Raw genomic sequence first — 72,089 nt, forward strand, 5'->3', positions numbered from 1 at the left:
AGTTCTTCAGGATTAACTTGCCACCTTCCTTGAATTCCCAGTTTTTGATACTGGGATTGCTTTTGCTGACAGTAATCACCTAGTCCCCAAATTGAACTGAAATATATTAGGAAATTATGCCAAATAAAAATTATCCGTAACCTCTGGTTAAGGTAATAATAGTTAGAGAAATAGTTACCATATCTGCTCAAGAGTCTGACATTCTAGAAACTGCCTTCCTCTTGGAGTTTCTTGTAAATCTCTCAAAATATTTTGTATGCAGTATTTTGTATTAGATGGTGAATTATCATAATCAACTGCAAGTTTAAGGTAATCTTTAATTACTGTGTCCATAGGTAGTAAACCTTCTTTTCTAAAGATTGAACAATTCCACTCTGCTGCCCTTGCAATCATTACGCTGGTGCAACCTGTCTGTTCTTTAAATTTATATATGTCATTATGGTTTTCAATTTCTTTTGAGCCTCCACTAAAATATAAATAGTAATAACTATATAAAATTTGTAACTATAAATACCCTCTCAAGCTTCTAGAAGTTTAGCCAAAAACAAAATAGAACTTAATACTACTCTAAATTTACTTACTTAGCAATTACTGGTATAGATATATTATCTGCAACATAGTGAATGATGTCGGCATGCACACCATGTTGTGGTCTCTCATCACGTGTTCTACCATGTATTGCAATAGCTTTAATTCCTGAACTCACCAGTTTATTCACAAGATTTAAAGTTTCTTCTGGACTCTCAAATATTCTTATTTTACAAGTAACTGGAATGGAAATATTTTCAACCAATTCTTTTAATATAGCTTTTGCTTTTTCTGATTGAGCCATAAGGGCTACACCCATCCCACCTTTTATGGAAAACTCTTTAGGACAGCCCATATTTATGTCAATAGCAGCTACATCATTTTCACTGTAATTATTAAAACACTATAAATTAAATCCTTATTTATCAAGAATGTGGTGTGCACAATGATTACAGCCTAAATGACTAGAAATAGAAACTTGAAATTATTGATATCATAATCATAATAATATAAACCATGAACTTACACCATTTTTCCAACTTTCAGTGATCGTTCCGCATCACATGTTCCCAGTTGCAACACTACTTTCTGTCTTTCCTCTTTACATGTCCTAAACACAATTGTGCCATCTGTTTGGTCAACATAATCTACAGTATCCAGAATATCTGAAATTAATATAATATTTTTTACAAAACATTATACTTATCTACTATTATTTATTATACGGTTATACATGTACATGTATAACTGACTTCAAGTTGATTTAAAAATAAGAAAATTAGGGCAATTTAATTTTCAAGAGTATAAAAGCACATCACAGCAAAAGAGTGTTAAAGGGTTGTCAGAAAACAAAATATTTAGCGTTTGATGTTTCAATTAGGAATGACATTCATATTCCAAATTTATGTGGACAACTAATTTTTCAACATAAAGCCTGCTCCTGTGACATCTATTACCAAAAAAAAAATTAGGGAATAGTCATAATGATAGGAGTTAGTACTATTATTATTCTTTTTAGTATCATTTTTCTTTTTTGTTAGACTATTTAAGTGAAAGAGTTCGAGCAAAGTATGGATTATTATTATATCAAGGTATATCAGTTTTTAATCTTAGAATATAAAGAATAAAATTCAAAATTCATATAATTGTACTTAATGAAAAATAACACATAAAAAATTTATTACCATTGTATTTCCGTTTGGAACGTAAGAATTTCCAATCGATTAGTTCTTCTGTGTATACAATATCAGCACCATAGCGAAGAGATAATAGTCTCATCGGTAAGGTTCCTATTCTTACCATAGGTGCAAGTATTAATTTATTCTCGTAATTCATTGTAAATAATATAGTAAAAACGTGATCATTTAAATTATTTTATAAAGAATTCTTTATAACCTAAGAATGAAATGATAATTCTGATAATACAAATCAGTCAGGGCACAGTCTACTTCAGTCTAGTTTATTATACAGAATTGTCATAGCTCTGACAGTGACATATTTTGGCAGTCCATTTGAGTTTAATTTGATGGCAACATTGGTTGTTTTCATTGATCCTTGTAGAATCCGTTATTAATTTATTCATAATTTTTGTAGTTATGTTATAATATTTTAATTAATTTACGCCGACCCCAAATAAATGGGATAAGGAAGAAGCAGATGATGATGATCATGATGATGTCATAATATTTTAATGTCTATGTCGTGCCAGAACTTTATTTGATTTAAACTATTTCCTTATGGTCTATGTCGTTTTATATCACACTACAGGCAAAAATGTATTTGTAATAGAAGGAAGAAGATTATAATTTTATATCTTAAGTTATAGAATTATTATATTTTATATTAAGTTGTCATATATTTTAATATTAAGTAAATAGTTGTAATTAGAAAATATAAAACAGTTAACAATAATCGTTCCAATGGGTGAATGTTATTAAAGTTTGCATTTACGGGCTTAAAACTTTAGACCTTGGTAATCCATGCCAATAAGCTCTATTTTCTTTTAAGTTTTATGTAGATATAAGTTCATTAGAAATAATTGTCAGATGAAACAGTTCTATTTGACATATGTCTTTCATTTTTGTAATTTGTATTGTAAAATATTGAGTTATTGACTTGTTAAGTTAGGCTAAAAATAACTAGTGTCCATAGCCGTAAAACATATTAATAAAAAGCTCTATTTTCATATTTTGTAACATTGTAACACCTCTATTTAATCTGTAACTCATCGAACGGCAAAGAACAATAAAAACTAGAATATTTTTGTTTATTTTCTTGCACATTATATTATTTATAATAATTTTACATTTCGAAACAAATCAATTTAGTCGTTTATTATTCGTATATAATAATACAAGCACGGAACAGTAAGACGACTGAGCTGATTAATACAGATTTTTTTAGTTTCATTATTCAAAAAATATTCTCAGGATTAGCTATATTCGTGCATAGTTCTTATAAAAAATATACTATGAAACCTGCAGTGGCTGCTGACGAAATGTTTCCTGAAGGTGTGGGGCCGTATATGGACCTGGAAGAAGTATGTAATAATAAAATATTTAACTTTTTTAAAGTAGTACCTGATTTTTATTCCATCTAGAATGCATTGTGCCATAAAAGTAAATATTGTATCATAATACTAAAATCGGTATATATACTAACGGAAAACGGTTTTTTAAAGGCCTATGTGATCCATATAGCACCTCAGTAGTCAGTAATGATTAATATTGACTTAATGGAATTTGTTGCTAGTTTCTATTCTTTTATAATAATAAAATTTTTACATTATTATGGTTTCAGTGCCTGTGTAATGGCTACTATTATATTTTATGTTTATAATGGCTAGACACTATGGCTTATATAAAATATAGATAAAACATAGCAATAAAGTAAAAAATTCATATTTAGAAACCATTTACAAAATCCGGTAGTAATATTGTTATTTTCATTTTAGTGATAGTAATTATCCTGTGCCCTACAGTTGAAAATGTAATAAGTATAATTGTTTCAACTTTCAATACGATTTTAAATCATTAATTTTAATCATCAATCAAATTAACTTTCATCCAATACTAGATGGTAAACAATATCTGGAGTTATTTTTAAAAATTACAGTATAATTGACATTCTTATCTACAGGCTGGTGGGCCATCTAACCTGCTTATGGATTTAGCCGCTAACGAGAAAGCAGTTCATGCAGATTTTTTTAATGGTAAGTTCCCATTGTAATGTACACAAAATAATAAATTTCTTAAAAAAACTGCCTATATATAATAATTACAACTATATAATAAATAATAATGTTACTTTTAAAAGTATTTTGATACATCCAATAGGGGAATCTTCTATATACAGATTATTATTTATTAATCAATTTTCAATTCTGACTAGACAGAATTTTATGTCATTGTTTAAATGTTTATGTAAAAATCCGAATATTTTAATGTAAAATGGATAATGTTATGGACATTTAGTTTAAAATTTGCTAATTTGCAAACTTTGCTTTTTTGCATATTTTTATTCTGCCCTTTTTTTATAGATGGAAAAGACATTTCCTATAATATTGTATAATAATAGTCAACTAATAGAAAGCATGTAATTATTTTATGGTACAGTTTATTTCTTATTAGACTAATTAAATATTTTTTTGTTGCAGATTTTGACGATTTATTTGATGATGAGGATTTAAAATAAGTAATAAGCAGTTATTTTAGTCAGAATTGTTTACATTATTGTTAAGTTTATTAATGTATAATTTTACTTATTAAAGAGAATAAATTAGATCTCATCAAAAATGTATGGTATTGTTTTATTATTCCGTGAATTCATATGCGACGTGTCCAGCATAATAATTGGTTTGCAAATTGATTATTATTATTTCCCATAATATTGAATCAGAGCTTAAATGTTACGGGAAATAAATCGTATAATATAACTATTAATTTATAAAAAAAATTTTTTCCCCGAGTACATTTGCGATCAGTCCCAAGACTATAAGCGAATATGTTCTGTGATGCTGTCATGTAGAGTGGCTTCCCATTGGAAACCTTACTCATCTGCATCCCAGAGCTACTGCCGATCTTCTAGCTCCAGGATATGATGGCGTTTTAGTCGTCTCACATGCTGTTCTATGGTGAGTTGTCGAGCAAGTTTGTTGGCGTGATGAATCAACCATTCTTTATATTTGGCTGCCAAATTCCGAATTTCCTCCTTCACTGTTCTTATTTGAAGGTGGTCATGGACTTCAGTGTTGGTTATGTACCATGGTATTTGTGCAATGGTTCTTAAGATTTTGTTTTGTTGGCGCTGGAGAATATTTATGTTGGAATAACTTGCGCTGCCCCATAGTTGCAGACCATAAGTCCAAACAGGTTCAAGATAACTTTATAGATGAGGAGTTTGTTGTCCATGGACAGTCTAGAGTTCCTTCCTAGCATCCAATATAGGCTATTGTCCTTTAGCTGTAGCTCTTGCTTTTTGCGATTGATGTGATATCTCCAGGTTAGTGTACGATCAATGTGGAAGCCAAGGTATCTTACATGGTCACTGTGAGGTAGAGTAGATTGGCCTAACTTAACAGGTGGGCAGTCTTCTTTTTTGAGAGTGAATGTCACCTGGACAGACTTTACAGCGCTAACCCTTATTTTCCATTTTTGGAGCCATTCATTCAACTTGTTGAGGCCTTTCTGAAGGTTCCCCGATGCTAGTCTGGGATCTTTATTGCTTGCCAGTATGGCGGTATCGTCTGCAAATGTAGCCGTGATTGTCCCATGTGTAAGTGGTAGATCAGCAGTGTACAAAGTATAGAGCATTGGGCCAAGAACAGATTCTTGTGGTACCCCAGCATAGAGTTCTTTAAAATCAGAAGTGGCGTCACGTTCTATCACATAAAATATTCGATCTTCTAAGTAACATTTTAGTAATGAGAAGTATGAGTGGGAAATTCTCCTTGATTTTACATAGTAGAGCAAGAGCCCACGACGGCCAGACATACGTCATATTAGTAAACGTGAAAGTTCTTGTATGTGTGTCCCCAACACAGGTAAGAACGATCCCCAAACATGAAACCTGGATCGTGGTTACTTTGGCAGGTAACAGGTAACAAAGGTGTAAAAAATTTCATATCAAATTCGTTATTTTAAGAAACTCCATATTTTCATATATTGTTCTTAGCATTATTATAACTTGCGCTGCTCATTGCCAGACACTTAGTGTGGTTCCAAACCCCCGCCGGACCCCCCTAAACTATACTATTTTATAAATAAACTTACGTCATTTTAATAAAGCTGAACTTTATATATTTTATTGAGATTTCTCTCAAACTGAGTTTCCTAAATTGCCAGACAGGTTTCTTGGTTCCTTATCCTACCAGACTCATTGAAACCGTATATTGGGTAACAATGGTGTATACAATTTCATATCAAATTCGTTATTTTAAGATGTTCCATTTTTTAACATATTGCTCGTAACAGTATTATAAATTGCTCTGCTCATTGCCAGACCCTTAGTGTGGTTCCAACCCCCCGCCGGACCCCCTAAACTATACTATTTTATAAATAAATTTACGTCATTTTAATAAAGCTGAACTTTATATATTATATTATTGAGAGAACTATTAAACTGAGTTTCCTAAATTGCCAGACAGTTTTCTTGGTTCCTTATCCTACCAGATTCATTGAAACCGTATATTGGGTAACAACGGTGTATACAATTTCGTATCAAATTCGTTGTTTTAAGATGCTCCATTTTTTCACATATTGCTCGTAACAGTATTATAACTTTTTTTTATTTTTTTATTTTTATATACAATTTTCCACAGACATATTCGTCCGTGCCTTTTTTAATTTACTTTAATATTATAATATTTATTTAATTTCCACTTTTGTACAACTCCAGCCGAGATGTTACAATTTGCCTAACAGTGACACCGAGGCAGACCTTATCCGTCTGGCCCAGAACCACCGCTGGCCGGCCGGGTGAGTTGACAACATGCAGTATCACCCATCTTTATTAGGAGGAATTAATTTACCAATATGCATATACAATTATATAAATCTTACACTACTACTAATTTCACAGTTTTCATATAATTGTATATGCAATGTAAGAATTCATAATGTAACAATACACATTATGAATTCTTACACTGCATATGCAATTAGGTATATGAAATTTTATTTTAACATTATTTTCAAAGTTCACTATTAGTTATAGTCCAGGTTTTGTTTAATTATTGATTGTTTAATTTCACAGTTCACTTTTTGTCGTAATTCGGCAATTTTTTTTTTCCTTTTTTTCCTTTTTTTTTTATTATACTTTTAGCGAGCATGTTCCGGCCTTTCTAGTCCAAAGCGCCCCGACGATGCATCAGCTGTTCCGGTTTTCTATGTGCTGATTATTTTAGCGCAATCAGCGCATCAATGATCGCCCTGTCTCTATTTTTAATCGCCATCTGCAGTGAGTACTCACGAATGTCCGAGTGAGTCACGCCTTCGGCCTCTTGTATAAAACGAGCAACTGCGTCTTCTCGATTTCTCGTATAATATACGCAGTCGCCTGTGTGCCTGGTGATGGCTACCACGGCATGAGAGTAGCTGCCATGCACTTCCAAAGGTTTACTTCTAGTATTGATGATAATAACCCTCTCCGATGTCAGTCCCTGGGCCTCATGAATCGTCAGCACTTTAGACTCCTCGTCCATTCCATATCCCTCGGATATTAGCTTTGCTTTCTCCGCTTGGGTATGAACCAAGTATAGAGTCCTGCTTTGGTCCGATGGTATGACCTTGCTGTCGTATTCCATGAGTTTCAGCGACCTAGTCCGGAGGTTGGTCGAGTATATCCCGTTCTATACTTCTCTCAGGGCATACGCTACGTCCAAGTGGTTTCTGTGAGTGCATAGAAACTATCTACCTAGTAATACCTGCTGATTTGTTAGGTCGCCCGTCTGTTGTCAAAAAAGCCAGTGGAGATCTACGCATCTGTTTAGATCCCCGAGATTTAAATAAGGCGATTAGGCGGGAGCATTTTAAGTTACCCACGTTTGAGGAAATTACGTCAAATTTATGTGGTGCAAAATTTTTTACCACTTTGGATGCTAAGCAAAGTTTTTGGCAGGTCATGTTACACGAGGACAGTACCGATCTATGCACGTTTAATACAACATTCGGTAGGTATAAGTTCTTACGGATGCCGTTTGGTATCTCTTCAGCGAGTGAGATATTCCACAATAGACTTTATAATCACTTTGATGATATAGAAGGTGTTATTTTGTTCGTTGACGATTTATTAGTTTATGGGGAAACCAAGGAAGTTCATGATATACGTTTAGAAAAGGTGTTGCAGCGATGTCGTGATATAAGCATAAAATTAAATAGAAAAAAATGTAAAATAGGACTAACAGAAATAAAATATTTGGGACATAAAATAGCTAAAAATGGTGTGTATCCTGATGATGATCATATTAAGGCGATAAAAAATATGCCTACTCCTAAAAATAGAAAAGATATTGAGCGATTTTTGGGGTTGGTTACTTATGTAGGTAATTTTATCCCTAATTTATCGGAGAAAACGTCACTGTTACGCGAATTACTGAAGAAAGAAATTGTGTGGCACTGGGACGACAGACATGAACAGTGTTTCAGCAATATTAAACAGTGTTTAATTCGACCACCTGTACTACAATATTATAATTTAAATAAGCCAGTCACTATATCTGTAGACGCCAGTAAAAATGGTCTGGGCGCGTGTCTATTGCAAAACAATTTACCGGTATGTTATGCATCAAAATCTCTAACCAAAGCGGGACAATCATACGCACAAATAGAAAAAGAGTTGTATGCTTGTTTGTTTGCTTGCGAAAAATTCTATACATATATATACGGCAGATCAGATGTAACTATAGAAACAGATCACAAGCCGCTAGTAAGCATAATTAATAAACCTCTGTATAGTACCCCCGCACGTTTGCAACGGATGTTGTTACGTTTACAACCTTATTCATTCTTATTCGCGGGCTACCGCACCGTCGAACAACTCAGCGTAGCTGAAAAATAATTTATTTACAGCGGTCGGCGTATTCAAATAAAATAATTTTGGTACATGTACCGTATGGGAACGGAACTTTGGTATTTCTATATTTAACTCTGCCAACCACTGTCGGCCCACCAGAGTCGTAGTACCATTATTAATTACATATAAATCTAATATTTTTGAGCAACCTTTATATTTCACTTGTACCTCACAATACCCTAAAGGACAGACTTTAGTTCCGTCGTAAAATGTTAATATTACTTAACATTTTAGTAATGGTAGGTGACCAAAATTACAATTATATGTTTCTTTACTTATACACGAAAGTGCGGAACCCGTATCAATTTCCATAAATAAGTCCCTATTATCTGCAGTTAAATAAATGCTCACCGGTTTGTATTGCGATAACGACATCTGCATTACTGGCTCCTCCTCTAGGCTGTCTTCACCTGCTATCTCGTCGCTGTCGATTGATCAGGCATTTCCAATAAAATTCGTATTTCGCACGCCACCTGCGCCGATATTGTTATATCGTGAACCACGCCGATCTCTTGTAATTCCGCGTTGCTGACGTTGTCGGTGTTCCCTTCCGCCACTTCCAGACGTTAGCCTCTCCATGGGACAGACTCGACGCAAATGGCCTGTCGTACCGCACTTACTGCAGACATAACTGATAAATTTGCAGTTATTTGCTAAGTGATCTCGTCCTCCGCATGACCCGCAAATATCAATAATACGGGGCACCATGCCGCCCCCTGGCCTTGCGTTTGTTGTCGCCGGTCGTGTCCTATTACCGCCGCGCTGGCTTATGAATGATCCCATGGTATGCAGCCCGCTGGTCCCGCCGACTGCATTATTGGTTAATTCTGATGAGTATTTGCCTGAATCGACAAGGGACGCATCCCGTTCCGCCGCTTCTAACGAGCCTGCCAACGTCACCGCTTTTTCGTAGGTAATTAATTTTTCCTCTGCAAACAATCGTTGTCTGATAACGTCACTTCGAATACCACATACCAATTGGTCTCTTATATTATCCTCCAGTGTGCTGCCAAAATCACAATTTTTACATAACTTCTTTAAAACTGCTACATAATCACTGATGGATTCGTTGTCTGTTTGTCGCCGCTGTCTAAACTTGTACCGTTCTGCCAACGGTGATGGCTTCGGTTGGAGGTGATGACGCAATAGCTCCACTGCTTCGATATATGTTAATTCCGATGGTTTTTTTGGATTTGCAAGTGTCGATAACAATTCATATGCACTATCCCCCATTACAGATATTAATGTTGGTAATTTCACATTGTCTTTTATATTATTTGCTAGAAAATACATTTCTAACCGCTCCACGTAAGCCGTCCAGTTGCCCGTCTGAATGTCAAAATCTACAATTTTTCCGATCGACATTATGTGCACACAGTATTCCACGCGTTTTTCGTCACAAACTTCCAATTTAACTATATAATCTTCCGTTTTTTGCATTAAAAATCCTCGTCGCCAATGTAATAAATGAAACACGTCCGTAACCAGTGATATCTTATTTTAATGAGAGCGTCACACAAATATCTACCTACATATTTAGTTACAAAAAGGAATCACAATTACCTACATTACAATAGACAAGTGAAGGACAGACAGACAAGGTCATTTATTATTTCCTCTAGTACAGAAGAAACTTCTACTAACAAAAAGTGTCATATTTGTTCTGATTTTCATTTAGTTTATAAATGTGAACTATTTAAAGCTATGTCTCTAGAAGAGAAGTTCTCTGAGGTTTCCAAGCATAAACTCTGCCATAACTGCTTACGTTCAGGTCATCGTTCTAACTTTTGTAGACATCATTCATGTAAAATCTGTACTAAAAGACATAATCTACTACTACACAAACAAATAAATAACTCTAGAGTACATGTAAATACTTACCTTGGGTCTAACAATCGGGTTGCATCCTCTCAATCGGCAGTGTCACCTCAGGCAGTTACTCAAACACAGTCTGCTATATCTACTTCTACATTGTCTGTTCCTACTGTGCTTACTCCTACTAGTAATGCCTCTTTTAATCTCATTGTTGCAACTCCGAATCTTGTACTGCTGTAATAGAATTGATTAATACTAAAAATAATAAATCTTACCTTACTAAAGCTATTGTCGATGTAGGAAGTCAGTCTTCGTTTATATCTGAGGAAATGCACAGAAAATTAGAGCTTCCTTATCAAACGACGAGTCCTGTATCAATTGTAGGTATTAATAATAGTTTCTCTAAAACTTCAAAACTCGCTAATGTTAAGCTAAAATCACGATTCAACTCTTTTGAAACGAACGTATCTTGTCTCGTGATTCCGCGAATTACTTCAAACTTACCAAGTGTAGAGATAGACTATTCGCGACTGAATCTTCCTTCTGTCGAACTTGCTGATCCCACTTTCTATTGTCCATCTGAAATTCCTGTACTATTAGGAGCAGACATTTTCTGGGATATTGTTAATACTCGGCGAATAATTCTAGGGAAAAATAAACCTATTCTTCAAGATTCTAAACTAGGTTGGCTTGTATCTGGACCCACAGGCCAAGATAGTACTTCTGTAACTTGTAATTTATCTTATGACAAAAGAGTCTTGCTAACTAAATCTCCTACTTGAAAATAAATATAAATTAAATTTTATAGAATTAACCTATTACTACTTTACTTTATTTCAACTTGTAAAATACTGTAGGTACTACTATAAAGAATCTACTCAAATTTCTACACTACTGTAAAGAATATTTACTTATACATGTTATACTTATATTTACACTTATAAATAATACTATACTATAAATACTTACTTACCTTATTAGCTGAATCTCTGTAAAAAAGGATCCTTTCTCTACAAATATAATTATACACTATAAACCTTAATAATTACAGTCCTTGCTATAAAATATTTAAATGCCTTCTTTGGCTGCAGTAGCTGTAATATTGTATGTGTCTGTAATGAGCTGAACAGGTTATTAATGATCTAATAGAAAAATAGTAAAAATCTGTCAATGAATTTGCGAACAACGAAGGTAGGGGAGAGGGTGGCAAGATGGGGTACTTAAGCTTTCAAGGTCAATAGCATAAAAAATACCGTAGTGAAACAAATATATTTATTTTATAATTAACAACTAATTAATATAATTCTAATATTTGGTGTCATTAGTAGGTTTAAGTAACACGTTTAAGAAAAAAAATAAAAAATAAAAAAAGTGTTTTGCCCCGTCTTGCCCCATGGTGCTGGTGTTCAGCGCTGAACAAGATGGGGTGATGAGAATGATCATAGAGAAAGATGATTATTCGACCTTGAAAACTCGCAGACATGTATGGCTTTGTCATCATCATCATCTATTCCTGCGCAACTATTATGAGCCCATCTGCCACATAAAGCATGATATCCACCCTTCAATGGAAACGGAATATATTTCCTCGCAATACATACACGGTGTGTTCCTGACTTTTCTTGACTTTCATCTTCATATGATGAAACTCCTCGTCGTATTGCTCTTTTGGGTGATGGGCTGTTCTTCTTTAATTTTTTATTTTGAGTTTTTGTAGTACTTTTCTTCTGTTGTTATAATACATCTTTTCTCTTTTTTATCTCTATTTTCTCTATTTTTTTCTGTTCAGCAACTTTTTTTTTGCGAGCGATTACTTCTAATTCTTGTTTGTAAGGAGACGACGTGATAATTTCTGTTTTTCCACGCATTTTTTAACAACACGAGAGGACTTTTTAGAAAAAGGAAGTGGATATAGTTCTTTTGGAGAAGTCAAAACAAAGCTACCCCATCTTACCTGCAGAGCCCTTTTATATAAAAATAAAAACAAAAGCAAAACAGCCAACAATCTTTAGGAAACACAATGCATACCTTATTATAGGTTAGTTTAAACGTCAGTCCCAGCAACACCTCACCAGCTAACGTTATTTAATAAACCACAGTCACGTGTCAAGCCAGAAGAAAATATGATAAGCAACATGCAGTAAAATACTTATTTTGAATTTTTTTCGACACTGTGCACTTGTGAACCACTAATCACCGGGCGACTATTAACGGTCATGGCGGCGCGTCGCACGATGAATGAACGAGTGTGATTGGTCAATTAGAAAAGTGAATTTCGCTGGGTACCCCGTCTTACCCACTACCCCGTCTTACCTCCCTCTCCCCTATATTTCTATTTTCGCTAATATTTGTAAAATCTGAAAGGCAGATGTTAAGTCAGCAAACTATAATTACTATAAATTATATTTACTTATGTACTATACTTTACTTTAAGTTTTGATTAACTGTTCTCTTTTTATTCATTATTTTGCTCACTTTGTACCAAATCTAAGCAATTATGAACTCACGTCCACTAACTACAATGACAAGCCGATCCTTCTAATTTGGCCTCTATTACTCCTGGACACTTCCTTATATGCCTATGGCCTAGTGAAGACTTTACTACCATCACCTGTCACTGAACTAAGCAGCATATTTGTTACTACTAACTGAACGCTTGCACCTACATTTCTGGTCTATTTGGACTGAAGATTGATTAACTTTAAATATTACTGCAAGTGGTAAACTCAACAGTGTTATTTTAAACTTTATGATCTCATCTTACTGATGGATAATTAACTACTCTTCTAAAATATCATTTGGAATGTATTCAGCACCTATACCAACTAAGAACTTAATGGATCCTCAGCAAAGAATCTCAAGAGCCTCTTGAAAGTGACACTTTCAGGGGGGGAATATGTTAATACTCATAGTACTAACATCGCGCATACTGCCATGGTGCGTTCATCAATCCTACTGCGCAGGCCCTGTCGTCTTTGTATGGGGCGTAAAGAATACCTAAGGGGGGCAGACTTATAATAATAATAATAATAATTTTTATTTTGCATCTAATATTTACAATTGAAATTGTTCCCTGGTACCTAAATGTTAAGTAGAAACTTGTATTTTAATTATAGTTACCTCTTACATACAATTCACAATGTTTGGAATTACAATGTTATAAAAAGACAATTAAATTTATAACACAATTTTATCATTATTTACTTGCAAAGTGTATGCAATGTGTGTGTGTGTGTGTGTGTGTGTGTGTGTGTGTGTGTGTCGTGTGTGTGTGTGTTGTGTATGTGTGAGAGAGAGGATAAGAGAAGAAGAAGGAGAGATAAATATTAATACCAATACTAATACGGGGACACTAGTGTTTCACAGTTTTCATATTCAAGTGGTTTTAGCCATTTCAAAATAATCTTTTTTATATCATGATTAGATTTATCCTTTAATTTATCATTATCGTTGCCAGCAAGTGCATTGTATAACCGAGGTGCTATATAATTAAATTGCTTCTTTGCAAATGTTGTTTTCACAAATGGAATTGAATATTTAAATTTTCTAATAATGCGTTTTGGTTCACATGTTATTGCTGGCACAGTTACACGATGATATCGTCTTAAACACTGATATATGAACATTTTACGCACTGACAAAACATCAGCATGTTCGTATACCAGCGTTGTAGGATATCTATATGGTAGTGAAAACATAACTTTAATCACCGCCCTTTGGGCTCTCTCAAGTTCAATTAAATATGATTTTGAGGCACATCCCCACATATGTTGCTATTATTAGAGATTCTATTATCCAGTTATGATATTATTTCAAAGGGCAACTCAGTAACATTTTAAGAATATCATAATGGTATAATTAATTATCATTTAGAAATTATACCAGAGCTTTTCTCCTAGTCCATCAAAAATAAAATAAATGTATATTAAGGGCGGCATACTGAAAAAATAGGCTAAAAATTATAACTAAATAATTTATGTAAAATACGTAAACCAATGAAAATTATAATTATAAAATAGGATTAAACCAATAATCTTTCATTTTTGGAATTTCTAATATTATAATTACGGATTTATTTAATATCTATGAGATATATATAGAATATATATAATATAACTAAAATGGATAAAAAGTTACTACTTTTATATTCATTTTAGTTATTTTTTGCTGACTGCTGGCATCTCAGAAAGTTTATGCCCGCCATCTTACGTCGTAATAATTTTTTGAATTTCTGTTTGAACTTTTCATCTTTTGTTTTATTACTGGATATTTCACCATCTTTTACAGTTCTACCCTTACGTTGAGTTGAATCTTTATAGATTCCTCCGTAATTGTTAGACACATGTATTTAGTTTGTGTTTATCCTGGTAATAAACTATAATTCGTGACTTTCTTGTTATTTCGTTTAAATTATTAAGTTAGTAACTCTGTAATTGGTTGGACCGTTGTTTTACAATGAAGGAGAACAAGAGGAAGTGCCTTAAGTGTGGTTCATCGTCTGCCGATAATCCTGAGACAGTATTATTTAGGTTTCCAAAACGACAATATCTCTTAATTATTATAATACACTTTTGATAATATAATTTAATTTGTGTCTTTGTGCTCCTTACAATCATTTAAAAAATCAAAATTTATTTGTTACTTATTACATGTCTCTGTGTCTACAATGTCTCTGTACACCTGTTCACACTAGTGATGTATTTTATATGTTTGAATGAAAATCTATAATATATAAAGCTGCATTACGGTGACTCACTGATTGACATAGTTGTTCTCCCAGAAGGAGTGCCGGGGGGTCGTGACGATGTAGCGTGAAGTGTACCTCTCGCTAGGGTGACCACGAGAAAATTCCGAAAGTTGGGAAAATCCAAGATGGCGGCTGAACTTTGTCAATTTCCATCGGATCGATTTCGTTCAAGCGGTAGTTCGTAGCGGGCCGCAAACGGTTGCATGTCAGGTTAAAAGAAAAAAAAATCTAACAATAAATATAAACTTTATTCTAATCGTGCTTTTTATTATCCGTATTACCACTCAATGAGGAAGTAGCCATTATTATTGCTAAAAGTTGCATATAGATGGCGTGATTGGTATCGATGGAATTCTTCATAGTTTTGCAAACGTTTTAAAAAACAAAACTGTGTTTTCAAAAATGTTTAATCAATTTTTAAAAAGTTATATATACATGTTAAAGTGAAATAATGCGTTTAGAAAAGTAATTTTCATATATTTACTCATTTTGTTATTTTCCAGTACTTAATTACACTTTAATCAGTGCTAATATGGGGCTCAATGTTTTCAAAATGCTTTCATAGATGGCATTGTCGTCATTTGTATCGGCCTAATTAAATGTCTTTTTTATATTTTCCAATAATAAGCACTTGATATATTATTATTGTAAATTAAACATATAAAAAATTTTTAAGTAAATTAAAAATAGCCGAACAAGCAAGTAATACTATTTCCAATAATACTTATGTATGAAGTGTTGTCATATTAAAAATAAATACATGTATTATCGATTTTTTTGAATAATCGATAACAGGATTTTATTACAGCGCATTATTCGATGATGCTTTTAATGAGTCGTTGTGAACAGTAAATTTTCATTATTTTGTATTATAGCAGTGTTCCGTTTCAAAGAACGGAATATAGTAGTACATTATTAGTGTCGTTGGTTATTTACATTTGTACTGAAAAATCGATGTATCGTAATAAATTAAAAAATCGAGTACGAATCGTAGCTGTCTTCGAATACTGGCAACTGGTAAGATTAAAATAGTATTAAAAAAAAAAGAGAGAAATCGACCCTAACTCGAATACCATAAAGTTGATTTTCCTTTCTCATTAATATCATAGCAGTTTGTTTTTAACTTGCGTATGACTCTGTGGTATGATGTTTAACGTGTATTGTTATTGTACGGTGCATACATTTCAAAAATTATATTTTAATGTAGGTACATACATTTCATACATGTCAAAAATTATCTTCTAATGTAGGTACATACATTTCTTTCATACATTTCATACATTTCAAAAATGAACTTTTTATGTAGGTACATACATTTCTTTCATACATCTCATACATTTCAAAAATTATATTTTAATGTAGGTACATACATTTTTTTCATACATTTCATACATGTCAAAAATTATCTTTTAATGTAGGTACATACATTTCTTTCATACATTTCATACATTTCAAAAATGAACTTTTTATGTAGGTACATACATTTTTTTCATATATCTCATACATTTCAAAAATTATATTTTAATGTAGGTACATACATTTCATACATGTCAAAAATTATCTTCTAATGTAGGTACATACATTTCTTTCATACATTTCATACATTTCAAAAATGAACTTTTTATGTAGGTACATACATTTCTTTCATACATCTCATACATTTCAAAAATTATATTTTAATGTAGGTACATACATTTCATACATGTCAAAAATTATCTTTTAATGTAGGTACATACATTACTTTCATACATTTCAAAAATTATATTTTAATGTAGGTACATACATTTCTTTCATACATTTCATACATGTCAAAAATTATCTTTTAATGTAGGTACATACATTTCACACATTTCAAAAAATATCTTTTAATGTAGGTACATAACACCCCATGTCAGACCCCTTGAATTTGGAAGAAACTTAAAAATAATGCCAAAAATATTAGATGAATATATTTTTAATACGAATATTGTTTTATTTTTGTTCATCAACTTTATCCCTCACTAACAATACTAGTAGTAGTACATAACCTGGTTTATACCGCTAAAGATATTGAAAGATATACGAGTAATTCAGAATGTTATCAAGTTCAAAATAAGCACACATTACTTGCTTAGATAACAGAGTAATATTACTCGTAATAAAAACATTTGTAACACCCATATACTACGTATGTATAGTAAGTACTTACGCTGCGGCGCCGTGAGACTCGTCTACCTCATCTACTCATCTACGCGCGGTAACCGCGCCGACCGACCAATAGGAGCGCGCCTCTCGTGTTTCCAGAAAGTTCGCGACTAACGGACGATATAGTAGTAAGGCAATGAGTGTCCCAGTGACATCATTATAATATTTTCTCGTTAAATTTTATTGTAATATACACAATTTCGCACTAAATAACGTGTTACCCCGTTACACATTTCTAATAATGAAAAACCTAGACCGACCCTGTTCACTAAATCTTACAAGATCTGACTTTAAAAATTACGATATCCTCATATAGCCTTTCATTTCCCCTTTCAATACTTTTTCGCATTAAAAAGTAGCCTTTCTCAGGGTCTACATTATCTGTCTACCAAATTTCAATTAAATCAGTTCAGTAGTTTTGGCGTGAAAGCGAGACAAACAGACAGACTGAGTTACTTTAGCATTTATAATATTTGTAAGAATATCGCTATTAAAAATAGGGGTTGGTGAAAGACGGGTGAAAATTTAGGCGTGTAAGTATTTTCAATGTAACATTATAAATAAATAAAAAATTGTCCATAATACAAAAAAATATTTTTTCGGGGTAGGCCACCCCTATGACTTAGGGGTATAAAAAATAGATAACAACCCTACCTCAGACCTGGCAAGTATACATATCAAATTTCATCAAAATGTGGGAGAAATATGGCAACTAACACTGTGATACAAAATTTATATATAAGATATAGCGGAATTCTCATTAGGTAAAAGAGGGGTACATCGTAGAATACATGAGGTATTTACCAGTAAATTAATTGTAGCTAAAATCAGTCTCATACATATAACGATTGAAATAAAAAATCGTATAGCCCGATTTTGATACGTACGAGTATAAACGTATCAAAATCAGGCTATACGTATAGCGCAGACGCGTTACAACATATCAAAAAAATAGGCATGGAATGTAAAATAAACCATAACACAATAGGTATATACATTGGCACATAAGCCATATCTGCAGAGTGTCGGCTAACGATATTATACCTACACATTTACATTGAATCTTGAATCGTCCCTAATGAGGTACACGATACAGTTACCTACATATCTATTATATACATATCTTTGCAAAACAGATGTCATGTAGACTGAATTCACTGCCATCTATTTTCATTCTTTGTTACTAAGCACCCACTAGTAATCCGAACTGCTTCAGATCTAGCGACATCGAGCGGCTACGGTGGCGAAATAAAATAGCCCGAAGAATAGCCCGAGTTAGGAAGGAACCATTTTCTTGTATGAGATGGGGTATCTGTATGTAATATTATATTATCTGTGGTATTACAGATATAAACTCAAGTCATAAACGGCTTGAATTTATATCTGTAATACAGTAGGCTCCTTTATTTTCTTATTGACGTTTGAGTTTTCCCGCTAGACCATGATCTATGAATGTTGCCTGGGGGACACCGTAAGAGGTCAGCACTATCGTTAATTTTTATGCCATTTTTTTTGTATGGAGTTGACATTCTTTCCGTTAGGATATTGGTGTTCTGTGCTACTGCGGCTGCGCGCCGTCCGTATATTTTGAATCTGTGGCGCGTTGCATTTGCGCGGGAAACTATCTACAATTTAACTTCTTCTAGAGACATTCTTCAACTATTATACTTCTGATCACTAATTTTTGTATACTGTTCTTCATTGCTATATATAGCTGTAAATTAGTATTATTAGAATAAATTTCTTATATACAACCAAATCTGGCATATAAATAAAGCCCCTAATCATACCGCTAACACAGGCCTTTGTGTCAGACTTTGTCAAACACCTGCTGGATATCTAAGAACGCTGACGAGCAGTATTCTCTTTGTTCAAGAGATGTTCTTATGGCGTCGCATATTCTGTGGGCTTGTTCTACTGTGCCATGCCGCTCTCTGAAGCCAAATTGGTGGTCTGGTATCACTTTGCCTTCTAAGAGGTTTGGCATAATTCTCCGTAGTAACATTTTCTCCAGTATCTTGGATAGTGTAGGTAACATGCTGATAGGTCGGTAAGATGTTTTGTCAGTTACTGGTTTTCCGGCCTTATAGATCATGATTACCTCCGAGACCTTCCACGCGCTTGGGAAATACCCTATTCGCAGCAGAGAGTTGAAGATAGTAGTAATAAAAACAATAGCTTTTCTCGGTAGTTCTGATAGCACTTCTTTAGTTATGAGGTCGTATCCTGGTGCCTTTTTACTGTCTAGCCGGCTGATGGTTTTTATGACCTCCGCGGGCGATATAGATCTAGGGGGCAAGTCCAATTGAAGGTCTTGTTCCAGGATTACGTCAACGTATTCTTCTGAAGTGTTGTCTGATGTTTCATTTGGTTTGAAGACGCTTGTTAGATGATCTGCAAATAAATCCGCTTTATCATGGCTTGTTCTGGCCCAGTCTATGTCCTCTCTTATTGGGAACTTTGGTACGTTAGGTCTATCACAGCATCGAGTGGGCTTCCAGAGCGAATAGTTTGTAGCTTTAGTGGCAGTTAGAGACTCCAACTTTGCTTGCAGTGTAAGATCATTGACACTCTTTATGGCTTCCTTTAATTCAACGATGGCTTTGTTAAGGATGGCCTTATCTTGTGGATGACGGCTCAGCTGCCAAATTCTTCGTAGTCTGCGTTTCTCTTGGATCATGATCTTTATATCCAATTGCACATTCGTGGTTTGATACCTACGTTCGGTAGAAGGTGTGCATTTCCATGCAGCAACTTGGATGAGATTGGTCAATTGTATTACCTACTGCTGATTCAATTTCCTCCGCTTCTTTGAGTCTAACATTTACATTGAGGTGTTCTTCTATGTATTATCTGAAGGAGGACCAATCAGTACATTGATTGTACAATCTTGTAGGTGTCTCATATTCAATAATAGTTGAGCTGATGGTTAGTAAGACCGGAGGTCAGTAAGACCTCCGGTCCTGACCATGGTTAGTAAAACCATGGTCAGATGATCCATCAATACACGACTCAACTTTCATGTATTCTTCTTTAGAGAGTCCTTTTGTTATGAAAAAGTCGAGTATGTCCGGGATCCAAATGTATCAGCAGGCCAGTAGGTTGGTTCTAGTGGTAAAATTAGAGCTTAGCTTATTTTTGTCCATACACAGCTTTAATTGTCTCTCTCTAGTCGTTACTAGTCTGGAGCCCCAATTAACATGTTTAGAGTTCCAGTCACCTCCTGCTATAAAATGATTTCCTAGACTTGAGAAGAAGCGAGAGAACAAGTCGGAGTCCATACGATGTTTTGGTGGACTGTATACAGCAGAGACATTAAGGTATCCAGATCTGTCCTGTATTGCGACTGTAGTAGCCTGGATCTGTTCAGTTTTATATTCCGGTAGTAGATCATGCATATATTATCCCGAATAATTATAGCTGATCCTGCATGTCCCGTACCATCTGGGTGGTTTGTAGTATATATCTGGAAACCTTTGATTTTAACGTTAGTTTTGTCTGTGCTGTGTGCTTCAGATATTAGGACAGCATCTAGTTTGTGTGCTCGGCCATTAGTATCTCGAGCTCATCTTTATTTGATGAAAGTCCGTTTATGTTCCAAGTCGCTAATCTTAGCCCAAGGCCTGTTACCCTTGTAGTTTGGTTATGAGTTTAGTCATGAGACTCATTAGTTGTAAGATTAAGAATTTCTCGTTTTGTTTGGTTTTTATAAATTTAGAACGAATTTATAAAATTAGAACGGCTTCCCTTTCTCTTCTTCTAATCAGAATGCCTTCCACCAAGGTCGGTGATTTTGTCAACGTCGTGGTTAGGGCGACACAGTGGTGTGATTTCTTGACTATATTCGTAAAAGTTAAGACTGTTTCATTTGGATGAGAATGCTAAAATCAAGGACGGCACATGTTAGCCTACCATTACCATAGTTACATAGTAAAATACATTCATAATATAACATGTAGACAAAGATTGGATATGATATAGGTATGGGAGCATATTGAAGAGTAGAACTAACAAGCTTTAGCATGAAAAAAATATATACTGTAATGTCCAAGTTGTCTAGGCCACACTCAAAAAGTGATCCTGAACTCTTATTTTAAAAAAGAATATGAGAGTACCTACTTATATTCCGTCTCCGACTTTTAGTCAGTTATAACCAGTGGCACTCAATGAGGAAATAGCCATTATTATTGCTAAAAGTTGCATATAGATGGCGTGATTGGTATCGATGGAATTCTTCATAGTTTTGCAAACGTTTTAAAAAACAAAACTGTGTTTTCAAAATAGTTTAATCCATTTTTAAAAAAATATATATACATGTTAAAATGAAATAATGCGTTTAGAAAAGTAATTTTCATATATTTACTCATTTTGTTATTTTCCAGTACTTAATTACACTTTAATCAGTGCTAATACGGGGCTCAATGTTTTCAAAATGCTTTCATAGATGGCATTGTTGTCATTTGTATCGGCCTAATTAAATGTCTTTTTTATATTTTCCAATAATAAGCACTTAATATATTATTATTGTAAAAAAACATATAAAAAAAGTTTAAGTACATTAAAAATAGCCGAACAAGCAAATAATACTATTTCCAATAATACTTATGTATGAAGTGTTGTCATATTAAAAATAAATACATGTATTATCGATTTTTTTTAATAATCGATAACAGGATTTTATTACAGCGCATTATTCGATGATGCTTTTAATGAGTCGTTGTAAACAGTAAATTTTCATTATTTTGTATTAAGTATAGCAGTATTCCGTTTCAAAGAACGGAATATAGTAGTACATTATTAGTGTCGTTGGTTATTTACATTTGTACTGAAAAATCGATTACATAATAATTTAAAATATCGAGTACGAATCGTAGCTGTCTTCGAATACTGGCAACTGGTAAGATTAAAATAGTTTTAAAAAAAAGAGAGAAATCGACCCTAACTCGAATACCATAAAGTTTATTTTCCTTTCTCATTAATATCATAGCAGTTTGTTTTTAACTTGCGTATGACTCTGTGGTATGATGTTTAACGTGTATTGTTATTGTACGGTGCATACATTTCAAAAATTATATTTTAATGTAGGTACAAACATTTCTTTCATACATTTCATACATGTCAAAAATTATCTTTTAATGTAGGTACATACATTTCTTTCATACATTTCATACATGTCAAAAATATCTTTTAATGTAGGTACATACATTTATTTCATACATTTCATACATTTCAAAAATGAACTTTTTATGTAGGTACATACATTGTTTTCATACATCTCATACATTTCAAAAATTATATTTTAATGTACATACATTTCTTTCATACATTTCATACATTTCAAAAAAGAAACTTTTTATGTAGGTACATACATTTCTTTCATACATCTCATACATTTCAAAAATTATATTTTAATGTAGGTACATACATTACTTTCATACATTTCAAAAATTATATTTTAATGTAGGTACATACATTTCTTTCATACATTTCATACATGTCAAAAATTATCTTTTAATGTAGGTACATACATTTCTTTCATACATTTCATACATGTCAAAAATTATCTTTTAATGTAGGTACATACATTTCTTTCATACATTTCATACATTTCAAAAATGAACTTTTTATGTAGGTACATACATTGTTTTCATACATCTCATACATTTCAAAAATTATATTTTAATGTAGGTACATACATTTCTTTCATACATTTCATACATTTCAAAAATGAACTTTTTATGTAGGTACATACATTTCTTTCATACATTTCATACATGTCAAAAATTATCTTTTAATGTAGGTCCTTACATTTCATACATTTCAAAAATTTCATACAATACATTTCTTTCATACATTTCAAAAATTATCTTTTAATGTAGGTGCATACATTTCACACATTTCAAAAATTTCATACAATACGTTTCTTTCATACATTTCAAAAAGTATTTTTTAATGTAGGTACATAACACCCCATGTCAGACCCCTTATATTTGGAAGAAACTTAAAAATAATGCCAAAAATATTAGATGAATATATTTTTAATACGAATATTGTTTTATTTTTGTTCATCAACTTTATCCCTCACTAACAATACTAGTAGTAGTACATAACCTGGTTTATACCGCTAAAGATATTGAAAGATATACGAGTAATTCAGAATGTTATCAAGTTCAAAATAAGCACACATTACTTGCTTAGATAACAGAGTAATATTACTAGTAATAAAAACATTTGTAATACCCATATGTATACTACGTATGTATAGTAAGTACTTACGCTGCGGCGCCGTGAGACTCGTCTAAGTACTTCATCTACTCATCTACGCGCGGTAACCGCGCCGACCGACCAATAGGATAGCGCCTCTCGTGTTTCCAGAAAGTTCGCGACTAACGGACGATATAGTAGTAAGGCAATGAGTGTCCCAGTGATATCATTATAATATTTTCTCGTTAAATTTTATTGTAATATACACAATTTCGCACTAAATAACGTGTTACCCCGTTACACATTTCTAATAATGAAAAACCTAGACCGACCCTGTTCACTTAATCTTACAAGATCTGACTTTAAAAATTACGATATCCTCATATAGCCTTTCATTTCCCCTTTCAATACTTTTTCGCATTAAAAAGTAGCCTTTCTCAGGGTCTACATTATCTGTCTACCAAATTTCAATTAAATCAGTTCAGTAGTTTTGGCGTGAAAGCGAGACAAACAGACAGACTGAGTTACTTTAGCATTTATAATATTTGTAAGAATATCGCTATTAAAAATAGGGGTTGGTGAAAGACGGGTGAAAATTTAGGCGTGTATGTATTTTCAATGTAACATTATAAATAAATAAAAAATTGTCCATAATACAAAAAAATATTTTTTCGGGGTAGGCCACCCCTATGACTTAGGGGTATAAAAAATAGATAACAACCCTACCTCAGACCTGGGAAGTATACATATCAAATTTCATCAAAATGTGGGAGAAATATGGCAACTAACACTGTGATACAAAATTTATATATAAGATATAGCGGAATTCTCATTAGGTAAAAGAGGGGTACATCGTAGAATACATGAGGTATATACCAGTAAATTAATTGTAGCTAAAATCAGTCTCATACATATAACGATTGAAATAAAAAATCGTATAGCCCGATTTTGATACGTACGAGTATAAACGTATCAAAATCAGGCTATACGTATAGCGCAGACGCGTTACAACATATCAAAAAAAATAGGCATGGAATGTAAAATAAACCATAACACAATAGGTATATACATTGGCACATAAGCCATATCTGCAGAGTGTCGGCTAACGATATTATACCTACACATTTACATTGAATCTTGAATCGTCCCTAATGAGGTACACGATACAGTTACCTACATATCTATTATATACATATCTTTGCAAAACAGATGTCATGTAGACTGAATTCACTGCCATCTATTTTCATGCTTTGTTACTAAGCACCCACTAGTAATCCGAACTGCTTCAGATCTAGCGACATCTAGCGGCTACGGTGGCGAAATAAAATAGCCCGAAGAATAGCCCGAGTTAGGAAGGAACCATTTTCTTGTATGGGATGGGGTATCTGTATGTAATATTATGTTATCTGTGGTTATAACTAAAGTAACCTACTTGTGAAGCGTACGCTGGTAGAAGAACCATGGTTTGGAAGGTATTTCCGGTTGAATCTCAAACCACGAACTTTGTGAATTATTGTTACAAAGAAAAATATCTTTTCTATTGCATGTGACATTTATTACTGTAATAATAATAATGTGTGATAGTTTAAATAGTAAATATATAAAAGTTTATTTCAAATGATCTCTATTGCCTGCAGTGAAGCACGCGCACTTTTCATGGGACAATTCTTCACTGCCAATCGTATGGGTTGCTTTAGACACTCCAAATTATCATGATGTTTAGGGCAAGGCATACTATCTACAACTGATCATAAATCATAATCCAGCTAATTAACCGTCTTAGTGCCATGGCCCGCGAACGCGCTCCTGCGCGTTTTAACTAAAGTGCCTGATGCGCGATAGCGACTTACGCATCAGTGTGTTTTTGAGTTTCGGGCGCTATTTTAAAAATTGAAACATTTTTACAAAAGTTACTTATTATTACATATTATTTTCTCTTACTCCAAAATTTCACAAAAAACAGTGTAATTATTCTGGGCATTTTTCTCATATATTGCGAAAAAATGTATGGCACTAAGACGGTTAAGACCGGGATTAGATAATAACCAGTATTCAGTTTTGATGAAGTCGGGAACATTCGTTTCATGTCAAACTTAGGTGGTTCGAGTTTTATGACTTACTAATAGGACCATTTTTGATTATAGCATATGATGTTGTTGATCCTATCTTGATAAACTTGTGCCGATGTTTTAATACCTATTTCACGACAATCAGTTACACTTATATTTATTAATAGGTATAAATTAAAAAAAAAACATTTGTTATTTGTTCTTTTATTGTAAAGTTGTTTTTGAATAGGGTTCCCAAAGATATTGAATTTCATTTGATCACTTATAAAATGACATTATTTACAGTTGTAATGCAGTGTGACTTATGAGAGGAAATCTAAAACTGCCCAAGTGTTAAATTGTGTAGCACAACAAGGGTTCCAAACAAATATTGCACAATGATTTATCTTTATATGATAATGGATGGAACAAAGAACTCTCTTACACTAACCTAATGTATGATATATATGTATACATACAAAAATATGTTATACCTGTAAGCAATAGATGTTAGAATTTTCTTGGCTTAGACCACATTTATTTTGATGGGATCTAATCGGACTGTATGATTTCTCAAAACTGCTAATCAGAAACATTCTTATTTTCCGTTACTTTGTAAGGGTTTTACCTATTGCATAAATTACATTTTTCATCATAACTCTCATAACTATGCCATCATATGCAGTCATAAAAAAATAAAAATAGATTTTGCAATATATATATGCATCACTTTCACAGGATACCATACCGAAGCTAATGGTATTACTTGTATTTTGAAATTTTGGGAAGCCAATTCGAAAAATTTTCTAAGTAAATATATTTCATTTCTATTATGATTGGGTCGACAATTATATATATATATACATATAATTAAACCCAAATTTCAAATTATAGCATCGGCAGTTTTTATCTATACAGTTTGGACATACGGACGAACAAAGTTGCAAGCATTTCATTTTACCTTTTTGGTTCAGAACCCAAAAACCAATATGCAGTACCTATATAACGAGATAGAAGATAAAATATTACCTACAATGTCAATCATTAGTGAAACTTGTGTTGACGTAAACAATACCATTTTAGCAACAATCTGAATACACAAGTAAACTTATGAAACCTGACCACACATTTTTTTTTCACCATATGCTTTTAATTATCATAATTAATTTTGTTTATATTAAATATTAAAGTGAATGATAATTTTGAAGATCGTAAATATTATAGAACAAGAAATAACTGAGTACATGTATCTCCTGTAGTCCAAATTATCATTTTAATTTGTCTCATCATATTATGCAAAAACCTTAAAGTGGTTTTATAAACAATAACTTTATTGTTTTTGCATGAAATAAAATAGCTTCTAATTATTACTGTAATTGAATAGCGAGTTTGGTATATTAAAAGATTGTACTCATGTCCAATTCCAAAAAATTCAGCACATACATAATATTTGTGAATGGGTACCTTTATCCCAAATGCATATGTACAGGTTACTTTTTGTCTCAGTCAATAATTGTCACATGAGCAGAGTGGCGAATAGAAGCCAGTAACTAGTAGTTATTGTGTAATTTAATGAAGCACAATTTGATGGCTGCAAATTTTTTGCCCCTGTATGGTATGACACATTTCATAAGTTTACCACATATAATAACTTTAACACCTATATAATATACATAAAATAGTGAAATCGCGGTCTAGCGCGAAATGTGTTTGCTAGACGTCGACGTCACTACTGTCTTCGCTGTATTCGTTGCAGTCAGGTTCCTCTACGTCGTCCTCAGGCTCCCCTTCGCCTTCTAATGTCTCTTCTTCTACAGGATCCTCCATTTCTTCTTCAATTATACTTGATAATTTAGATATAACACCTCTGCCCATTTCTGGAAAGTAGGTAAGTAAACAATCAATTATATTGCATTTATTCGACCTTCAACGATATACACTGTCACTGGATTTCAGCTTGTATATTCTTTAGGTGTAGTACCGTAGTAGTATCAACAGTATACATGAATATATCTTTTTTTCTATCACATACCATAATAGTTGAAATGGTAATTAATATTTTTCAAATTTCAAATTCAAATTCAAAATATCTTTATTCATGTAGGTCTATTACAGACTCTTATGATATGTCAAATCTACCGTCAGTTCGGAATGATATCGAGATGAGAAGAACTGACAAGAAACTCAGCTCGTAATTTTTTTCAAATAATAGTGGAACATGTTTATGATAAATACAGTTATTAAAATTCAAATTTGGGAGAATAGAGTGACCACCAGCATATGCTATCGCAAAGAACAAAAATTTAATCAGTGTTCACAACCTGAACAGACCAGTCCCCACAAGCAGCACCCGTTCACGAGTATGACGTATGAGCCAGCCATCATTGTACTCAACCATATTTGAGGGAGCACATCGACCCGGCCCACCACGCCGCCACAAGTTTGAACTTTATAGCGAGCATGACTGTTTCAGGTTACTCCACTACGTCAATTATATTATTTACAGCATAGGCTGTACCGATCACAGTTTTCACCCATTACAATATTAAATTTACATTATTTAATTTACAATATGTCATTATAAAATTTATAATAAGTTTCTTAAAATTTGTCAAATTAAAATTTGTGTATTTGTGCAACATACATATATTTTGAACAGCTGTATCCAAAAATATACTACAGCATTTTGAACTTATTTAAATTATAACAAAGTGAAATTGAAGTGACAGAAGGCGAACTCCTGACTGGCAGATATAAGTTCCAACCTCAGCTCAGGCGGACATCAGAGGGGGACATATCAGTGTTAGATTAGTTTTAAGTTTTATTCAATCGTATATTAATAATTTGACACTTATAGTTGTACTGAAAATCTAAAGATACATACGTTCTACATAATGTTCCAATGCTTTTGGTACCATATTCTTAGCTCTTTCAATATCTTCTTCTGAGCACTCTCCCTTGTCCAATCCTATAAAAAGTATTATGTTGGGGATGAATATTAAAAGAAATGGTTGTGTTATCATTTGTTAAATATAAATATTTTATCTTTTAATAATGCTGTTTCGGATTTAACCCACTACATTAATGTTTATAATTTAGTATCATAGAAAATATTTTACTAACCAAATAAAAGGCCCATTCTTTTTAATATGTCAATGTCATCATAAATTTGAAATTTCTTGTTGAAATTAAACATATACTCTGTCCTGAAAATAAAATATAATGTATAATGAATACAGGTAAAAAATAAGATTATCATGGCGAAATAAAATTATTATTCATAAGTCATTTACATACTTATCATTAGAAATACTACAGTCGATCAAGGCTTTGTCACTAGTATTTACTACTATAAATGGTAGATGTATTGCAGATGAAGGTGATGGCTTTACACCCCTGTTCTCTGCATCCTTGTTTCTTTGTATTAGACTTTTAAATGATATATGCTGAAAGAAATGTGCATTATGTATAGAAATATGTATTAATAAATAAAAATCAATATGTAAATTCATTATTCAGATTTACTTACATGTATGTTATCACAGATGTCATATGATAACATGTTCTTTTTAGTGCTGTTAGCCATATAGGCAACAGTCACCATTTACCAATTACATTAAATAAATATATAAATTTACTTAAAAAAGCTAGCTCAGTTTTATTTACAATTATTCTTACTGAATATGTATGTATATTGTTATGGTACAAATTTTATTAAATTGGGAAACACAAATTGGTATTGGCAGGAAATATTTTAGTATAGGGATGATATAGTAGCAAATTATAACATTTTTAAAAAATCTCTCTAAAAAGAAGATTTTAATATTATTAATTTTCTGAATGTTTTAATATGCCTACAATTTTAATAATCAAATCATGATATTGTATAGATGAATTTATTATTGTTGTACTTAACTACCATCAATAGATGGCAGTCTACAAATGTATATAGTTGCAGATTTCACTGAGAAAGTATAATTAGTTGATTAAATATTTCTATTTAATCATTGTCAAATTTCATTTTTAACAATTAGAAGCTAGAATTGCCTCCTTTTACATAAGTCAATTAAATTAACGCCATCTTAATTACTACTCTTAATACTTTTAAAATGATATATAATACTTCTGTGTAAATTTTTGTCAAAACTTTAAAGGAAAAATAATAATTTAAATAACTTTAAATGCTTGATTTGTAAAAAAATTACATTTTGAATAGTGCCATTTTTCTATTTAACCGACGAATTATTATTATTTAATAATAATTAAAAATAAGTAATAGTTTACCTGTAAAATAAGCTCTTGTAGTTGTTGTGTCTTCTTTTGAATCTGCTCAAGTTTCAACTGTTTCTCTTTTTCTAAAGATGTACATTCTTGTACTGAATTTGTAGGTAAACCAAGCCACCTAATTTCTTTTTTTTCTTTTGATATTATATTCATTGCCATTAACACATTTAATGCATCATATACTCTTCGCCTTATGTTTTTTTGGTCATAGTGCTGAAATGTGAAATAATTCTGAATTACCTTTCTAATCTTTTCAATAATTATATCTTAGCGTGCCAACCAGGCTGAAAGGTTCATACACTTGATTTAGAGAACATTTACACATCCAGTGACAACAGCCAGGAATAGGTAAGTTTGTAATGACATACAACATTCTCTCATATCTCAATGCTAGCAAATAGGCTAAGTGGTAATGCAAACCTTTACAAGAGAGCATATCATTAATTAAGAAGCAGCTTTAACATACATATATTTTCAAAATAAAAACATACTTGACTATCTGCTGAACCATGCATGCCAGCTGCAAATTCTAGGACTAACTCATCAGCCACTTCGTTGTATGATGTGAAGCCCTTAGTTCTGACTTTTTCACATACTTTCATAGAAAAGTGTCTTAAACCTTTTCCAACTTTATCGGCGTGTTTGCGTCTTTTCGTGGTACTGAAAATTATAAGAATTATTAAAATTATATCAACATAAATCTATTCTATGCTCAATAAAAACCTAAAGCCTTCTACTGTGTGTATCAGTACTAGCTTGCCAGGAAGAGCGACGACATATTAGTTTCTATAGTATGTCATCCAATAGGTCATCAAGCAATGTGGATGTGGACATTGTTGTTACTATATCCAAGACTGTGTAATACAGTTGTGACACCAGTTATTTTTAAAAATGTGTATAGATATTTAAAATTAAGATAAAAGACAAAGAATAAGTATTATTATGTAATTCCTGTTGGTTCTAGCCTGATTATTAGCCAGTATTTCTTGAGATTAGCATGTTCAACTAAACAAACAACATCTTCAACTTCATAATATTACTATAGATTCCATTGAGATATAAATTATCCCTTAAGAGAGAATAAAATAGGAGAAGGCGAACTTCAGAATCAGTGTATCAAAAGTTTCTTGTACAGAAATATTAGAAACCTCCATAGATTAGGAAAGTAGAAATGTCATAATAACATTGTTTTGGGAAAGTATTAATGAGGAAACTTACTACTCTGCAGGAGGATCATTATCCGAATCATGCCTTCTTCTAGAGGCATGAGACATAGTAAAAGACGACAAATCTTTTTGTTCACTCACTACTTCACAATTTGATAAATTTTGTGCTGTTTGTACTGGTACAGGGTGAATGTATTTTAATTCAGTATGTCGTTGATGTTCACTCTGAAAATGAAATAAAATATAGTTCATATAGTGCAATAATATATAATAAAAATGATTAATTAGTTAATATGATTAAGAATAAAGATTAATTTTAAATTATTTCCTACATTTGCTTGTATTTTAAATCTAATAAAAAAAATCAGTGTGAATATACAGAAATACATTTAAAATATTATTACTAATAAGTCATTTAAAGCAAGTAAACCATTTTTAAAACTAATTACTTAATAACAATTAAGTATGGCTTAAGTAATAGTTGTTCAAATAAGGGAATTCAATATACACATATTGAAAATCCCTAAAATCAATGTTAACAGACAATCTTACAAAAACATTTGAGTTTCTAAATAGTTCTAGACTTAACAGTCTCACAATGATCATAGATACTGGACTTTGACCAGAGGGAATCTTTTTATAATTTTTTTCCAAATGTGCCTGTTTCTAATTCTGCCCCTAAGCATATTGTTTTGTAAGTTATTTTGTATGGCATTCAAATTACATGGTATGGAGTTATAACAGCATAGTGTTTAGTGCTAATGGGAAAACATAGCAGTTAAAATGGATATCACAATGCATTCTGGGATTCTCAAACTGGAGTTCATGCTCATGTATGATGGTTATCATTTTCCATTAGTCATTTATATAAAAAAAATTATAACACATTAATTTTATACATTTAACTTTCTATATTGTCTAGTAATAAATTGATAAATTATATTGTGAACATACATACTCTGCTTACTGGGCTGGCTTCAGATTTTGGTGACTGTGTTTGTACTTCAATAGGAAACTGTACTAATTCTGAAATTAAAGTTTTTATAAAAGGCTGAGAAAATTAGACACCAATAATACTTATTCAGTCAGATGATGTACAATCACATAAGAAGTATTATCTCAAATACAAAAATTAGCAAACTTTTCCATGGCTTTTTAAATTCTAGTAAGTACAGTAATTCAGTAGTAGAAAAATAAATCAATGTGAAAAGATAACTTCAAAGCATTAAATCACACCTTAAAAATGTATAAACAGATCAGGCCAGTATTGAAAAGTCTAAAAGTGTTATTTGTAATTCCTACAATTATAAGACAAAAAACAAGCAAAATAGAACTTACTTGGTGGATACTTAATATTCTTCAGTGCAACAGCTTGGTGGACTGATTTCTGAAGTAAGAAAATGTGTTGTTTTATACCACAATGAGAAATTTACAAGTCAAAAGTGTCAGACCCACATAAGTATAGTAATTCATGTAATATGTAATTATATTCATTAATATATTTATAAAATATTATATACTATGATATATTTACATTACAAGATGACTTATAAATATGAAATAATAACCCATAATTAATTCATAGGTTTCAAACACTTCACTGTTGGGACTCAAGCAAATGATCTTAGCAAGGAGAATCAGTATTCAATTTATATCCATAATAGAAAAAGTAAGATGGTTATATTGAACAGAATAGGCACCTGTGGTTTCCCTTCTGTAGATGTGGATATTTTAATTAATTTCACTGGATAAGAATTCACTTTTATTTGAGCAAGGGCTTGATTAGCTGTGCCTTGTAGTACCTTAACCATTTGAGGTTTACCTAAAATTAATTACTTATTTAATATTATTAGTCACTTTGTTATGGCTTTTTACTAATATAATTCGACAAATGTACAGCCAATACAAGCAATTTGATTATAAACTTTTATTTTGAAGATTTGTTGCCGGGATGTAGGATTCAATACTGGGATGCCGAAATGTATGCTTTTTTTTTCATATTAGATTATACACATTTTAAAATGTCTTATTTAATAATGCCCAAGGAGCCAAGCGTATCACGTATATAAAATTAATATTTTTCAATGAAAATAAGTGCGAAATTAAGTCCAGTTAAATTTGGCATCACTACTAACCATTGGCGTCATGTACAAGGAAATTTACTGTATTATTTTTTTGAGACATTTTTTCCATACTCGTCGCAATATATTATACATTTATTAAACTCTTTATGGCATTAATTAGAAGCTTTATTTGTGACGACCAAGCTAAATAAAATACTCAACTCAAATCGTATGGTCAAAATGGCGACATTACACATACATTACTTTGGGGAAAAGTTTGATGGTCCTAAAGTGCACTAACAAACACAAAGGATAACTCTAAATTCTTCAAAAATTGTCATATATCATATATTATAAAATAAAAATGAAATCACTTGTAAAAAGCTATAAAATTCATTACTATTCAAGATAAAGTAGCGATGGGAATACACTGTACACATTGGAAGCTAGCGGTGGCGGGCTAAATAAAATTTTGTCAGCGTACCGAACAATCCAACCCAGCTGATTGGTTGAATGACGCTAGGTATATCATGCTGTTTACTAGACAGTAGAGATTGACCTATAATTTTTAACTTTTAAACGTTTAATTTAATGCGTAAAGCGTCATAAATAGACTTTTACTTAACGTTTTTCTTAGTAAAGTACCAACTTATCGTATGCAAATGTAACGGTCAAAAAACTTTTAACACATAAATTAAACCACATCGAGCTTTGAAATAGGTTTTTACGTAGAAAACGGCATCTAAGTTGGATAAAATTTCATTTCATATATATGTTCAAAAGTAATCTGATAGGAATAATAGAAGACGAGAAACACAAATGTACCGTGCCAGTGCAATTAAATAGTATGTGTTTAACGACGTTTGAATTTTTTAAACGATACTGCGTCTTGTTATCTTATTACCATCTTCGTGTTGTTGCTTTGTAGTGCTAAAATTTATAAATTAATATGTATTTATAGTATTTATTTTAGATAGTGATTATATTTATAATAGTTTATCAGTCATTGTGTTATTTACTCGTATACCACTGTATTACTTTGTCATATTACTTTGTTAATGTCAGAAGTTCTGAGGCAATTGTTCTTGCAATAAGGCCTATTGGTAATACAATATTCCATAGTTAAATTAATATTTAAATTATTATTAGATTACACTTTACAGCAATATTTTTTATATGTAGCAGATAGTGTAAAACCGAAACAATAAAGTCAACATATCATTAGTCACATAACATTGACGTTATTGGTCTGCTTTTGTTCGAAGATCTGCAGTGCAAAAACTTTAAACAAGCTTTCGAAATTATTCTATAAATATTGACTCGTAATTATAAACACAAAAAGAACAATTAAAAATTGTTCGTTATATGTGTATACATTATCAATTATTATACAATTAGCAACTTTTCTCGGCTCTGCACGGGTATTCATTGTTAGTAATGGAGGTCGGACTACTGTACGACCATGTGCACGTGTTATACATGTAAAACTTCCGGAAGATATTTTTGAAACGCTAGTTAAAACACCATCGAAATGAAGCGTGGTATGAAGAAATAAACGAAGTTACCTTTTTTTTAAACTACGATGGTGGAAAACTACTTACGGTCTATCTGATGGTAAATTGTTACTATAGCATATGGACGCCTGAAGCTTGACATGTGGGCATTGCCAACCCTTAGATAACCGAGTATATTATACTCATCTAGAAAAATTCCATGCTATAGTCTCGCGAAAAAACCTTTGTAGGTAGTTCATTACACAATTTTTTTTTGTACGCGAGAGGAAGGTCCCCTGAAACTACTTAGGTTGTAGGGATGAATTCCCTGTTGGTAGCAAACAGTGTTATGTTGAAAGTTGTCTACAGCATAGGTATGCCGAACAATTCTTCAAGATACTGTATTTTGTAACGGTCTGCAGTTGTATATTCGGTAGAACATATGAGTACAAAGCGATGTAAAGTCTCATCTATAGTTAAGGGGTTCAATGCTGATAGAGAGATCGGGATAATCGATAATTCTCATACCACGTCTTTGAACCGAGTGAAAAGGACCGAGCAGGTATTCAGGCGCTCCTATACAGTAACTCGACGTATTCACGTCAGGAAGATAGAGGAGCTCAAATGCAATAATTTTGATCTTATATATGTATGGCCACAAGTTAATAGTTTTAGAGTTATTCTGAATTTTGTGATTTTTAAAAAAATATCCTATTCAGCGTCTTTAGAACATTATTAAAAAAATTTGGCTTGTTGAATGTTTCAACCTAATTTTTATGAGAGGACTTGGTAACAAAACATAATAAATCACAAAATACCCATGAATGCTTAATAAGGAATAGCTATGACTACAAATGATTTTTTTTGACGAATTAAACGTTACTTGAGTTTAAGATTAAAAAAAAATTATGACTCTAAGCGTACAAATTACTAATAAAATTTTCTCATCTAATAAGATATCTAAAAAGGTATAATAGTCGATATTTAATAAAAAAATAATAATTAAAAAAAAAATATTATTCTTTCTTGGTCAGTTAAGTGAAACAAATTTATACAGAAATAAAAGTTTAGTATTTTTACAAATCTTGCTCAATATGAGCCCCACGATTTCGAATGCATTTACGGACATGTTTTCGCATTTCGGTTTTAGTAATCCGTGACGAAAATATGCATTTCATTTGGTCAGCTGCGTTAAACTTTCTGTCAAAAGTTTGTCTGTTAGTCAGTGAAAGTTTGATCTGTTGTACATGTATCGGACCGACATCCGAAAATAACAAACAATTTAGATAACGCATAATTAATATTTGCGTATGAATCCACATAGAATGAAAGAACCTTTTTAACAAACCTTTTATATTAAATAATGGTAAGGCTTGCGTTTTCTTTCAGTAATGGTTTTTAAAATAGAAGGTTGTGATAATCGATTCTTTAATGTTTACTTTATAAGATTCGAAAGAGTTGCCTTTGCCAAATAAAATGTAATCCCTTATTCCCATATTATTTCGTGCAATTAGGAACTGTGTAAAATACCCATGTAGGTCAATTATATATTAATTTATTGTCTTTTTAGAGAGTATAATATGTAATTTATGTATATGAAATTTAAGGAACTCTCTATAGAGTTCTGAATTGTCCTAAAATATTATTATAATTTTTTAAAAAAGCTGTGATGAAGGCCTACTTTTGACCTTTATTTTTACTCAGACTCTATGGTATAATATTATAAAAAATACAGTTATGTCATACATATGTGTCCTATAGGAAACTTTAGTTAAAAAGCGTGCTTTTGGTATAAGTATTCACTCACTTCATTATTCGTAGCACAGAGTAGTTTTGAAGTCATTCTTTTTTTTTAATAATGCTTTATTCATGACCACGGATACAAGTCCTTCAGTCGAATACATTTTTATATAATGAATTGAATACAAAACATAAAAATTAAAACATAAGAAATAAACTATTATATAAGCTTAGACAGTACAATTTTAGAATGTACAATGTAGTTATATATTGGAATGGAAACGTTCATGATTCATGTGTTACCAGTATACGTACGACAAATAGGTAACGTTCTCCTGTTCGTAGCCCTTTTTAAATTTATATCTTAATCACTCTCATCTCATCTGTCTGAAACGTCAAATGGTTACCTAAACAGTATGTTTTGCACTGCGTTTTAGATTTCTTTCCATTCTTCCTCTATTATAGTCAGACATTGTTTAAACAAGCCACAGGGTCATTGCCTTTATAATTTTTGTTGTTGCTTTTGTTGTGTAAACACAACTATTATATATATTGTAAATTTTTTTGTGAAATAAAATAATTTTTAACCATGAAAAGTACAAAATGTGCAGATTTTTTGAGGATACACAAACTTTGTGACAACTGTCAAGTTGTCAACTCAAACATGTTTTAGAGACTACAAGTTTCCTTTTCTCTGTAAATTCTGTGACACTGTACGTTCAAAACGTAAACAATAAACATATTTACATTTAAAAAATAATAATTTCTAATATTTTTGTGTGCAGGACATATTTTTTAATCGTAATTATAGAAGTAGTAGTAAATTTAATATCAATTTTATAGTTAGCCTGTACTTGTCCATAATATGAAGATTTTATTATTTTGCACGTTGTTCATTATATTTTTTGTTAACACAAGTTCAGTTAATTTAGAGGATATCAATTTACCTCCTGAACATATTCCATATTATTTTAATACTTTTCCCGACATTGCTAAATCATGTTTGAATGATCCTGAATGTCCATATAAAGGACTGGCAGATGTTAAAGCTTGTTGGGGTTATGAGCGTTTCTGTAATGAGACTAATTCATATCACGTCAGACCTCGATGTCCTGGCGATCATCGCGGATGGGTTAAGACGAAAGAAGCACAATTTGCTACATTTTATACGCAAGCTGATTTTGGTAAGAATATATACTAGATATAAATCTGGATATTTATACATAGGATTAATGTTTAAGTATATTTTTAGATAGATACAGTGTCTTTGAATTTTGATATACAGTGTACCCCCGGTTATCCGACAAACGTTTTGCAGGGCAGTGTCGGATTTGTCGGATTTTGGAGTACAGCTTAAGGGGGGACTCCTATAGTGCAGAATTTTTTACAAAAGAGTACCTTGTAATTGACAAATTATAGATCCAGTGCTAACATTCTATGTCATATATGTATGTATATGCATTCTGAAGTACAAAGCATTCATCATGTATGTCAACTAATAAAAGATTCTTTACCATTTAGGCGGTCTAAAATTTTTCATTCATCTTTCTTTCGTCGTCAAAACACATTTTATTTAATTGTTAGTGTTTTGTGCTTTCGCTTTTGAATTGATTCATAATAAACAATGAATAAACAGTAAACAATGAACACATGCTATCTTCATCACATGTAAGTAGTCAAATTCAAACTAAGCAACCATAATCAAAACAATACCCTATGCATTGAGTGGTGATGAGTACAAGTTTAAACTTGTTCAGTCATGCATTAGCAAAGGTTGTCAAAAAATATTCAATAATAAATAATAGGCCATGTCGGATTACAGGGGGGGCCGGATAAGACAGGGGCCAGATTACCGCGGGTCCGCTGTATAAAAAATAATTTGTAATTTTGACTAATTTGTGATTTACAAATTAACCCTTTATATAAAATTTTGATTTATGCTTATTGCAGGATTTGTACACTTGATATTTAAAATGGTAACCCTATATTTTTATGCAATAATCATAAATTTTGATATTTCTATGGGTGCAACAAACTAGCTTTACAATAACTGGAAAGGGGCTAAATAAAAAAAAAATAGCTATTTTAATACATTTTCACTATATAACAAATATACTGAACATAAATCAATTTTCTTTTCAGGTTTTGTGAAAGACCAAATAAATGAGATAATGGTGATGTGTGAAGCTTCATATCCAGATGACACATCCTTAGAATGTTCTAAATACTTGAGGTATTATATATATAATAGACTTTTAGACAAACTTTGCATAGAAAACAGAAATTGTAATATTGAAATAAAGACAAATATATACAATGGCACTACTGTTGCGGTAGTCAACTTTGTACATAATTAGTAATAACCACAACACTGAGGGTTGACACACATATATATATTTTGCTTTGAATATTTTATATCCAATGTGGCAGGGGGCAATCCTACTGTTGTTTCATAGACATTTTTAGTTGATGTTATTGTGGCCTCCGTCTGAATCGGATATAAATATATATATGAACACACATAGGTTTTTTACGTTGAACATATTTGAATTCACAACTGCTTGGGTGTAATTTTAGGTTTAAGGAATCCCTATGCTGACATTATGTCAACACTCACCTTCATCACTCATGTAGTGTAGGTTGGACTCCATTTACTGCAATTGGCCTCTCATTCGGGCCGTTGTGCGTGTAGAGCCGGGCTACTAACGTAGCCAGCCAAGCTCCTCCCAGAAGCGCAGAAGTCTCCTGGTGTCTTCGCAGGCTTCTCGGAGCGACCTCACCGTTCCGAGGATTTGATTGCGTTGTGTGGTCACTGCTTCGCACTCCAGGATTACGTGAGCGGCCGTTTCCTCGGCTACAAAGCAGCCCCGGCATAGGGGACTGTCTGTAGCACCTATTGTGTACAAATGTTTGTTTAAGGGACAGTGGCCCGTCATTGTCTCTATCATTATTTTTATGTTATGCCTGTCCAGATTTAGTAGGCGTTTTGTCATTCGTTGATTTGTTCTGGGAATTGCCACTTTTGATTTCTCTCACTTCTTAGTCAAATATGATAGTAGCCTGCTAGTTCAGCTTTAGTTACATGTTCTAGAATAGAGCCCATTGCAGTTCTAAACAGGCCATCTTCTAGAACATTAAAGCGATCCCAAAATTGTTAAATTACATCCAAAAAAGAGATAAGATTTTTGTGAGATTTTGTATGCCACTTGGTCATGACTAATGTTATTATAAGTGATGCCCAATAATCTTTTTGATTCTTTTCAGATTCTGTCGAGGCAGGAATATGATGTTAAACTTTACAGGGCTTGTGGGTCGTGGAAACAACTTGAGATACAAAATGGATATTCTTGGGCCTGGACAACTAGGTACTCATATTCACGTTATAATACTTCCAAATGATTACAGTGTATATCTTTATATACTATATATTTACATCTATTATGTTTATGATTGACTAGCTGTGTTTCATCCGTCTAGCTTAAAAAATGACAAATATCTAATATACAAATATTCATCACCAGAATATTTTTGTTATAATATTTGATGTCATATTTATTTATATTTAACAACTTATATTCAGCTACAGCCTAAAAAATAAGTTTCAAGCTTAGATGCTTTAATATGATACTTTTTAATATGATCATTACTTGTAAAGCAAGAGCTTTACAAACAAATAGTGATCATATTAAAAAGTAGCCTATTTATCTGTGTAACGAATTTAATTTAAATCAGTACAATACTTTTGGCCTGAAAGCGCGACAGACACATGGACAGATAGACAAAGTTACTATTGAATTTATAATATTAGTAAGGATTACTATGCACGACTTGTTAATCTTATTTCACTCCTCAGATTGAATTACAGAAAATGTCTTTTTTATGGTACATATGTATATTTAATTTGCAGAGATTCCAAGTATTGATCCTACCACAATTTATTTCTAGGTATTTACTGATTATTACAGTAAAATAGGAACCTAGGAACTATTTATTATGATATTTATACTTTTTTTAAATATTAATCAGGTTAAACCTGTGAATATTATTATTAATAGTTTGAAAAATATATATATGGATATTAATTTTAAACATATTTGGATATTAATAATTAATAAATAATAATTTCCAGTCTGTATGTAAATGTACTTCCATAATTAACTGTATAGCTATACAAATATGTGTATATTAGAAAACCATTTGTATAAATTTTACAGGTGGACATTGCAACTTTTATGCACAGAGGCTGTTGAAAGAAGCTGAACACATGAGTGCTTTACAATCATGGGCGCCTGAAATGATACACTTTACGAAAACAACTAGAAAGCCTATTGTTGATGACATGTGTGATGTAATTATTGAAAAGCCAACATATATTATGAAAATAGATGCAAGTATGTATTATTTAAGTCATATATATGAAATAAAAAATAAGCAGTATGAACTATTATCCCTGGCACACACAGTGTACTCATGTAGGGACAAGTCTCCTTTGATGTATATGATTTATTTTGTTACTCAAGTAAATATTGTATTTATTTACATTTGCCAAGCTTGCTATTTCGCAGTTTGTATTCATACATAATCTTTGAACTATATTTAAGTACAAATTTCTTTCTTGTGATGCGTGGTAGAGTGCTTAACTTAAGTTCATTTAAGAGTATATCTTTAGAAATCTAAATGTAGTCTGTGTGTTACTTTTATTATAAATGTATTACAAACAATATATAATGTTGTTGACTCATAATATATATAGTATAGGTAATATACATAACTTAATGGATGCTTAATTATAATTTCAGCTGTGAATATGTATCATCATTTTTGTGATTTCTTCAATTTGTATGCATCTTTACATGTTAATTCTACACATCCCTCGACATTCTCAAAGGATAATCAAATTTTGATTTGGGAAACTTTTACTTATGAATCTGCATTTAAGGATGCCTTCAAAGCATTTACAAATAACCCAATTTGGGATTTAAAGAGGTTCCGAGGTCAAGTTGTTTGTTTTAAAAATGTATTATTTCCTTTATTGCCACGAATGATTTTTGGTCTTTACTACAATACACCTTTGGTAAGTATAATTGTGGACATTCAAACTAGATTAATTTACAGTGTATACTGCTAAGTACATGCTATCCAATTAGGTCCAAATTTTATTGTTTTTGTTTTATTTTGGATCTTTTAATATGTTAATATATATAAAAGGCTAATTAATAATGATTTAATAATAATTACTAATTATTATTTTATCATAATAATGTGTAATTATATGAAAAGTTGCTAAAATATACAATGTCTCGTATTTACACATTTAAGATAGAGTTTGATATAAACATAGTTCCCAAATGATAGATAAAGAAATACAGGTCTATCTATTCGAAAAATATGAATGATTAACCTTGAACTTTATAAGTATTTAAATATATCGAGTAATACTCGAATTACACAGTTTGCTACTAGTTACACAAATAAATAACCGTCTTTATAAAACAACTTCTCTAAAAACTGTAATTAGTTTCTCCAAATATTTAAGTTAAGTGAACTAATTTGATATTTTTAAACTTATTTGTTTAATTTGTTAATAGTTACATAATATATATGTATATATATATTTTAGATATACGGATGTGAAAGAAGCGGTTTATTTCATGCATTTTCCAAACATGTATTGAATTCATTGAATATAAAACTACATATCCGAAATAATGACAAAGTGAGAGTAACATTACTCTCCAGGGGCACAACATACAGATCTATATTAAATGAGAAACAGCTTGTGGAAGCTTTGCTTAAAGTGAAGGACTATCATGTAGAGCGAGTTGTGTATGATAGAACAATACCCTTTATCAAACAACTGGAAATAACTCAAAACACCGATGTCTTCATTGGAATACACGGCGCTGGGTTGACACACTTGCTATTTTTACCGGACTGGGCGGCAGTTTTCGAACTGTACGTATATACATTTTATTAGTACTATAGTCGATTTATATGACTTTTGTATCTTTATTAGTAGAATAATATTTTTGGGATGATCAGAGATACTTCGTCCGATTTAGTTTCCGTAGTAACGTTTGTATTAGTGTTTCGAAATAAACCGTGAATAAAATTAAATATACACATAAATGACCTGACACCAGTATATGAGAACGATTATTGGAAACAAACACTACAAAAATTTTGTCTTGCATGTATGGGGAGTAACATTCTGCTAGTATATATTTTAACTTTATTTAGTTTTTAAAGGAATTCTTACAAACCTATTTATTAGAATGTAAAAACTTCGTTTGACTTCCAATAAAATATTTCAGATATAACTGCGAAGATCCAAATTGTTACATGGACCTCGCCCGACTTAGAGGAGTTAAATACGTTACTTGGGAAAACAAAGATAAACTTGTGCAGGAGGACCAGGTTTGTGTTTTAAATTTATTATTATTAATTACTTTTAAACGAATTATTGCAGAACGAAAGATACAAAAAAAACTAAAAGATTTGTTATAACGAAGTTTATAGATCGCGGTAAATTTATCATAGTTTTACTCTTTTTTTGTGGATGCTAATGGAATGGTGGACCCACCTGCGCTAATGGTTTACGCTGGCGGGGCACCATGAAGCCAGGCTAGTTAGTCCATCGTGACAAATTCACCACGAAATTTTGTTTCCAGAGGGAGCCGCGTAGAGGTCAACCTGACATGGTACATTTATATTTGTTTAATAATAAAAGAAAACTATAATTTGTTTGTATTGGTCTGAATGTTTTCTAACTATATCAAACAGGTACTTGAAAAACAAAATTAAAAAAGTATTTCTATCAGTTGGTACTAGATGACGCTATGTAAATTATTATTAACTATTTGTTAAGGGACACGGGCCTGGCGGAGGGTCGCACGCAAAATTCACCAATTACTCCTTCGATGTGGACGAGTTTCTACGGCTCGTGGCCATTTGTGCAGAACATGTGCGCAAACGGCAGGACTTCAAAAATTTTATCGAGGCATCAATTTTGAAAAATCACGATGAACTGTAAACGTAAGTTCTTCTGGAAAATAAAATAAGAATATCGGAACGTGTAGATGTTTTGACGATTGATAGACACATATTATCAGTCTCTAAAGTGCCACATTAAACATAGAATTCTATGGAATCTTAAATTTAACGAATATAACATATATATTAGATATTAAACAAAATAATATAATTACCAGTGATTAAGATTCTGTCGATGTGTTTTGGAGAAATGAAAGTGCAAGAAGGCGATTACCTTCGGTTATATTTAGATAGATCGGGGTTAACAGATTAGACGCTGGGAGCAAGCGGTTTACGGAGATACTTACATTGACGGATCGACGAATCTTCACATAATGTAACTGAAAATAGTAAACTATCGGTAAGTTGCAACTAACAAACTTATGGAATTTACCATATTGTTATAATTTATGTATATGTAGTGGGACTTCTTCTAAATATATAGTACATTCAACCGTTTGGTACATAACAGTAAGGCTTGCGATCTATAGTACTTGTCGCATTTAGTATAGGATAGTATATGTCTACATCGGTCTCCGATTGAAAATCGATCTTGAACATTAACCTTATAGTTATATACCAAAAGGTTGAATATATTATATGTTTTAGAAATCATTAAGGTGGAGTTATAGTGTTGTGGCGTGTCATGGTAGTGGTAGTGAACTATAAGTAGCCCATTTGGATATTAGTTAAATTTATATTTGAGATGCAACAGTATTACAGGAGGCTTATACTATATGGAATCTCTTTTATAGCGCACCACAACATAATGTGATATCGATTTCAGTAATTTATTATTTTAACAGTATAAAATATTTATTATTCAAGCGGTGTGCACTCACAAGATTTTTTATTCGTATTCAAATAATAAATTTACTATTCTTACACTGGTGGAATGACCAATCGAATTAATTGTAAAACAAAACTAGAGAGTATCTATCTATCTATCAATCTAAGATGCAAACATAAATTTGACATTGCATACAAGTACAGTACGGGGCTCAAATCCAAGACCAGATAATGTGCCAAATGAGAATTTAGTGGAGATAGTGTGTAAAGCCCCATTAAACCAAGGTCATTAACGTATACCGTAGTTTTGAAAAGCATTGTGATAATGGGCTGTTAAGCATCTTTATTTAATTATTATATTATAATGGATAACATTTAGTCTATTCTCTATTATTAGCAAGTATCTCCTAATGTTCACACTAATTTTATACGAATTTTGTGGGTTTAATATTTTACTGTTATACACTATTGCTCAAATATTTTAAAAGAGAGGCAAACCCGACTGCTTTTATAGGCAACTGGGTAAAAGGTATTAGATACATATAATTACATTAAGGGCGGATCCAGCTTTGGCGCCAGGAGGGGGTCACATAGTCGTGGTCAAGTCAAGAACTTATAATTAATTAAATATTGAAGGTATGTAAAATCTGTATGGTGGCAATATATTATGTTCAATTAGTGGTCCACCTAATATGTCCTGGACTCAGGACCCCCATATCCTCCCCCCCCCTGGTTCCGCTGTTGAATTATATCAGTGTTTTTCATATCCCTTCTCGAAGTATCGGGGGAAAAAGGAAAGAACAATTGTTTATTTATTTAACACTGCAATAAAAAATCTACAATTTAGTATAAAATCACTTTAGCACCTTAGAGCGTTGTCTGTAAGAAAAACTGACTTACATATTGTGCTTGAGTGTTAAATGTTTAATCGATAGTTTTTTTGTTTGTTTTTTAATAGTATTTATACCATTAGTGCTCATATTATTTCATATGTATGAGATACTTATATGATACAATGTATCATTTAGATACACCAAAATAATATTGTCAACAAAATGTATTAGAATATAGTTAACAAACTGAAAATCCACAAAGTGCTGCTTATTTAGACCGTCCAATAGATATTATGATCGTTGATCGACGAACAATTTAGTATTAATAAGTAGATACTATATTAAATACTCTTTCTAATCAGTATTAACTTTGGAGAGTATACCTACATCAAAATAATGTTCTAGTTTAATTTAATTATAATGCATGATGCTCAATTTTCGACTGTTTGTGCTAGTGATTTTCTATTACAAATACTGAGTTGTAATAAAAAAATTACGAAAACGAAAAATATCATGTTAGTGTTAGTTAGCGGGTGCTTTATTAGCATGTGGCTATTTAGGAATATAGGAGGTCTAGTCTATACCGAACGACATTTAATTTAAAGTTTTTCTTTACTCTGAACTATCGGCAGTTCAATTGAGATTCAAAGAATTATATATACATACCTATATATATATATATATATGTATTGGGGAACTAAGTTGTCTTAACTTATATATAACGTAATATTTCGGATTTAGTTCAAATTTTCACTCACATACATCATAATACGGAAAAGGATTCCTGAAACACACATATTTACCTCAGAAGCTAGGGACTTCATAAATAGCTATATAAAATATGTAAATTAAAAATACTACTTATATTAACAGCGTTTTACCTTACAATAAAACGCTTATTAACTGCTTACCTAATTCGAAGCCTGTAAATGAGAGTAGCGATGCTATTTTTCGGTACTGAGGCGGATGTTACGTCACTTTTTGCCGGAAGTACACCTGCATTTTGTTAGTTCAACTTTCCTCCACCAGGTGGTGTTAGTTTACTTGTGTTGTGCAGAGTCCCAATTTAGGTCATTGCGTTCGAATTTACACCAGGCAGAGTTAGAAGTAGGCTTCGAATTAGGTAAGCAGTTAATAAGCGTTTTATTGTAAGGTAAAACGCTGTTATTAATATCGCTGTACCGTAATTCGAAGCCTGTAAATGAGACGTGTTTGGTGTCGCCTGGTGGAGGATGATTTAACGCCAATGTGATGTAAAATAAAAATATATACTATAGTATTTGTGGCAATGAAGCATGGAATTTCGTATCAAGTATTATGTGAGGAAAACAGGTTTAACTAAAATCCAAATGTTGTAATTATTCAATATTTAATAAAAATAAAGAAAAAAAAAATTATATATCATATAATCCCATTCTGATCATCACGGATATTATGAAATCCATTAATTTGCCATTAATTAGTTATATTAAGTAGAAACAATATATATATGTGTCAATCATCAAGACAAAAACACAATACAGTTAATATATTAATAAAAGTGAAGCGAGAATCGATAATATAACACTCATATAATGAAACGAGGAGAGTATGTCACTACTGTATGGGTGAGAACATATCAGGTAGAGGATTAGATTGCACGGGTTTGATTTCCCGGCAATAATATTGTGTAAATGTATTAAGACATCGCCAATTTCCCTTTGCAAGTATTTCGTCGATTGGGTAATTGAGTACCCAGTTCTTAGAGGCAACTGCAGATCGAATGCTACCGGGACTGGCCTTAACTCCTGCTTCTTCAAGTAACTTCCTCACCCAACCAGCTATTACTGTACGTGATGCAAGTTTGGGTGAACCACAAGCTGTAATTAATAAACTATTAGTTTTACAGATCTTACGCCTAGTGGACGACAATTCAATTACTCTCTTTATCCAAAACGTGGGATCAATCAAATTATTATCTTTGTTAGAAAGTAAACGCCACCCTGACTGCCTGGTGTCACAATTATCAGTTTTAGAACCAAACATAGGCCAAAATATTATGTAATTATCAGAAATAATACAGTGGTTATTATCAATAGCTAGTAATGTCAGATATGTACACGCCTTCCTGAACAAAGTAGTAACAAAGTGGCTGCTCGCTTTGAACACTGGTATAAATTGTTAATATCACTGCCATTATTTTGGAGCCAGTTAGATAATACATCAGTATCCCAGATAGGTGGTTTTACTATATTTTTAGGTTTTCGAAGGGATATGGACTTTAAGATTTTCTTTACAAGTATATGAGAGCTTAGCCTGTCGGTGACATTTGGATTGCAAAGTGTAGAAATAGCAGATTTATGTACCAAAATTGTATTATAAGAAAGTTTATATATTTGAAATATAGTGTAAATGGGGGGCATAATGCCCGGTTCTTGATGTCCGGTCTCCAAAATACCTTGTCCCATACCGGGGCTACGATTAGATAAATTCCTTTCGCTGTATTTAGGTGTGACAGTACTCTGGGTATTAAGAAGGGTGGTGGAAATATCCATGCCAGTGTAAAGTTCCATTCCTGGCTGAAGGCATCGCAAAGACATGCTTTTTGATCTGTTGGATCTAAGCTGGCATATCGTGGTACCACGTGAGCCGTTTTCGATGCCATAAGATCGATTACGGGTTCTCCCCATTTGTTGAAGATCCTGGCAGTGGCCTTCGGTAGCAGGTGCCACTCGGGAGTCATTTGACAACGAGATAGGCGATCGGCCTCGCTGTTGAATATGCCTGGTATGTGATGAGCAATAAGATGGATTTGATGTCTGTCTAAGAGATTGCAGATTTTTCTTGTGGTGTTCAGGAGCCTTATAGATTTCGAGCCTCCCTCTTTCTTTAAATAGGAAATAACCGTCTTGTTGTCGCTCTGCAGCATTAGTGAAGATTTCGACAGGAACCGATGCTGCTCTTTTAGGACGTAAAATACAGCTAACATTTCTTTTAGATTGGAGTGTAAATTCATATCTTGAGAGGACCAACGACCTGCAATCTCTATATTGTCCAGGCGAGCTCCCCAACCTACATCGGATGCGTCTGTTGTTAAAAAATGGCTGGCAGGTGGTATATGAAGGAGAGATGACTCTTTGTGATTTCTCATCCACCATTGTATCTCCTTCAGGACACCTTCGGGGACTACCCAGCGGCGGGAAGAATTTGATTGGGAGATTATTTTGCAAAAATGGAGAAGTTTGCGATGATTTAATCTTCCTCGAGGTATTACGAAACTGGCAAAATTTATAAGACCAATCAGACTTTGCAATTCTTTCAACTTCACAGTTCTTTTCCTCAATATAGGATTTATCTTTGTTACGAGGGACTGACATTTCAGCAGAGGCAATGACTTCAGATCTGACCAAGGGTCCCAGCATATCCCCAAAAACTCCAAACGAGATTGGGGGGTTAGAATCGACTTCTCGTAATTTATTTGCCATCCCAGTCGTTTCAAAAGTGAAACAGTGTCTCGGACCTGGATTGAAAGTTGGTGTTTGTTCTGGTTTACTAGCAAGAAGTCGTCTAGGTATGTAACTATGCGTATGCCTCGATCTCTCAGGGTTTGCGCAACCCAATTTGTAAGAATGGCAAACGTCTTTGGTGCCGTTGCTAATCCGAATGGGAGGCAGGTCATTTGTAATAGTTTTTGATTGAAAATCAATCTCAGAAATCTTCTGTGCGATTCTAGAATTGGTACGTGAAAATAAGCATTGGATAGGTCTATTTTGACCATCCAGTCGAAGGGTTGTAAAAATTCGGGAACTTTTTGCGTATTTATCAATCGAAATTTCGTTATTATTAAGTATTCGTTTAAGTTTCTGAGGTTGAATATAGGACGCATGGATCCGTCTGTCTTTGGAGTTAGGAACATATTGGAGATGAAACTCGGAGAGAGCTGCGCGCTCTCTAATATACCCGAATCGATCATGTTCTGGATGGCTTGCTTCATATGGAGAGAGAAACGAGTATGAATTTTGTGATTCTTGAAATTGGGCATGTAAAGTGGAGGTTTTTGTCCGAATGGAATTCTGTATCCTTGAATAATTTTTAAAATTGGTTCTGGGGCACCCATTTTTAACCATACATGAGCATAATTTTTTAAACAACCTCCCACAAAACTCACAGAGTCAGAATTTTCGTTTCGAACGAAAATTACCAGGACTTGGCCGCGAGTTCTTTGACTGGCCCTTATAAGATACTTCGTCCGGTCGGGATCTGTATCTTTTGTGCGAGTCAGGTCTGTTTGTTTTATCATGGTTCTGCGCGAACCGTTTTCTGTCATTATAGTTTTGTATAAAGCTACTTCCCTGCGTAGGAAATGTAGGTATATGATAGGGTACGTAAGCAGAGGAATGCATGTGTGGCATGAAAGAATTAAAACTATTATTGAATGTTCTGTTAGGATGTCCTTTGAATGTCAAATCTTGAAGGCCCTGCGCGGGCGCTTTCATATTTGATGGTCCTGCTTGCGTAGTGGACCAGTTGGCTCTCTGGTTTGAATTACGAACTGGCCAAAAAATTTTACCGACACCACCAGATTTTTCAATATAAGATGAAAAAGATTCTTTATTAAAAAGGAACTCATGTGTTGGAGGGATCTTTCGTAATTTAGCACGTACATACTTATCTTTCACGGATCGTAGTATACTATCTCGCCTTTGCTCAATTATATCTACTCGATGACCACAAGATAATTGGAGAAGGTCACTAGATATTTTGTTAAAAGTACCCTCACTAAATATTTCGTTTAATTTCTGTCTAATCGTTGATGGTGATAGGTCATTAGAACTAGATGCCCATGAGAGTAAAGACTCAAAACCGGCCTGCGCGGCCTCTCTCTGTTTAAGTAACGCTTGGGTAATAGCGGCGAAACTTTTTTCTATTGTACATAGATTAGGATATTTATCGTAAGATTTTATTTCGTCATTACATTCCAGATCAATGAAGCCTGGGGACGATGTATAATTCTTTTGTACTTCAGAAAACCTCACGTCACACCATTGAGAACTGTTAAAATGTTGCAACGAATTCAATAAATTGATGTGTTCGTCCGTTGACTTGGTAATGGTGGGTTCTTTCAAAACAGTATTAATTGGTAAGTTGAAGTTTGTTGTTGATAGACTGACAGAGTTATCCAAGGTTGAAACATTTTCGCCTTCGGAAAACAATTCACCACTGTGATTTAAGCTAATGCTATCATCTTCGTACAGAGGTTGTGTCGTATAGTTACCAAATGGTGCAATATGTGGGGCCGAATTAAATTGGTTATGAGACAAGTATTGTTTTAAATAACTAACCTCGTTACTGAGCCTGCGCAGCTCCTTTGATTTTCTACGTCGTTTGTTGTCTTTCTTCTTCTGCGGAGTGCCATGTCGTTTCCGTTGAGAACCTTCACCATTTTCGGCAGGTTCTGTTGCAGGTACATTCTGGATACTTCCGGACGAATTTGAAGAACTACTATCACTACTTGTATCACTCATACTAAAATATAACTAGTTTTGAAAAAAAAAAAAAAAAATTGTTGAAAATAAAAACCCTTGCAATAAACTTTAAATTAATGAATGAATTATTGTTATTAAAATATATATTGAAGGTAAGTAACATCGAACGGTAACACCGTTATCTTGAAAAAATAATTTTAAAAAATACAGTGATGCAACAATTTTTATTCTTACGTGGCCTCAGCGTACATAAGAACAGTCCGCTCAGCACGAAAAATAAACCGCCAATGACCTAAATTGGGACTCTGCACAACACAAGTAAACTAACACCACCTGGTGGAGGAAAGTTGAACTAACAAAATGCAGGTGTACTTCCGGCAAAAAGTGACGTAACATCCGCCTCAGTACCGAAAAATAGCATCGCTACTCTCATTTACAGGCTTCGAATTACGGTACAGCGAGTTAATAAAAATACTTAATAGACCTCCAAATAATTCGTTTGCTTTAATGAAAATCTTAGATAATATCATTAAAGAGAAATTATGTAACATATTTATATGTCGTGACACTTAGTCGAATAGATGTACACATATTATATTCTGAAAGTATACAAATAACCTAGTGTATTATTAATATTGTAAGAATAGGTTAAAGAAAAGTTGCACTTATCAAAATACTCAGAAATTAAAGGCATATAGTGTTAGAAGTGTTTTAGTAAGACACAGTGCCGGTAACAGGCGCATCCTCTGTATGCTCGGTCATATTCAATAAATTGTGACGAACAGTTATAACTATTCTAATTGTTTCCTTATTCAGAATCATATTTCAATATACAATTAGATATAGTAGGAATATACATATGTAAATAGCTACTATCTCTTCATTTTACCTTCCTGTACGACATCGGAACACGATACAGACCATTAGTGGCCATTGTAGCCACTAAAACTTTGTTCACCTTTTTTGTAAATTCTACTGGAACAGTAGTTGTGTAGTTATAAAATTCTAACAATTTTAATGGAATCAGATTGAATAGTCAGTTCGCCAAACAATGAACACTATATTTATGAGCTACCTCCGAGCTCTATTCATTGTCTGATGATGCCTTGTTCAGAGGAAATATTCAATAACTATTAGAGTTTGATCACTAGAAGATCGTAACGTAAAGATCGTGCAGTAGTGGTAGTCCGATTATTGCACTGAATATTCTCACACATGCTAAGCTAGTTGATAATAATAATCATGTAACAGGTCAATCTATCTTCTTGTTACTAGTTTTAACTATATACCTACTATCAGTCTCTAAACTAACTTTGTTATTAAAGTCTGTCATAACAAAAAAAATACAAGTGTATTGCATTCGTCCCTTTAAGGAATTAAAGGAATTAAAGGGACGAATGCAATACACTTGTATTTTTATTATAATTTTTATAACTCTTATTTACAAATAATTTCTTTATGGTTAAGGTCTTAAGAATAGCAATGGATATTCGTAAAGTACCACTCTACCTATAATTGTTTAAGAAGGCGATAAATGTTGTTGATGCAATCTGTTTTATTTATTATTTTGCGAATGCACCGCTAGTTTAATTGTAACAGCGCCGACGTACATAAGTTCCATAATTACAGTTCGCGATGTTCAGATAAATTGTTCATAAGATCGGACGGGAGGTTCATATTCGGATGAATTATTGACATGTACTGTTACAGTTAATTCGGTGAATCTCGGTAATTTCGCACCGTAACAATATAAAACAACATACATTACAGTAGTTACGTATATATTGTATAAATACTAAGTAATCCGATTAGTTTTGTATTATAAAACAAATTGTTAATTTTGATTGCTAAAAATTTTATTTTTTTGCAATATTAACATGGGTATAATAATGTACTACTATATATTCATACTATGTTATATATATCAAGTTTTAGGCGATATTTAAAGGTAGCGACAGAGACAAGGTTACTATATAAATTATAACAACATGACAAACTATTATCAAGGGTCTCTCGAAGAAGAGGTTATCGAATTGTCACACAGACCTACGGGTTTTAGGGCGGTAATCCACTGAATGTAGCTACGTATTTAAATGAATTGTTAGAATAGTTTATTGAGGAAAATTATATTCAGTAATAAAACGAAATAACGGGTGGCTGATGATATTTTTTTACATATTTGTGTTGCGGAATAACTACCCATTCCAAATGAATTTATAAGAATTGCTTGATGATTGAATGCTTTCATTATAAGAATTTCGTTTTTTGTTTATGTATAAAGAATAAAATTCACATATCATCCACATAGGTTTTCATATGCACACAATTTGTCCTGATTGATTATCTCAGCAGAGCGATAGACAAGTCTGTAACTTCTAATCACGAATGGACCTGTGCTTCCTCAAAATTTAGATAAAATAGACATTTCAAAAAATTAAATATTTGATGTATAATCGTTTAAATAATTCAAAATTTAACCAATAAGTTCGGTGTCAATATGAGATGAAGTATTTTATCATCTGTAGTAAAGTATTTAATACATATTTTGTAGTGGAACTCAAAAATCTATATCTGTTTCATAAAGTTGTGTCATCATACATCAGACTGCCTATTTGAAGATATTTTATGTATTGTATGTAGGTAATATAATATTTAATATAATAATAATAAATATTTCTGCAAATCGTAAATTTCGTATATTGAAATCCGACTCTCTTAGTGGTTGGTTTGTTACCTTGTTATTTAATAAATTGACATTTCAATAGAAAAAGGTATTTTATCGGAATATTTAATTAAAAATATTTTTGGAGTATTATTGTAATTTGGTGTTATTGGTGATTATGACTAGATAGTATTAATATGTTCTCAGTAAAAAGTTTCGAATGAGTTATTGGACACAGAAAGATGAATAGGTAGGCATCACATGTACCTATATATTGCTTGTATTTGCGCAATCTGCATTTCTCTTATTCTACTGAACCCTAAAATGGAAAAAGGCTGGGAGATGGTAGGGGCGGTAAATCGTAAAACAATCACATAATATGCAGGCAATATTTACAGAGGGGAATTAATGACCGAAGTCTGCGTGCCCTCGGGGTCGATGCTCATAACTTTTTTGGATAACCAGATTGTATCGAAGAATAACATCAACAACTAATTGAAATCACTCGAACTGTTTAATTTTTAAGTTTACTGTACTATATTCATTGGTACTTATTGTATTTATTAAAACTTTTTACGTACAAATCATGTGATCATGTGATATTCTATTTTTACGTTTCATGTGTTTATTTTGTTACCTGTATTAAATAAGTTTTTTATAATCTATGGTGTTATTTATATCATCTATTTAATATATTTGTAGTTATCGAAAAACCTATCCTAAATTGCTAGTAAAATTTATCAAGTATTAAAAATATAGGCATGTTTCAGAATACTGTAACAACATTAGGAATAGTCTTTATTTTTGTGTTACTATGTATAAACCTCGATATGTTAGATAAAACTGGAACCTATGAAGCGCAATAGCTGGATCATTTGCTTGTTTATTATGACCGGCACGATTATATAAGTGCTTAATGGATTTGTACGATGAAATATTAGAGTTAAACATCGAATTAAATGTAGGCTAGGTATGTAGGCAGCAGTAGGTAGACACGGCCACACGGCCGGTGCCGGTGGCGCATGGCGGCTAGCGCTGCACACGGCCGGTGGTCGGCGATGCGACGACGCCGCTGATTCATGTTGCTGATAGCGATCGCAGGCGCCGGCGCCCACCACCATTTTCTATATTTATCACTATTCGCCTACTGTATTGCAGTTTGAATCAAGACATCTATAATTCTAGTCAAGGTAGGCGATTACATTTGCTTTGCAGTTTTACAAAAAGTAAATTATTGGTACCACGGTATGTGGTTCATGAGGGTGAGAGTTATTTTTTAGTTTTAGTTTTAATTTTTTTACCTATTTATTAAGTAAGTTGTTTACTAAACCTGTTGAGTTGTAGATGTTAGGTATTAGGCATATAATTTTAAATTTAAAACTGTTTATAATATTGAAGGCATTTACTTAATATCGAAAATTGGGTTCGTACTGTGTTACAACCATCTAGCCGCTGATCTTTAGTTTACCAGTGATCATGGCGGTTTCCCGGTTGCAACACTCTAAATAATCTTAGTAATTTTATAAACGCAAAAGTTTGTGAGTGTAGATGGTTGTTTGTTACTCTTTCACGCAAACTACTGAATGGATTTTAAATAAATGTATTGTAGATCAGAATAACACAGGCCTGAAACAAGCGAGTGTAACGGCGGGCACAGCTAGTATGTTATAATTGAGTAAGATTCCAATTCAATATTATAAATACATATTATTATGGATGCACAAAAGTTATATTTGTACTACGAAAGGCAATTCTACAGATGTCACACCTTTTATGATATGGAATTACCATTTCTTGAAAGTCATACAAACAAACACACACATATGTCACACAGACAAACACACTTTCGCATTTATAATATTTAGTGGAGTTTTGATAGATTTGTTTATCTTTTTGTAATCTTGGTTGGCTTTTTGGAAAAATAACTTCTATAAACGAATTCTGTTTATTTTTTAGGCAGAGGTTTAACTACTTCTAACCATTGTCATTGTTTATAGTAGGATCTCAAACGTCAATTAGAAAAAATGTTACTAAGAAATATCTTATTGATGCCATAACAAACATATGTTCAACACACTAGCTCGTAAGTGTATCTATTTTCACCGGTTTTCGATATATAAATCAAATAGTTAAGTTATATTCCATAATCGCACTATTTGCTATTTTTTGTTAAATTTAAAATTAACTGCCGCGCGACACCAGTTATGCATCGAGCTGATTAAAAAAAGTAAAACCGCGGGAAAGCGACTGTATGCATCACAGTTGTATAGTTGAGTTGATTTAAAATTTGGTGTGTCGAAAAACGTAAAGTAATGGTATTTAATACACTAGGTTCTATTACGCCCTTGCCTACGGTTCGGGCTGAAATTACCCCTCGTATTTTATAAACATCATAACACACTTATATCGTAATATACTATTACTATTATAGCTCTTACAGTGTACAATAATTATTAGAATAAAATAGAAAATCATTTATTCAAATAAACTTACACTGAAGCACTTTTGAATAGTCATTACATTTTTTTTTAATCTACCGCTCGTTCGGAAAGCTGTCTCATCACAAGAAGAACGAGCAAGAAACTTGCGTGTTGCTCTTTTAAATAATTTTATTATTACTTTACATTTTTAAGTTTAAGTGTGTGAATACAAACCACCAATTAGCACTAATTCAATTAAATACTCAAATAGAAAAAATATTGAATACATAACCAACTGGTTAAACAATTAATAAGAGGAAATCAGTCATAGTGATTAGAGCAGACCAGTCCCTACAAGCAGCACCCGTTCACGAGTATGACGGATGAGCCAGCCATCACTGCGCTCGACCATATTTTAGGGAGCCCAATGACCCGGCCCACCACGCCGCCACAAGTCTGGACATTTTAGTGAGCATGACTACTCCAAAACACTAGACCACGTCAAAGCTACTCACAATTGCCATCTGATAGTTATAGTATTCACATTTTACATAAGAATGCATGCGGCAATTAATACAAAAACCGTTACGCTTTCATATTTCTAAAATCAATCAATTAAATTAAGAAAGCAATGAGAAAATAAAATTATAACGTTGTATGCTAATAAACTAATTATTTACTTGATATGTTGTCATCTATGAATTCGTCTATCCTGTAATAGGCTTTCTTACATAAAAAATGTTTAATATAAGATTTGAATTGCCTCTGTCAGATTTAATGCAGATTCAGGCAGTTTATTATAAAATCTTATGCAATTACCATAGAATGAATTACTGATTTTGTGCAGACGGCATTTAGGTAAAATAAGCTTATTTAGATATATTGCGTAAGTTTCTACTTGTCCAGTCTTTGAGTTTTTTAAAACTCTCTAAGTTCTTCCGTGTATACATAATATTTTCATAAATGTATTGTGAAGTATTATTAGATTTATAATGTATACAAAACTTTAATATTCAGAATCAATATATAATCAAAATAAATAGATAACTATAAATAGTTTTTGATTCTATGAAGTCTATAATTCAAAACAAGCATGCATCTATTACTCAATCGATTGAAATATGTTTACTGTGTCAAGTGGATTAACGGCACCTGAGTATGTCAGTTGAGCCTGTAAGAGAAAGAATTAATCTTAAGTCTACGAGCGTCATTTGTATAATGGCACCGCGAATTAAGGCAACAACCTTAGATTAACAATAGTAACAAACAAACAGAAGGTAACAGAACGAAGACAAACATTCGTGGCTCTTTCAAAAGCGTACAATAGTCATCATCAATTACAGGCAATAGATCGCCCAACATCATTTGTCCGTCCGTCCGTTACTCGACTGGGGCATTCCCACGGCTCGGGACGATCGTGTTTGTTGTCGGAATATGTCCAACGAGAAATAGTAATAGAAAATTGTTTCTGATTGCTTCGCTCTCTACTTTAGTCGCCTCCCTGAGATCCGCGTTCTCGTTTTTATTGTCTGCAAGATCATAATTCTAATGCAGCTTATTTATATATCTGATTGTACTTATTTTATCACTATTTATCGACTAATTTAGCCATCTAATAACGTAATATAAACATAGATTACAGCTTATTAGCAGACTAGAAGTAATAGATGAATATTTTTTGAAACATAATACAGAATAATACAAATATACTTATTCATACATACAAATAAGTATATATTTTCTATTGTTCGCAAATGGTATCTGTTGTATTATAAGGTGAGGTACAAATATCATTTTAACCTAGGCAGACTTTGTATAAAGTCGTTTGCTTGATTATTCACCTATTTCAACTACTTTGCAGCTAGCTGTGTATGATGTGTTTGATATATTCGTTCGAAAGACAGAATATCACAGGTTAGGAAAACATGTTATTTCTTAGGAAGGCATCGCATGAGTCGCACCTCACATGATATCCATGGTTCTTGCTATTCATGTATATAGGCAATGATTACCACTAACCATCACCGTAAAATTGCTTGCTGTTATCTACAAGTTACTTAAAAAATATGACACCTTTTCTTAACTTAGCTACTACTACTACTACTACTACTGCTACTACTACTACTACTATGTACAGTACTATTTTTTACCAAACTTATCATTATTATTTATGTATCCTTAAGCTAGCAACGTAAAGATAAATAGGTTGATATACCTACTTGTACTGCAGATATACGAATTTAATTCCAGGTTTATAATTATGCACAGCGATTCAAACCGTTGTTATCCCGATGTTATCATGAATAACGCTGAAGAGAAATTGCTCAGATCAAAAGATAATCTCGCCGGAACCAAAATTGATCATTGATAGGAGGCGCGCGCGTCCTGCACTCCTGCTGCCTGCCACGGTTGCCACCAACCCACGCTGAGCGCAAACACTGAAATCTCTTTTTAATATTAATAACTTGTGTGTTTGAAAATTGCCAATTTATTTTAATATCACTTTATTTTGTAGCGAATAATGTTTCTAATTCAATTGCACAAAAATGAAGATTAAAGATCAGGTTTGTATTACCACTGTTTGTGTAGCTTTCGCATTCGGAAATTTGTGTACATACAATATGTTATATTACAGTATGTACATACAATATGTTATATACCTACGTACACCGTCACAAGTTCAAATGTCAAATGCTTCAATGGGTGATTGTTCAGTTGCCTATAAATAATATGTGAGGGTTCAAAGCACTAGCGCATTACCTACACATTATTAGCACTGGTTTTAGGTCACTTCACAGTACAGCCTCATTCGATCTCTCGGTCAATAAATATCAGATTAAAGTGCCGCTATTGTAGCCTTCACGCACAAACTAGTACCGTGGCTTTCAATAACGGTTCGCACTATGCAGATTATCATTGGGGCGATAACCACGACGTGAAAGCGATAGCGGCGACACGATGCAATGGACCGGGTGGCGGGCGCTGTCCTGTCGCAGCCACAAGTGTCTCACGCATGATGACGACGTGCGACGTGACGCAGACCGAGCCGACGCTATGAGAGCTGCGTGACAAGGCATATGGAGCCCGAATCGCTCAATAGTACGATCGCTTTTAATAACTTACATTTTGCAGTGTCTCCTGTATCTCGAGACGCGTGGTTGCTGTTTGTGTTCACTTCAATTAATGCGACACTTACAACATAAGTACCTAAACTTATTTAGATTAACGTGTAAATATAATAGGAACGCAGCAATTTTCTCTTAGCTTGGAATTTCTAAATATTATCAGTGTCATGAATTGGGTTTTTTATGTTACTGAAATGGTAAACAAGCTCACTACCCACCTGATAGGAAGGTACTTACCTAAGTGAGCAACCCTTAAGCTTATGTATAATCACTGACTCATCCTTATCATCGGAGGGCCTGTGATCCTCTGGAGAAGTGCTTTTCTGCAGGACTGAGATGTTATCCCGTAAAGTTTGTAATTTCACTGCCACACATGTTACAAGCTTCACCTACAACCTTCTGCTTGGCTATAGTTTATTTTATGTTACGTTATAATTTATTTAACTATGTTTACTGAAACTGGTATAAGTTTCTTATGTAAAAGTTTTTATATACTAGCATATAGATATTCCATAGAAGTTCGTAAAACATATGCTAGCCACGAAAATGTAACAAGCGCAGGTTAAACTTACATTCCGAGCTTAGAAGTACAAGATTAGCTCATATTTCACATAAAGTACCTGGCTATATCACGAGCATTACAGCGTAGTATGTTTAGTGTGTTGTTAGTAATAGGAATTAGTGATCGCATTGTCAGGTCGTCCTTTATCGGTTAGGCTTAAGAACCATCGTGGTTTATTGCTAGTAAATACGACATGATGAGCTAACTGATCAAACTTTATGCTCCTCATATTATCTTTCACTGGTACACCGTCAGCAAACACCATCAGCGCAGGCGAGTGACGCGAGTGACCATTCCATTATCATTCGTTAAAAAAATAGAAAAAATATAAATAGGTTAATAAAGAAATACGTAACAATATTATGTAAAACTGTAAACTTGATTTTTAAATTATTATTATTATTGTCATTTATAGATATCAAATTGAAATTTACCTCTCATACAACTTTACTTAATTATTTACTTAGTTACATTATCGGAATGATGAAAGCTAAGTAGACACGTGAATCTGATGAAAGTGCCAATTATTATAGAGGTTCATATTGACATTTAACCTAGAACTTGTCATTAGACCGATGTTAAATGGGTGCAAATGAGATTCATTGAATACAACAAGAGCTGTATATACCTATGTTGAAATGTGTCTATTTCTAAAACATTTGGCATATCTTATAGCTGTCTTAGTGTAGTCGACTGCAATCAAGCAATTGTATTCATGAATCAGAATACTTGTGTCATTGACAGAGATAGTAGATAGGTATGTTTTTTGGTGTAAATACAGACACTCGTTATTTAATTCCTAGATGTATAAATATTATATTTAGATAGGTATCTAATGCTGGTATTTAATAATAATAATAATAATCTCAGGACAATTCACACAGCGCCATCTAGACCCAAGTTAAGCTAGCTAAAGCTTGTGTTATGGGTACTAGACAACTGATACAAATACATAGATATTTTTTTTTCGTAAATGCATACATATTATACATACCCAGACCGATACAAACAATCATACTCATGAATACAAATGTTTGTGCCGTGCGAGGAATCGAACTCGCGACCATCGGACGTAAAGCGGTGTGCTAGACCGCTAGACCACCGAGGTCGTCGAGGTATTTGTTTTATTAAACAAACATAAATAAATCTCAGTTGTTAATTCCTGTCATAGGCAGCAATACTATATCCATACTAATACAATTAATTCTATTATTACATCTTTATTACTTTTTAGGTAAACAGCTAAACGGATCTTAATTTAATTTAATATGAATATTAATTAATATGCAGACAGATTGTATCATGAGTACGCACATAGGTTATCGTATATCTTAAAAAAAAGATGAAAACACAGGCAACAGTTAGTACGCATATTTGATAAAACAAATACAATCGATTTGAAAACCTCGTCCTTTATGTACTTGGTTAAAACTATAAAACTTTCAAAATTTCAGTTCCTTTTACTGATTGAGTAGGTTACAGTAAGCGCAACGAGATATCTCTATCATATTCATTCTCAAAAGATCAAAGGTGAGTATTGCTATGTGTTTACGTCAGTCAACTATAATCTTGAGATATCTATACGTAAAAATTTAGTGAATGACCCAACGTGTCAAGGTATTGCTATATCCCCAATAACCGTCTATGTCCAAGTAGCACTCAATTAAATAGGCAAGGTCGCTTTACTGTCAAATGTTTAGAAAGCTTTCATGCTATTCGCTTATTGCAAGGTGCTTTATTAGGTCCTATTGTGTTTTATCTCAAATAATCCAGATGTAAACATTGAAGTAGTATGATGAAATTGATAAATAGCGATGCTGAATTGCTGACAGAAATTTGCGACACGTTCGTTAGGTAGATGTCTACTACATCATGCGTGGAATTCTACAATATTAAGGTTTAAGAAAAATATTATAACATGTACACATTTTAAATAAATGATAGATTATTTTAAATTAGGTAATGATACCTATATATATATATGTAACAATTTACTGAACATAGAAATATATCGAAAATATTTATCTTATATTTTTTATTATATCTACTTATTAATTTTATGATGGTATGTTTTTTAAAACCTTTTATGAAATACATCTTTCAACTATTTAATATGTATCTTATTGATATTTGTTATAATATATATATAACTGTTTAATTTAAATTGTTGGACTTGGTTCCATGACTACTTAATACTAAGTAGGTACTTAATTACACATGCAGAATTGCTCTAACATAATTAATGAAAAGAGTTCTACTATTATTTATTTATTTAATGCACACAGTATCTACAAAAGTAACAGTACATTTGGAGGACTTAACACCATGCGGTATTTTCTACCAGTCAACCATAGGTAGTACAGAGAAAAAAATATGTAAACATAAAAGCCATATTATTATTATCATCACTAAGAGAAAAAAATCTTAGTATTCCATGGTATTACCGTCAAGAGCCGGGTCCATCGTGTGGCGGAGAAAGAAACTCTGAGCAGTTCACGGGACTTGTGCCCCGGGTGTAGATTTAAGGGGCTCCAGCTAACGTACGTCAACACTTACCTTTACTTCTCTCGTTGCCCAGCCAAAGCTGGAAAAAGCTTGCTGGAGCAGCTTTAGATACATGATATAATATAACACTTATGGCAGTTCTAGACAGGCAAAAACTTTTAGAAAATTGTAGATATATTCCAAGTTGTAAATCGTATGTTAGGATTTATTTGGTAAGCGCTATGGTACGGTATGGTAAAGTAAGTATATTACTATAATATATTTGTATGGAGGTACGCTGGATGAATGACGTTCCGGGTTCGATGTTTTCAGAGTAGGAATAGATAGATATTAACTAGATCGTGTAAAACTAAGGTGTCTAGGTACGAATTGTATTTAATACCAATTTTTATATAAGTAGGTACCTACCTAAGTATTAATCAACATAGAAAAACTAATAACTTTTGGGTAGGTAAGAATATTTAAGAGAGTTATATTAGTAAACAAAATATGAGGCCTGACACTTCTCACTTTCAATGATACTTAAGCTTTTATCCACGTGCGACTAACTATTGTGATGGCTCTAAGTGTTCCTTCTTTTATCGCTTTTAAGTGTTATTCTTTGCTCAAGTAAGTATTGTTGCTACAAAATATATTTAAAATGACATTTAATACTTACCTATAAGTAACTTGCACGGTACGGTTATTATTTATTGATATCAATATGTGCCTACTTATGTGACTTATTGTTCATTGTCAGGTGTTATCGGTTTTAGTGTCTCGATCGAACTTTGTTTGGAACTTTCTCTTGACTTCATGATTCATTGGGTTTTTAATTTAATCCTGCCATTATGTAGCATGCGATATAAATAGGCACAGGTATATAGTACGTACACAATAGCTTAGTATATATATTTAGATATTCATATATTTTATTGTAATATAATATAACTATTATATATAATTTATATAATATAACTTGCAGTTAGTAGTTCCGGTCAGCTACTTATAATATAATATGTTATAAGTAGCTGACCGGAACTACTAACTGCAAGTTTTTCTTTGTTTCTATGATTTTAAGAATAGAAGGCAGGCAACTTTAAATGCACATTGTTTGCTATTAGTGTAGGTACATACTTTATCCAATCAACCGCTACGCTTATTTGAATTCTTGGTTAATTGTGTAGTAAGACTGTCCTAGCATTTTTTCATTCATTACGAATGCCATACAAGCCTTTATCTACAATTAGTACGCACTAGTTAAAAGCCATATTTCGTTATCATAAACAGGAATGAAAATTTCTATAGGTTTACATTAATAGACTATTACAAATGGTACAATTATTTTAACTATTTAATGTAGTTATCTGTACATATATATATATATATATATATATATATATATATATATATACATATAAGTAAAATTGGAGTGTCTGTTTGTAACATTGAAATAACCCTTTTTTACTACCTGCTTATTAATATAAATACGGTACATACACCAAAATAACATTTTTTACAATTTTTATCTGCCTGTCTGTTTGTTCCGGGTAATCTCTGAAAAAGCTGAACCCATTTTAACAGGACTTTTTTTGCCAGGTAGCTAATGTAATAACGAGTAACTTAGGCTACTTTTATTTTAGAAAAAATATTTTATTTTAGAAAAATTTGGTTAATTTCACGCGGACGACGTCGCGGGACAGCTAGTTACCAATAAAGCGTATATAGTGTATATAATTTCAAAATATAAGTTTTTTGAGTATTTTCTATTCTATTCTCTTCTAATAAAAATATTATTGTTATACATAAAATACATGTATGTTGATTACCGTCATTAAAACCATACTTTATAGAGATTAATTTTATTACATACACAATTATGTATGATGTAAGGAAGATAGCGGTGTGTGGTGTCGAACACGTCCGATGCACAAGATAAGACGGGAGTCAACGCGTGTCCTGCGAAGCCCCTAATGGACGAGATGGCCGCAGGCGCAACGTGGCTTACAGTTTAAATTGAACGTCTGGCTATCGATTTGCATAAATCACATCGTTACTATTTTCAATTATTTGACTGACTGGAATTATCATTTCATTTTGTGGTGTATATGAATTGTTGCTATCTACTTTCATCAAAAATGTAATTAATAATCATTGCAAAATTTAGAAAGTCTAAGAACAAATAAATATTGATAGGTAGGTAGATCCGATGAAAATGACCAATGCTCATATTATTAATTTTCAGTTCTGTGAATTGGGGTAGGTAACAACTATGTCTAACAGCCGATGTCGTTTATTTATAAATCAATTGCCAATATCATAAAATTTTATACGTTTGTTATAGAATTAAATGCAATTCATAAATACACAATTAAATTTTTCGACAATAAGCGACAACTTACTCCGTGAGAATTTACAATATTTGAAGCTTTACGATATTTTTATATATTAGGACAATTCACATCGCCATCTAATAGCAGAGCTTGTGTTATGAGTACTAAACTACTGTACTATACCTAAATACATAGATTTTTTTAGTACTTAGTAGGTACTACTAGTTTTTTAGTAAATACGTACATAATATATACATATGTAGTAAACATCCAGACTGATTCAAACAATCATAGTCTTGAATACAAATGTTTGTAACGTGCGAGAAATCGAACCTGCGATTATTGAAAGCAAAGCGGTGTGCTAAAACACCGAGGTCGTCAGATCAATTCGTATTACCTGAGGATCTTCGATAGCATATCACCACAACTCGGAATTTATCGGCAAAACAACATGCAACAAAACTTTTTAGCAAGATACAAGCGAGTGAGGCAAAAGTACTTAACGCTGCAGTCAAGTTTGTGCAAAGATCTCTCATGAATAAAATTGAATAATTTTTCATCACTGTCTTGATACGTAAAAATATAAATTTTTCTTACATTAAGTAATACCTAAATCAGAATTCATATTTTTAACATGTATGGTATGAGTAAGAGTAAAGGGAAAGTTGATGATGTGTAAGATTTTTTATTGTGTTCATTCATTTATTATACGATGTTCGACATTCATAAATAACGATCATATATTTGACAATATTCAACACAACCAACATATTTTGAGTAATTATTACTTTCAATTACCTTGATGCGGACTTTTCATATTGCTAAAAGTCAGTTATCTTTTAATATCTTACTGAGATTAATGAAACAAGCTTTTGACATTGTAGTATTTTTTAAAGTAGGTAGGTACGTACGGTAAATGATTGTTTATCGTATTATATAATGTTTAATTTCCAGCGTAATTCTTAAAACATAAATATATAAATATTCATATTTATATCTATAACTGCCTATATACAATTAATTGAAACATTATTAATTAATTTCTTTAAGAAAAACTGAAACAAGATTTGATTGGTTTCAAGATAATTTCAGTCCGCCTGTATACGATTTTCTACATGCAAACGATATCTATCTGAGATACGGAAATTAATAATATTTTTATTTGTATTTTGTACAATATTGCTGGATGCTTCAAATAATTATAAACAAAGCAGGTATCCATTAATCATTTTAGAAACGTATTTTGAAGCACATTAATATAAAAGGGTTAATGTTTAAAAAATAATATTAAAGGTTTTAAATATATACCTATTTAGTAGTACACTGTGTTTTCTCTATTCAAAATTTATTGTATATTTCATGATGTGTTTTATACGTAAGTAACTCCCCGTGATTCGTCTGCTTTGTTTGTTTTATTTTTAAATTTTAGTCTATGTTCGTCTTCATAATACAATTTATATTTACGTAAAATTCTATTAGCATACGTTGAGTCGTTTAGACGTGAAAAGTTAACAAATAAAAAGATAGACGTACGGATAGGCAGACATAGGTACACACTTTCGCATTCATAATATCACAGATAATATAATATTACATATATTAAAAAATATGGATAGTTGGTGAATATTCTTGAAGTTGAAGAATCTTACTGATATTATAAACGCGGAAGTTTCTGGTTATGGATGGATGGATGTTTGTTACTCTTTCACGCAAAAATCAGAATGGATTTTAATGACACTTTTATTACAAATTAGTATAACGTATATGCTACAAATTTGATACGGGTGAAACCGCGGGCACAGTTAGTTATCCATATAACGGTATTCAAGCGGGTTGGTATACAAAGATATTTCATCAATTTCTAATTTCATAAATGATGTGTGTGAATCGACGATGACACTAATGCAGTGGATTGGGGTAGAGGCGGCGAACAATGGCCCGACCACGAGTATAATGCCCGTGCTCTCGCCGAAGCGACGGCGACGCGACCACGCCTGCCGCTTTCCGCGAACAACTTGACGTCTCTGATAAACGTATGCCTTATTTAAATATTTATGAATGCGACCCATTCGGTACCTCGTCATTGAATGATAACATAATTAAGACACAGCCAACGGATAGGTATTATTAAGCGTGGGGTTCAGATGACGTTTTCTAAGATGACGAAGCTTCATTAGTAATAATTCGTTATCATGTTTTATTTATTATATGGCTGATAATTTATTATAAAGAAACACTTTATAAACAATCTGGAAATAGATAGAGGTTTGTTTCAAAGTGTTTCAAAATTACAAACGAAAAATAACAGTAGATATCGTATTCTATTGAATAAAGAAATTGGTAATATCTATATGAGATATAGGCAGTCAGTACTTTACAAATATTAATTTATGAAGAAAATATAAATACTATTTGCATATCAAATGAAAAATAGTTATTACTTCCTCTTTTACATACTAAATATAATACATACAAAATTTTTACCCTTCATCCCTTTATTTAATCAATAGGAAGTTTTAATAATGCTAGTCATTTTTTTAATATACTTAGTTTGGTTTACAACTTGAATCATAACAAAATTTGTACCAATATAACTCAGAATAATAGTATTTATTTGTTGAATAAAGAATAATGATAATTGGTCTAGTGTCATCGACAATTATTGAATTAGGAATGCCATTTAGGTAATCTGTTAAAAAATTGTATAGAACTGATTTAAGATTAGTAATAGTTCCCTCTACACTAGCCCTCCTCTTTGATGGAAAAAGGTAATCTGTTGAAATACCGACACTAATTATACTCGATTATAACTTGAGTTCAACAAATTCATAATCGCGTAAGAATCATAATTGTATACTATTTTGTATTCATAAACAAATAAGCAAAGCCAAGAAAATACTTAAACTGAAAATAAAATAGGAAAACTGGTTTTAAAAGTTCTTTAGTAAATGTACAGCTTTTATGATTCACTTAATTATAGGCGGGCACGCGACCATGCGGAGCTCGGTGCTGCTGCGTTAGGCATCGCGCGCTCAATATGATACGATGGTCTATCTCCTTTTATTTTTAAAAATTATATTCTACTTCGTACGGGTGTTTCAAATATCTATAAGAAATATTATAAGAAGACAATCTTAAACACACACAATTTATACTCGTAAACTTTCCTTAGAAATCACTTTGTTAATATATGAAAATCGCGTGAAAAATTATTCAGTACCTAGTTTTTGAGGTTTTCGTGAACACACAAACAGACACCTTACTTTAGGGGTACTTTGTTTTAGAATATGCACTAAGTATTTTTGAAACCCCAGGTTCTCCTCTCCCAACAAATTCTTTGGTTAGATTGGACCCATTTTTATCACCAAATAATTACGAGACCAGAATACACATAAATTGTTTAATTATATACAGTGGTTTCTTCACCATATATTTTATAAAATACTGACCGCGTTATTTTGCACAAATCTGTAGGTACTTTTTAGGACAATATAGTAAAATACATAAAATTTATTGTATACATCTACAAAAACGTGGTAAACCCATTTTACCTTTCCTACAACTCTGAAATGGGACTTAACTGCATATCACTTAAGAAGATATGTAGGTAAACTTTGTAATATGAAAAGATCATTCTGTAATGTGATAAGAGTACATTGAGTTTATTCAGATTCAATAAAATTTTAATGTAAGTAGTACTTATTCTTTTTTAAGGCTTAGTACATTCATAAATTAAAATATAACTTCGCAAGATTCTAAAAATGCCTTATTATTTCTTACCTAAAATATACACACGAATAAAATGTATTTTTATTAAATTAATTTTTATTTAATAAAATGTATATTACCTACTGCTCGTGCCCATCACTATTTCTTTACCCAGAGACTTGCCACATTCTCTTAAAATTGTGTATCATTAGCGTTACTGGAAAATTAACTTAGAAACATGCGATACAACCAGGAGCGCGGCTCCAGGAGACAGCAATTAAAGCAATCATAATTCTTAAACAAAACATTCTACTTAAGGTTAAATACTCCTCTTAAAAGGCGACGACGTTTCCGTAAATATTACGGGTAAAGTGCCTTTTATGCGGTGGCATTTAAAATATATTATAGTAATTTGAAGGTGAGATATTATCATGTATGTTGTGCTAAATAAGTACCATGCGCAGAGTTAGAGGTAAGGTTAATTGACATAGAGACAATAAGATTATTAAGGATTGAAATTCTGAAATTCACTAATAGTTTCCAGAAGATGCGCTGTGTACACTGTATTACTGGATATATACATATACATATATATGTATATGTATATGCGGCTAATAAACTTTTACTTAAGTAGTAAACAAGAATTGGAAATTAATTTGGTTTTTTGTTTATAGAAGAATATTAGTACTTCCTCGCAGTTAAAATTTCGGAAATACGTATTTCTCGCAAATTTTTCGTTTTACTTATCTTCACATTAGCAATATTATCTATTTATAATGAAGTAGCTTTGAAATTTTCATATGTTTTGATCGATATAATCTACAATATAAATTTAACATACTATATATACCAAAAAATGTAATAGCTACGGGGTAGATACATAGCTTCAAATACTAATGTCATGGGATATTATATTTTTTCCTCGAAATATGAACAAATAGGTACCATACTAGTTATAGCACAACAAATACGAATGCGTGTTTAATGTACCTGTTTATAGTTGGATGTATGATGATTTAAATTTCAGTTATGGTAACAGTACACCGGCCATTGTTTGTTAGACATCTCTAAATATGGTATGCACACCTGTTAATGTAATCCTATATTATTTTAACTTAGCCAATTTCATCCAATTATGTCCCTGATTCCGAAATATTAGACTATGTTCTGTTATAGTTCTAGAAAGTTATAGTTCGACGAATATTAAAATAGAAAGGCAAAAGTAACATCGAGTCGGCATGAATCGTACATCTTGCTTACAAAATAGAATCAAAATCTTTAGTGTTCCGCAAATGGAGCTGGACACTTGTACCGGTGCCTTAAATTGGATGTGCGTGAGAAGTAATATACGTATCTGTTGTGTATTGTAGAGATGTTGATTTGGGTGCCGTTACGTTATGTGCAACTAGATACTATTGGCGTAGTGGTGGTGATAGTACTCATATGCCCGGGTTGGCGGCGGCCGAGGTGCGACAAGGGCGTGCGACGTGCGACGGACCGTTCCAATTTACGGGTCACGAGCAGACCACTCGAGCCGACCTATCTGCCTTACCTCCATAATTGAATCCAATGGCGTGGGAGACTCAACGCTATATTATATATTCCATATCTGGCCACTGTTAATCATTGTTGATAATTTAATATGGCTATCATAATGGAAATTAAGTAACAAAAAGAGTTATTCATTATTTTTAATTTAGTAAATGACATTCCCATTTATTTTAATTTAGGGTGCAGTTAGTACCTATAGTATTATAGTGTTTTTGGATGCTATGCAAGTATCGAAATTGTTGAAGGAGCGCTTCAGAGGAATGTGACTAATTTCACTGCCACATCTTACTAATATTGTAAACGAGGAAGTTTGTGAGTATGGATGGATGTTTGTTACTCTTTCACGCAAAAACTACTGAACGGATTTGGATGAAACTTTACAGTAATATAGCTTACACATCAGAATAACACGTAGGCTATAAATTTCACGCGGGTGTAACCATGGACAAAGCTAGTTTAATATATAGTAATGATCGATACAGTTTTGGTAACAGTAAAAGTGAAAAGTAAGTTTCGGCAACTGCAGAATAATTTAGAATATAAAATGCCTAGTGTACATGTAGTTAGATCTGTTTGTTTCTAGTCACCAATGCGAACATTGAAATCTTACCAAACACCAAATAGGTAGATTTACCTTACACAGTTCGTAAGCCTTTTTTGATAGTGCGTCGGCGTTGACGGCGCCGGTGCGGCGCAGGTGCGCTCGATTGTCGCGGATCGGTCTGATAACTCTATACCATTACACTTAAGTAACTACGTTTAAACTGCGAACACTTGTGTTCTAAGCTATTGCAATTGATTACTCTTAAATTATCACAGCAATTTATCAATAAATGTTCTAATGTTCAGCACTTATCAGCAGGCTTCTATGAATTTACAACCTATGTGCATTTTATACCAACCTAATATCAGCATAAAAAAATTGTGTTTTGCTATTTATCAGTATAACATTGTAATGAATATTGAACGTGTTGAAATAGAAAAGTATAAACATTAATAATAATCTGTAGAGTTTTCTATTTAATATATTCTCTATTTAACATTTGTATTAATAAAGGTACAAATATTAAATACAAAATTTATTATGGATGTTCTTAATGAAAGGTTCTTTCAGTAGTTTCACATAAACTAACCCATCAGTGTTATTTTTTTATTAAGTATCGCCACATTTATTATTATGGACTATCTAGGTAGACGTATTAATTTTATTATTAAAATATATATTTGTTATTATTTTAGTGCAAAAAATACAGAGGTGCGATCTTCCATAACATAGAGATCGTTGCGATTTACAGTTATATGTTGTCGGCAGTCGGCACTGCTAGGAATCAGGAGCGCATGTCCATCGTAGTCCTAAAGAGTATTTTACCTTAATTGCATAGAAGCAGCTATTGCTCCAAATTTAGACAAAACTCGCAACCATGTATGCCGCTAAGGAGAGCGCATTATAAGGCGCATAAACCGCGGTACGGCCGCCGCTCCAAAGGTTAAGGGCACAAGAGACCACGTGGGAGGTGCCAGTTTAAGAAACCTGAGATCCTGTCTTGTTCACAAATGGCGTCCATTTCCACTGCAACTTTGTTCTGTTCTATAGCACATTAAGCAGGTCCTTTAGTTTACTTTATGTAAATACAATATACCTAAAAATGCAATATATAGACGCCTACGTATCGTCTATCTTAACATTTCATATTTTGTTTAAAATAAGGTTTGTTATTCTTGCATGATCAAATTTTATATTGAGTGTTCGTAACATGTCTTAAAAAGGCTGACCAAGATGTAAGTTTCCAAAAAGATACTACAACAACGATGTATAACGGCTTGCTTTGGTGTAATCTATAGGTAATTCATGATGTGATTGAATTTGAATTTAATTCATAACTATAGATACGTACACTAGTACAGCATTTTTATTAAAGCATTTCTAACCTCAAGTATTACTATGAACAAGAAATTAACAGTTATTATTTCTGTGAAAGATACAATGAATAATTTCCAATGATAATATATACTCGTATTATGACAATATTCAGAATAATGGTAAAAATAAAAACTAGCAGTGTTCCGTAATATCTTAGTAAAAGACAGTTTAATATATATCATGCCATCTTTAGTAAAAATACTGAATTAAGACTAGTATGTTTTAAACATCCGAATAATTCCAAAATTTTCCATTCGAATAAATGGTAAACAATGCTACGATAAATCTAAGACAACATACACACATTTAAATATCATAAGAGAGGATGTTTTATATGGCAACAAGCAAGTGTTGCACGTTTCGGCACGGCGAGGATAGTCCATTACACGTGAGTGCGCAAGCGCAGTCGTGCACACGAGCTGGTTCATTATCGCACTTGATGCATTTGCTATAGCTGCCGCAGCCCGCCCGCAGCTAATGTTTGCATTGATTGTGTTGTAAGTTTATTGTGTAAATGAGATCTAATACATATTTTTATTTAAATTACATCATTTCATAGATCAGTTTTCATCGATAGTAAGAGGAGATATAATCATAACAATTTATGACGTATGTTTGTTTACTGAATGATAAAAATATTTTCGAATAACGTCGTTTCCTTAGTTAATAATTCATGATATTATAGGTGAAGCAAACAACTGTAGCTAACTTACATATTGTTTTGAAACGACAGGTTAAACAAACTTACATAATACTCGTAAATCTTACATAATAGTTTAAACAGATATGTGCAAAATATTTATATACAATAGTTTTCAGAGTCTTCAGAACAGACTGGCTAAAGGAGATTATTTTTATTTTG

The 72,089-nt window shown here is 32.5% G+C and overlaps 4 protein-coding genes across 9 annotated transcripts in view; 1 reads left to right on the forward strand and 3 right to left on the reverse strand.

Moving 5' to 3' along the window:
- Nucleotides 1-2,069, reverse strand: part of LOC131844135 (tRNA-dihydrouridine(20) synthase [NAD(P)+]-like) — a 2,575-nt gene extending 506 nt beyond the window's left edge. The window contains exons 1-5 of the mRNA XM_059192934.1: nucleotides 1,713-2,069; nucleotides 1,055-1,193; nucleotides 582-914; nucleotides 179-466; nucleotides 1-96 (exon numbers count right to left, since the gene is read on the reverse strand). The exon at nucleotides 1-96 is cut by the window's left edge and continues 64 nt beyond it. Of these exons, the coding sequence (XP_059048917.1) occupies nucleotides 1-96; nucleotides 179-466; nucleotides 582-914; nucleotides 1,055-1,193; nucleotides 1,713-1,863 (1,007 nt within the window). The 5' untranslated portion in view covers nucleotides 1,864-2,069. The remainder of the gene's footprint in view (nucleotides 97-178; nucleotides 467-581; nucleotides 915-1,054; nucleotides 1,194-1,712) is intronic.
- A 6,964-nt stretch (nucleotides 2,070-9,033) lies between these two features.
- Nucleotides 9,034-9,972, reverse strand: LOC131844146 (uncharacterized). The gene has a single exon (XM_059192948.1). The coding sequence runs from the start codon at nucleotides 9,961-9,963 to the stop codon at nucleotides 9,034-9,036; it is 930 nt and encodes a 309-aa protein (XP_059048931.1). The 5' UTR covers nucleotides 9,964-9,972.
- A 16,862-nt stretch (nucleotides 9,973-26,834) lies between these two features.
- LOC131844116 (transcription factor Dp-1) lies at nucleotides 26,835-33,615 on the reverse strand. 6 transcript variants are annotated; one of them, XM_059192907.1, is made up of 11 exons: nucleotides 33,594-33,615; nucleotides 32,747-32,868; nucleotides 32,385-32,433; nucleotides 32,005-32,072; nucleotides 31,099-31,271; nucleotides 30,372-30,540; nucleotides 29,881-30,093; nucleotides 28,894-29,042; nucleotides 28,720-28,802; nucleotides 28,481-28,564; nucleotides 26,835-27,473 (listed from the first exon to the last, which is right to left on the reverse strand). In XM_059192907.1, exons 2-11 carry the CDS (start codon nucleotides 32,855-32,857, stop codon nucleotides 27,310-27,312), a joined length of 1,263 nt encoding a protein of 420 aa, XP_059048890.1. In that variant the 5' UTR covers nucleotides 32,858-32,868; nucleotides 33,594-33,615; the 3' UTR covers nucleotides 26,835-27,309. The 6 variants fall into 6 exon arrangements, with proteins under 6 accessions (XP_059048890.1, XP_059048887.1, XP_059048889.1 ...); XM_059192904.1 differs by lacking the exon at nucleotides 33,594-33,615 and adding an exon at nucleotides 33,510-33,590; XM_059192906.1 differs by lacking the exon at nucleotides 33,594-33,615 and adding an exon at nucleotides 33,369-33,580.
- Nucleotides 33,616-37,206: 3,591 nt separating this feature from the next.
- Nucleotides 37,207-53,757, forward strand: LOC131844118 (EGF domain-specific O-linked N-acetylglucosamine transferase). The gene is made up of 9 exons (XM_059192909.1): nucleotides 37,207-37,526; nucleotides 38,485-38,575; nucleotides 39,607-39,707; nucleotides 40,557-40,733; nucleotides 41,142-41,416; nucleotides 41,963-42,297; nucleotides 42,657-42,759; nucleotides 43,211-43,735; nucleotides 53,522-53,757. The coding sequence occupies exons 1-8, from the start codon at nucleotides 37,208-37,210 to the stop codon at nucleotides 43,373-43,375; spliced, it is 1,566 nt and encodes a 521-aa protein (XP_059048892.1). The 5' UTR covers nucleotide 37,207; the 3' UTR covers nucleotides 43,376-43,735; nucleotides 53,522-53,757.
- Nucleotides 53,758-72,089: the final 18,332 nt, after the last annotated feature.

This window comes from Achroia grisella, unplaced genomic scaffold (genome assembly GCF_030625045.1).
Source record: "Achroia grisella isolate CSIRO2021 unplaced genomic scaffold, CSIRO_AGI_Agris_v1 utg3972, whole genome shotgun sequence".
Classification (NCBI taxonomy): Eukaryota; Metazoa; Arthropoda; class Insecta; order Lepidoptera; family Pyralidae; genus Achroia; species Achroia grisella.

Bases quoted from the DNA above. Each gene is read 5' to 3' on its own strand.
- LOC131844146 (XM_059192948.1), bottom strand. From the start codon at position 9,963: ATGTCGATCGGAAAAATTGTAGATTTTGACATTCAGACGGGCAACTGG.
- LOC131844116 (XM_059192903.1), bottom strand. From the start codon at position 33,239: ATGGAAAAAATGTCTCAAAAAAATAATACAGTAAATTTCCTTGTACAT. The intron at 32,869-33,181 runs GTTAGTAGTGAT...AATTAATTTTAG, and splicing joins CCTTGTACATGACGCCAATG to GTAAACCTCAAATGGTTAAG. The intron at 30,541-31,098 runs GTAAGTTTCCTC...TATAATTTTCAG, and splicing joins AATGATCCTCCTGCAGAGTA to TACCACGAAAAGACGCAAAC.
- LOC131844118 (XM_059192909.1), top strand. From the start codon at position 37,208: ATGAAGATTTTATTATTTTGCACGTTGTTCATTATATTTTTTGTTAAC. The intron at 41,417-41,962 runs GTAAGTATAATT...TATATATTTTAG, and splicing joins TTTACTACAATACACCTTTG to ATATACGGATGTGAAAGAAG. The intron at 42,760-43,210 runs GTTTGTGTTTTA...CTATTTGTTAAG, and splicing joins AACTTGTGCAGGAGGACCAG to GGACACGGGCCTGGCGGAGG.